Source organism: Setaria viridis, chromosome 3 (assembly GCF_005286985.2).
Source record: "Setaria viridis chromosome 3, Setaria_viridis_v4.0, whole genome shotgun sequence".
Taxonomy (NCBI): domain Eukaryota; kingdom Viridiplantae; phylum Streptophyta; class Magnoliopsida; order Poales; family Poaceae; genus Setaria; species Setaria viridis.
In genome coordinates this window covers 17,362,534-17,433,243 of record NC_048265.2, presented here as the reverse complement: position 1 = coordinate 17,433,243, position 70,710 = coordinate 17,362,534, and the positions used below count along the sequence as shown (strand labels likewise).

The window sequence follows — 70,710 nt, the reverse complement described above, 5'->3', positions numbered from 1 at the left end:
TGCGCTTATTTTTATTTTTTCTTTATCCCTCTTAGGCTTGACGTAAGGCTTTTTCTTTTCTTGTTGTTCAGTCTCATTGGGACTCGTCAAATGGTGCACATTTTTCTGGCTCGGGGTTGCACCTTTTTCAATGTTTCCGGCGGTTTGCTGATCACCATAAACTGTGATGACCCCTTTCAGGGCTGGGATCTTCATACATAGGAACAGTCGCCTTATTGCCACATCGAACTTGTTGATAAACCCTCTATCAAAGATAGCAAAGTATGGGTAGTACATTTTGACAACGTCGAACGTTATGCGTTCCGTTCTGACGTTGTCTAGATTTCCAAATGACACAGGAGCGAAATTTTTCCCAAGGCTTTAACTGGCCTTCCCCCGAAGCCAAGCAATGTCACTTCTGCCGGCTCTAGCAACTGAGGATCAATCTTCATTTCTCTAAATGTGTTTGCAAAGATGATGTCCGCAAAGCTTCCATTGTCAACTAGGACCTTTCCAATTTTCCACCCAGCTATGATGGCCTCGATCACCATCGCATCGTTATGCGAGGCTGTCTTCAGTTTGAAATCTTCTTCCATGAAAGAGATGGGCATGTGCGCCCACTCTAGCTTGGCCAGAGGCCCATTAGGTATGATTGTATTCACTTGCCTGAAGTAATCCCTCTTTTGTCTTTTATTTTCAAACTCAAGGGAAGATCCTCCAGCTATTGGCATTATCATGCCATAGGTGGGCAAGGCGTTTGGACTCTCTTCTTGGTGTTCGAGCTACGAGGATCCCCCTGATATTGGCATTATCATGCCGTATGTGGGTAAAACTTTGGGGTTGTTGTTCTGTGTGTTGTTAGGTTCGGCTTTAGGAATTTGGTTGGGTAGATTTGATGAAGGTAGTGGTATCTCATGTAGAGGCAAAGAAGGCATGAAGCTCGCGGTTTGCGAGGCTTGGTGAGTTTGAGGGTGGAATTATGGTGAATGTTGCCACATCATTGCGGGTTGAAAGTTTGCAAGGTTAGTGCTTGGGAAGTATGGCTGTTGTCCAATGTCGCAGCTGCTTTTTTCTCTTCGGGTATTATTCCAAAGGTTTTTTTGGTTTCTGGGCAAAAATTAGTTGCGTGGTCAAGCTACTTGCCATGGAAGGTACAATAGAACATTCGAGGTTGTTTGTTATGGTTTTGCAGCCTCGGAGGCCCTCGGCCTCAACCTCTTCCTCTTCTAGCGTAACCACCTCTCTACCCACTGCCAAAATTTGGCAGTTGCTGCTACTGAGGCTGCCTATTGTGATTTTGATTTTGTTGCTGCGAGGATTGAGCACCCTCGATCGACAGTACTTGTTGAGCTGGGTATGGGGTGTTGGTGTTGCACGTAATTGTACCTCGAGGCTTGCCTGTTCTGATCTTTTTTGGCCTGCCTTTGGCGGTTTCTTTCCGTCACTCTCCTTCTATGATCTTCATCTGATCTACAATACTTTTCCAGTTCAAAAAATAAAGCGTCCATGGTTTTTGGCTTTTCTCTTGTTAGATGCGAGGCTGTTGGGCCAGGAGTTAGCCCTTTGATGCATGCAGCTATGGCTACGCTTTCATCCACATCAGAAGTTTGCGACTTCAACTGGATGAATTTCTTAACATAGCTTGCCAAAGGCTCTTTATCTTTTTGAATGCAAAGGAATAGGTCGCTCTGGTCAAAAATCGCTCGATGGAAACCTTGGAAAGTTTTTATCAGCTTAGTTTTGAGATCTAACCAGCTATATACTGACTGTGGTGGAAGTAGTAAGTACCAGTTCAGCACTGCTCCTTTGCAGGCTATGATTGGAGATTTGGCTAAGACCACATCATCTCCTCCAGCAGACGCTACCGCAGCCTCGTAACTCATCAGGAATTGGCGAGGGTCATTCTACCTATTGAATTTTGGCAATGTGACCGTCTTGTATGTTGTAAGCCACGGAGCTCTTTGTAAGCCCAGGGATAATGGAGAGTTCTTGTCAATTGTTGCGTAGTTGTTTGTTATCGCTGAGGTGTTATGTCCAACGAGGTTGGGGTTTGCGTGTGGGATAGGTGTATCATTTGTGGCATGTCCTAGAAGTGGCGATTGTGGTGGCGTGGCGTGCAGGTATTGAAGCTCGTCCAGCTCTTCTTGCAACTCTGCTAGCTGTCTTTCTGCTTCGTTTAATTTTAATAACTTGCTAGCTGCTAGCCTCTGCGCTTGTAGCTCTTGAGCGAATTTTTCTTTTTCTTTTTTCAATGTTTCAAGCTATTTTAGCACCGAAGCTAACTCCCTCTCTGTGTCTCCAAGTGGATCATTTTGCGCGTTTGCTTGTGGTTGTGCTTGGCTCGAGGTCTCTGCCTCAATTCTCTTTTTCTCACTCCTTGTTCTTAGGTTGGCTTCTATCCATTTTAGTTTTTCTAGAGTGTTCGTGTTCTCTTGCTCAACAGGGACGACCTGCCTTTCCTGCTCTCTCTCATCCTCAGCAGTCCTCTTCTTCTTCTTCTGTGGTGGCATCATGGGTTATTTTGTGGCTGAGACCACGGTGGGCACCCTATTGTTCTCAAAAGGATTCAAGCACAACAGATGGAACGGGTGAAAAACTTGTAATCTCTTGAAAAACATCCTCCAAGGGGTAGCGCTCCCCTTTTATAGTGACTTGGAGGTCATTTTACATACCATGAATACCCTTTCTCTCCTACTACATTCCTAGAATATGTCGTACATAAAGGTCTTTGGGGTAGCGTGTACAAATTGAACTCTCCTGTAGAGTCACGCATCTCACGCCTTCTTGTAGTCACGTTTCTCACGCCTTCGAGCCCCTAACCTCGAGGGTTCTTCTTTTCATCTGTCTTCAGCTTCGCATTGAGGAGACTTCTTAGCCTCGTGTTTTCAACCTCGACGTGTTACAACTCAGTCATGACCTTGAGTAGGAAATATAACGAAAAACTTGGTGCTCGACGAGCTTTCCAAGTAAGTTAGTTCATATCTTAGACATCAGCAAATAATCTTTAGCCTCGAAGTCAAAATGACAAAGAAAATGCATGGTTAACGTAGTTTACATGCTTGTTTAGAAGCTGCGAGGTTAAGCGAGTTTTGTACATTGATCTTGATCTCGCGAGGTTAGCTAATTTTTGCTGATGAACACTGCTTGAGGTTGATCGGTTTTTGGTCGATCCCCAACAGTGGCTTCAGGTGATGGGGCTTGGAGCTGTCGCTCCCTAGTTGCCGTTGCTGATGGCTAAGGGCTATCCTGCCTTAAAGTGTTGCAATGGCCTTTGCCTGCTGCAGATCCAATTGCTTGTTCCATGTGCTCGGCTCAATGGCTGTGTTTGGCACTAAATTCCTCCTTGGGGACGATAGAATCGTTCGGTCATGGTGGTCGTACGCTCTACTACCCATCATTGTCGAGTGGAGGGGTTGTGCCTGAGTCCAATGGCATTTCTAGCATGTGCATGTGCAATGGAAGTTTTGTGCCATGTGACGTGGGGTTCTCCCCTTTCGCACAGCACGGCCGCGCCACCCTAGCTTTGCTCTCGAGCCGTGTAGCGAATGCGTCGTGCCTAGCACATGAGGAGGCTTTGTATCCACAATGCTCGTAAACAGCCCGTGGTGATGCTCGTGGATTTGGGTGCCTCCCGTTCTTCATTGTCCATACGCTGCTTGGATCTTCTTGGCTGATAATGGTTGTTGGCCTTCGTCAGGGTCAAGCAGTGTCCCCAATTTGACGCCTCTGCTCTGTTGATGCTCTCCTTGTTGATTGTGCACCAAATCTTATGCCTTGTGGTCTTTCCATCTCTTCCGTGACTTCCGTCATTCCCATCAAGGCTTCTTCCCATTGTATGACATTGGATGGCGGTATGTGGAGCCCAGATATGTGTCCAATCAGTTTTTGTTTGCTTACCACCCGCCATCTTTACTCCCCATTCCGTTGTCCTCATCCTTAGATGGTGGGTGACAGTGGAGCGGCATAGCTGAGGGGTGGCGTAGATGTGCAATGACCACAACGTACCTGGCGAGAATGTTGTTCAATGAGTGTTCTCATCGGCTAGTGGTTCATCCTCGCAACCTAAATCATGGCTTGGCATTTGAAGTGTATACGTGTTGTCTTATTCCAATTCTAGGTGTTGGGTTGGGTTGGGCTATTGTAAAATTGATGAACTACATATTTTATGAGCTTGCAAGAAGCTGCATAATAAGACAAGGTGGGATATTCTTCCTTCTTCTACCAAAGAAACAAATAATATTTTTTCAGTACAACTTTTTGTAAGAATGTTGTCAAAAAAACTTCTCATACACAACACGTCTCACAACCGTTATCAGCGGGGCTGCCACCGGACAAGATGGTGGCGGACTGGCCGACGCCACCAACGTTGTCAGCAGGGGCGGAGGATAGTGAAGGCGAAGGTTCCCTTTAAGTAATAGTGATTTTGCAAGTTAATTAAGCACTTCTATTGTTAATTCTTTTTTCTTCAACGTTTCTGTCCCCTCTAAGTTTATGGTAAAGATCTCAATCCGGATTTTAATATCTTACTATACTTACGATTGTACCAAACCAAAATGATAACGATCCCACCTAGTATCCTAGTTTTCGTAGTATCCGATCCTACATGAGGAGTTCTACACGATCCTGCAAAATCTTGGTAGGATACCGATCCTACGATCCACGTCATGCTATGTTTAAGTTCATAAGTTAGAATTATTAGCTCCATAGTGTGATTTTTTCGATGAACATTACTCTGTTTGTATGTCATAAAATTATTGTTGCTATATTTTCTTATAGAATATCAACATATAATTGGAAAATATATTTTTATATAATACAAACATTAAATTAAAAAAAATCCCATAGGATCCTGATCCCACGATCCAATCCTAAGATCCGATCCTGTTCGGAGAAAAAGCGATTCTACCTAGAATCCCAATCCTAGAAACAGTGGTCGCCGCCATTGTCAGCACCATGGAGGGTCCGCGCACGGCCTCCCTTCCTTTCCTCCTTCCTATTTTCCTCCTCTTCGCTCAGGTTGTGTGGCACCAGAGGTGCAGATAGTTGTGTCAGCACTCGATTGGTGCATGGGAGTATAGATCCATGCCTCGGGCAATCGAATCTCCCATTTCCCGTGGTGGCTACCCTCATTTCTGTGCAAGGGGATGGCAGATCCATGCCGCAGACGGCACGATTTATTGTTATCATGGCATACAGCTACAACCACCACATCTATATATGGTCGGCAGCAGCTCCTGCAGGCGGCGATGGTAATTTAGCATTATGGCAGTAGCTGCGGGGCAACATGATCGGTTGTAACCGCGTGCTGGAATGAGTGGTGCCACTTGCGCTGCCATTGCCTCACAACCCCTTGTCATGAAAGGTAGGGTGGAAAGCTTTGGGTGAACGTGTGGACCGGCATTCTGCTAGTTGTCACACACGGTGGCGCTCGTGGTGTCAATTCCCTTGTTGGAGTGAATTGTTGAGGAGCTTTTTTTCCTACTTTGCTTGTTGGACTTTTCGAGAGGAAGATCGGTTCATGGTTCTTGGATGGCGACGACAGTGCATCGGCATCGTCTGCTCCCTAGGGTCATCGCTTTGGAGTCTCAACAACATGCATGTTTTGTGGATGTCGGCCATTGTGGGACATACATCATTTGTCTACCGGGCTTCTTATGTAAGCAACCAAGATAATTAGGGAAGCGTTTTCACCTCCGTAGAGGCCGTGTACCTTTGTTTATATAGGTAGGGAAGCACCCCTGCGTGATTTACAAGATTGCAATATCGGTTGGTTGTTAAGGCCGATTCATCCAGAGAGTTTGTTACAACAACTCTATCATCTATTTATAAGGAGTCCTGAATGAATTCGATCACAATCCAAACCGGTTACAACTGATACATGTTTATCTATCAGCCCCCCTCAATCATAACTTTTCTAAGTTAAGATTGTATCTAAACTGTTCTAGCTTCTTACTTGTGAGAGCCTTGGTAAATCCATTGGCAACTTGGTCATGAGTAGAAATAATCCGGACCTCTAACAACCTCTGAGCAACACGTTCCCTGACGAAGTGAAATTCAACCTCGATATGCTTTGTACGAGCATGAAAGATAGGATTTGCTGTCAAATAAGTAGCCCCAATGTTATCACACCAGAGTCTAGCTGCTGGAGGAGTGGAGACACCTAGTTCCTTAAGCAAAGTTTGAATCCACGTTACTTCTGTTGTCGCATTTGTTATGCCTTGTATTCAGCCTCTGTACTAGATCTAGACACTGTGGCTTATTTTCTTGCACTCCATGGTACTAGATTATTTCCGAGATACACAGCAAACCCCCCAGTTGATCTCCTGTCATCAACATCACCTGCCCAGTCTGCATCAGAGAATGTGCTTACAAGGATAGAGGGAGATTTTCTTATTTTTATTCCAACATCTATTGTAAATTTCAAATATCTTAGTATCCTTTTCACTGCAGACCAATGAATTGTTGTGGGAGAGTGCAAAAACTGACAGACCTTGTTTACTGCAAAGGCCAAATCCGGATGAGTCAAGGTCACATATTGTAACGCACTAACAATACTCCTGTAACGTGTTGCATCTTCATGACCGAGTGGTTCTCCTTCTTCTAGCGTCAGCTTCTCAGAAGTGGACAGCGGTGTATTGACAGGTTTACAATGTGACATTCCAACACGCTTGAGAATATCATATGCATATTTGCTTTGTGACATATGAATACCATTGCATACTTGTTTCACTTCTATTCCAAGGAAGTAATGAAGAGTTCCCAAGTCCTTTAGAGCAAAATCAGACTTGAGGTCCTTCAAAAGTGTTGTTATTGCATTCTGAGAAGAGCTAGCTACAATTATATCATCAACATAAATTAGCAAAAAGATGGTAATATCTCCCTTGCTAAAGAAGAACAATGAAGTGTCAAGCCTTAGAGGGATTAAAATCAAGTTGCTGTAATTTTGCAATTTTTCACTTAACCTGGAATACCATGCTCTAGGGGCTTGTTTCAGACTATATATCGCTTTATCCAACTTCCAAACATAATGAGGCACATTCTCATCCTCGTACCCTGGCAGCTGTCCCATATAGACATCCTCCTCAAGAACACCATGCAAAAATGCATTCTTTACATCTAGCTACCTGAGACACCATCCTCTGGATACTGTTATAGACAAGAAACTCCGATAGTGGTTGCCTTAACAACAGGACTGAAAGTATCTTCATAATCTATTCCATATCTTTGTTTGAAGCCTTTTGCTACCAAGCGAGCTTTATATCTGTCTATACTGCCATCAAACTTTCTTTTGATCTTATATACCCACTTACAATCTATGAGATTTCTGCCCTTTACTGGTGGAACCAAGTGTCAAGTTTTATTAGTTTGCAAAGCATTATATTCCTCATCCATAGCTAGCTTCCAATTACTATTAGTAAGAGCTTCAGATAAATCTTAGGGTTCACCGTTAGCAGCTAGGCAACCGTATCCATACCTCACAGTGCCATCTATGTATTGTTTAACCTTCCTCGTTCCAGCTTGAAGTCGTGTACGCGGGCGACTTTGCTCTGTCATAGGCAGCTGCAAGACTATGTATCCAGGAACTCCATCAACATGCATTGGTTCATCAGAAGGGAGATGAGCCACAAAGGATCCGATCCCTGAAGCCCTGCCAGGAGCAGAATCTCCATCGGTGAATGAGCGGCGAACCACGGGCGAGCGCGTGGCGCCAGTCGGTCCAGCCCCATTGATCTCCCGCGCAGGGACGCCGACAGGCTATGTTGTGGCGGTGTGGGAGAGGCCTGGCTCAGAATCTGGGTCAGGTCCGTCCAGTGCACGCCCAGGGGAACTGGACTCGCACGCAGATCCGCCTGAAGTAGCGCCTGGAGCAGCAGGCATTTCATCCTCGTGTCGTGTGCCGCTCCCGCCGATCTGTATCTCCTAGATAAGATCACCATTTTCTTCCGCAACAGATGCATTAGATGCAGAATTTTGAACACTAGTCAACATGTGATCAGCTAGATTATTATCCCCCCTATGATCCATGTGCAGTGTGGAAGGAAAAAGGTCAGGAAGGAGATTAATTTCTGCTCGTAGGCGTGCTCCAGCATTAGCGTGTAGTTCTTGAAAGGGAAAAACATATTCATCAAATATGACATCTCGTGAGATATAAACACGCCCGGTGGCCACATCCAAACACTTGTAGCCTTTATGAGATGGGTTGTATCCTAGAAAAACATAGCGCTTCGAACGGAAGGTGAGTTTGTGAGAGTTATACAGCCTAAGGTTAGGCCAGCATGCACACCCAAAAACCTTGAGAAAGGTGTATCTGGTTTCTTATGGAAAAGGTATTAGAAAGGGGTAGAAAAATTCAGAATTTTGGAGGGAGTGCGGTTGATAAGATAGGCTGCAGTGGCAAAAGCTTCATCCCAAAATTTAAGGGGTATGGATGCGTGAGCAAGTAAAGACAGCCCTACTTCAACAACATGCCGATGTTTGCGCTCTGCTGCTCTATTCTGTTGATGGGCATGTGGACAGGATACAAGATGAGTAAACCCAATTTTTGTAAAAAAAATGAACTAAGTTTTTGATGCTCGCCTCCCCAGTCTGTCTGAACAGAAATAATTTTACTGTTGAAGAGAGGTTCAGCCATGTTTTGGAAATCATGGAATTTTTTGAAGACCTCATATTTAAACCGAAGCAAGTAGATCCAAGTAAATTTACTATAATCATCGATGAAGCTGACGTAGTATTTATTTCTTCCTACTGAATCAGAGGCAGGACCCCATACATCTGAAAAAATAAGCTCTAGTGGCTTAAATGAAGCACTAGTAGACACTGAATATGGAAGTTGATGACTCTTGGCCTGTTGACATGCATCACAGACAGAGTGTTTATTGGAATCTACTAAACAAGAAAGATTATTGTTGCTAATGACTTTCTGAACAATCTGAAACGATGGATGGCCTAAGTGACTGTGCCACCTTTTTGGAGAGGGTTTGAAGGCGCCAAAAGCTTCTCTCCTTGAGGTGGCCAGCGGGATGGGGTAGCGACTGTTTCTACATCTGCCTTTCAGCATGATCCTCTTCGTTGCCTGATCCTTAACAACAAAGTAATTTGGGTGAAATTCAAGGAAAGCGTGATCATCTGATGCAAGACGGTGAACAGAGATTAAGTTTTTATCAGCAGCAGGCACATGAAGAACACGGTTAAGATGCAAGTGATGACTAGGGGTTTTAATAATAGCCTGACCAATGTGACTAATATTCATACCTACACCACTTGCGGTGTGGGTTTGATCCTTCCCCTTGTACTTGTCTCTCCCAGTGAGCTTCTCCAACTCTCCTATGATGTGATCTGTTGCTCCAGTGTCAATGTACCAATTTGTGTCCACGCCATAGCTATGTGTTGCTGCAGACACTCTCTTCTGGCTTGGCACATAATCCTCATCGAATGTGTACCATCATTCAATAGCAGTGTGCCCATATTTGTCACAGACTTGACACTGAATTTTGTCGGTGCTGGTGCCTCCACGACCTCCAGTGCCGCGTCCTCCTGACGCGCCTGATGATGAGCTGCGACCGCGGCCTCCAGAATGACCACGGCCTCCTCCACGTCTACGGTAGTTGCCACGACCGCGGCCTCGCCTAGCAGAGTTGGCAGATCCTTGTGATCCACCATGTAGTAGATCCATCCTACACTCAAAGCTGAGAAGCTGAGAGAATAGTTCCCCCACAGTGATTGGCTCGACCCGTGCAACAATGGCCGACACAGGGGATTGAACTCGATGTCAAGACCGGCCAGGATGTAGGAGACCAATTCTTCATCTTCAATGGGCTTTCCGGCAGCAGCCATGTCATCTGCAAGTGATCTCATCTTGCCAACATATTCAGCAATTGACATGTTACCTTTTTGAGTCATGGCAAGGGCGATTCTGGTGTTTACCGCCCGTGCCCGTGAGGCAGACACATACATCCGCTCCAATGCAGTGTATACCGCATGAGGGGTCGCTAACGTGGCGACCTGTGCCATGACTTCCCGTGACAAAGATGTCATCAGGAATCCCAACACTTGCCGCTCCAAAGCACACCAGGCAATGTACTCCGGTGTTAGGCACCTTCATCGGCTTCTCTCCAATCTTGTTGTCAATCTCAGCAGGGGGGCAACGTTGTGCCATCCAGATAGCCCTGCAGCTGCGCTCCTTGCAGCACGGGCAGGACTTGGGCTTTCCATAGGGGGAAATTCATCTTGGAGAGCTTCTCGGTGATGGTTTGGCCTAGCAGTGGCGTAGCAGTGGCAACAGATGACGAGCTCGCCATTGCGCAGGGAGATTTTGGTGGACGATGGCTAAATGTATTTGTGGGGCTAAATGTATTAGTGGGACGTGGCTCTGATTACCATGTAAGCAACCAGGATAATTAAGGAAGCGTTCTCACCTCCGTAGAGGCCACGTACCTTTGTTTATATAGGCAGGGAAGCACCCCCTGCGTGGTTTACAAGATTGGAATCTCAGTTGGTTGTTGAGGCCGATTCATCCAGGGAGTTTGTTACAACAACTCTACAACACCTCTATCCTCTATCTACAAGGAGTCCTAGATGAATTCGGTCACAATCCAAACCGGTTACAACTGATACATGTTTATCTAACACCTTGGTCCAAGAGCAGAAGGGTTACTTCAATTTGATGGAGCTACCATGAAAGAAGCTCAATTATTACTCAAGGGAATACCCGTCATCAGGTCATTTGCATCAATTTTCATTTGGGATTGCCCATCATATGCTTCTGGCGGTCGGTTGGCGGAGAAGAGTGGTCTTGGGATATATGTGAGATATATACTTTAAATGCAATGTTTCACCACCTTCTTTTGTAGGAGGACAATGGAGTTTTCAGGACTTCGTGGTACAAGAGAATAGAAGCAACTTGTGAAGCTATTTCTTTGTGGTACGAGGTTGATTGGTTGTTTTGCGCCACATGTTGAGTCCAAGATTTTTGTTCTTAACACTTACTAGTAGACCTCATCATGGACCACCCAACCGACAAACCCAACCTGACCCGCTCGAAAAAAACCCAACCCCAACCCGACTCGACCTGGTTAATATGTTGGATGGGCACGGACCGATATTTATGACCCGATCTAAAACACAGGTAAGGCATGGGCCAAAATTGTTAGCCTGAATTCTAAAAAAATATGATCCAACCTGAAATTTACACATAAAAATATGGGTTTAACCCAACCCAACCCAAACCCAACCTGGCCCAACCATGTGATGGGTCGGGTGCGGGTCAAAAAATCTGACCTGATGGTCAGCACGAGTCGAGCACGGGCCAAATTTTTTTACCCAAAACCTGAAAGAACCCAACCTGAAACTGACAAATGATCAGGTCAACTTACTAGGTCTCCTTTTTCTTTCTCTCTCTATTTCTTTATTCCTTTCTTTCTTTGTTTTCTTTTTGTATTGGTTGTGTGTACCACTTTGTTACAGATAACAAAATTTTATGTTTATGTTTAATAAAGCTTAATTCATCTTAAAACAAATTTTATGCATAATTTCATACTAGAATGCTATCATAACTCCCATTGAAGCTGAGGTGGAGAGGTCATCCAAGGCTGAGCGTCCGGTGCTCATTGTCGTGTTGCTATTGGTACGGTTGTTATTACTTGTAAGTGCCTAGAAGGAGGAAGAGGAGGAAGATGAGAAGCTAAGAACTAAGCTAGGTTCTTGTTTTTTCACAAAACATGGTGCACCAGCCGAAGTGTCATCTCTAGACAGCTAAACTATTAACATGTACATTGGGATCCCTAAAGTTACTAAGTTGGTTCACTCTATATCCAAACCTCTTTTATCCGTGTTGGTCCACATATGTAGTATATGGCCCAATGTCCAACTCATCATTAATATCATCATAGCTTACACATGGCAACAGATGAAAAACATATCTAGTGGGGCCCACTTTTCATCGGTAAAACATATGCTACTAATGATATTTGGGTCCCAAATGGTTCAATCAACAAGTTTAGTATTCAATGACTAGGTGATATCACCGAACAAGTTTGAGGACTGCTAATACATTTTACTCCATTTAATTATTTGTTAGTTGAATTCTTAGATTGCTTCATTTGAGTCGATTCATTCGTAAAGTGATGAGGTCTAAGTTGTTTTATGCTACCATAAATGCAAAAGAGGCCCAACGATTTTTTAGGGCCGAACTTTCACTAGTTTTGCGGACTCAAAAAACTTGAGCTGACTTGATCCCAATTTGAAACATTAAAATTAATTATTTTAGCACTAAGAAATAGTGGGCGGCCCGAGCCCATCCAATTTGGGCTCGAATTTACAGGCTCGTTAGAGTTATTGGGCGGGCTTGGTGCTGATTTAGGCAAAAATAAATCTAAAATGATCTCTAGTTTATGATGCCTTCACATTCACATAAGAATTTGGTCACTTGATTTGTTTTTTGATGGCTGTGGTTTACAGCTAATAGAAAGAGTAAGATGCATGAATGGCCACTATAGTTGTCGGCTTGTTTCAACCGTGCCATTGTACTTAGAAAACTGAAAATAATGGTCATTGATGTCACTCGACTCTCAATACGGTCATTGGCTCATTAATTATACATATTTGAATGTCATGATGTAGGTTTGACTCATGCTCCACGTCCAGGAGGGGACAAATCACATATGCCTTTTCATTTATATTTTTTCCTTTTATCCCCTCCTCCCTTTATTCTCTTGGCATGGCATGTGTTTGGTTTTGGAACCAAGTGGAATGGGTTGGATCCATTCCCCTTTTTTGGGTTGGGTTCAACCCATCTCATGTTTGGTTACAAGGTCTTGGCGCTAGAAATCAGCCGATTGAATCTCTAGCATCGGACACACGACCCGGGAGAATCTGCTTAACTCCTGTTCGGGTGACCGCCCTGGTGCGGTTCGCGCAGTGTGCCAGCCAATCTGACCTGTTGATTGGCAAGGAAAGAAACGTGTCAGATCCCAGAGGTTGCGATCGGCTAAGGTTCCGATCTCGAGAGAGCTTATCAGCGAATCGGCCGATTTGCTGTAATAAAGGAATCGGCTATAATACAGCCGATTACCAGGCAACATTGGTAAAGAAAACTGCTAAGAGTAAACTAAACAACGCTACACAACGTTGGTAAAGAAAACTGCTAAGAGTAAACTAAACAACGCTACAGTAGCAACACTAGGAACAGATCTTAATCAGCTATGCAAAAAGTAGTAAATTAAGCAATAAGATATAAGAAAGCCGAAAGTTCTAATTCCAAGCTGGATAACTGGTGATAAAACTAGAACAACAGGGAAAACCTAGAATTCTAGTGAATATCGATAACTGGTGAATAAATCTAAACAAAATGACAGCGATGCGCCCGAAGTCAAAGCTTAGATATTACTCGATAAGCGGAACTTACAGAATCGGCCGGAGATCAAGTTGATGCAGCCCCGCCAACCCGTACGAACTCGTGAAAAGAAGAAAAGTATTGGCGAAGTCGCCTGCTCGAAAGTAAAGTGCGAGGAAATAGTAGGTTGTTGTATTGATTTGATGATGATTACAGATCTATGAAGGCGGCTATTTATAGCCTGTTACAACCAATCTCTTAACCGACTAGGACTCTATCTCTAATTTCAAATGAAAACGAATATTTACAAGTATGATTCGTATCGGAGTTGACTACTACATTCTGTGGGCCGACCCCTTTTAATCCTCGTGATCTACTCTGAGCCCATATCAGCCCAACTATTCCAGCCTCTCGATCGGCCGATTTCCATCAACCCCCTTCGCCAAAACACTGCAGCGCCAATCGGCCGATCCTCAACTATAGCACCAATCGGCCGATTCCCAATCGTGACCTCCACGTTTCGCCGCATCACCTGATTCCTTCCCTTCTTGACGCCGATTTCATACGTGTCAAAATCTGACGTCAACACAAGGGATAGGTTCGTTCCAGTTTTTTGTTTGGTTGGAGGAGTTGAGAGGGTTAGGATGGATGTCATTTTAACACCGTTAGACACACTTATCATTGGATCCCACCTGTCATTCATGGGTCCCACGTGTCATCCTCCTTTTCCTTCTCATCTTTTTTTTCTTTTACCCAACCTTATCCTCTACCCACATCGTCATAAACCATAGCACCCTCGACGGATGGCCTCCCTGGGCGGAAGGCGAGCTCACCGGTCGGTGGAGCCCCCATGGGTGGAGGGATAGCTCGCCCGGCCACGTGGCGGAGCTCCCTTGGTGAAGTTCGAGCTCGCCAATTGGCGGCGAAGCCCCCCGGCCGAAAGGCGAGCTTGCTAGGCCGCTCGATGGAGGTCAAACTTGCCGGCCGGCAGTGGAGCTACCCTTGGCCAGAGGGCAAGCTCACCAGGCCACGCGGCGGAGCTCCCTCGACGGAGGTCGAACTCGCCAACCGGCGGTGGAGTCCCTGGGCGCAGGGCGTGCTCGCCAAGTCGCGCTGCGGAGCTCCCTCGGCGGAGGTCGAGCTCGCCAGCTGGCGGCGGAGCCCCCCTGTGCGCAGGGCGTGCTCGCCAGGTCACGCGGCGGAGATCCCTTGGCGAAGGTCGAGCTCGCTGGCCAACGGCGGAGCTCCCCTGGGTGGGCCCCGTGTCCTCCCGTGTCCACCTCTATGGCTCCTCTGTTGGCGCACGGACGGAGTCAGACGGAGCTGACGGGGAACAAACTAGGTCGAGTGCGTCCAGTCATTTTGCGCGGATGCATCCAACCCGCATCTAAGGAAAATATTTCTTTATTGGGATGAATCCAACCCAGTTGCTTTTCATCCAAACACCTCCCCAACTGGGTCCGACCAATTCCAACCTAGTTCGACCCTCAAACAAAAACACCCTTGGTTCCATCTATAGTCATCGTTTGTTGGCTCATAGATGCATTACGTTGTTCCTTGATATTTAGTCACATTCCTTATTATGCGGATAAGATCAGAGCTGGCAAGCAGCAATGACAGTCAGCAGGGAAACAATGATGCTCGCCCACACGAGGAATGAGGGATATTCTATCCCTCAATGGTACGTTGACGGGTGTTAGCATGCCAATTGTGAACCGCAAACGTACGAATCAATTGTAACTCTTCCCTCAGAGTATTCCCTAAGGTTTATCAATCCGTGAAACTTATAGCACAAGATCTATTTCAACTAGCATTGTTAGTATTAACTTGATGTTGATAAGTGATTCAGATCCAATCTACAAGCATGTACAGACAAATAACAGATAGAGCAGAGGTAACCAATATAGAGCAACCTAGACTATGCATATGTTGTAATTCTGAGCATGGTTAGCAAAGTAGCACAGACATGATCCTAGTAAAAAGCATCTTTAAATCTACACCTCCGGTCTGGATCCCGAAACCCCCCACCTTACACAAGAAAGATCCTGTCACGATCACCTCTATCAGTACAAGCAAGTTAAGAGCATGATCAAAAGAACATGTTATACTCATCGGTACATCAGGTATGCAAATCCAATCACCACGACCACAAGAACACCATAAGCAATCTATCATCAATACATAGATTGAAAAGCAAGCAAACCTAATAAAATATAAAACCATCTAAGGAGATATTTAGATTGCTAAGAACATAAAAACATCTATTATTTCACCATAAATGATTATACATCACAAGATCACCTCCGGGATCCTACCATGATTTTGATAACTCCTAGCTCCAAAACTCCAGCATGATCTTTCTCGCTAGGTGATCATGCCAACAGATGTTCAGCTACGCTAACCCCGACAACTGCACGGCTCTCGGCTCTTCGGAAAGGTGTCCCTCAAGTTCCTTCTTCTTCTCTACTGCTTCACGTAGAGTACGTCATCTTCGATTATGGGGCTCGGTGGTTTTTTGGTGTATTTATAGTCTAGAGGACATGTGGTAAAAATTGGAAGGCGAGGAGGCGAAGGAAACCCCAAGTCCGATCGGCCAGGGAAGGTCCAGGCCGATCGGCCTGAGCCTTCCTTTTGCCCTCTCGCGTCATGCTTCATCCCCAAGTCTTCTTAGATGCTCAGGAGTCTTATTTTCACTTGCATGTGGGCCAGGTACGTCGGTAGCTTCGGGATGAGATTGATCTTCAATAACTTTCCAAATATCTGCTTGATTTTTTTTATTTCTCTTTGATCCCGAAGTGATCCATACCTTATCTTCACAAACTTAGCCCTTAAATAATCTAGGAGGATTGCTTGCCAAATATGGACGTCAGGGAGTCCCAAAGGACTCTAGGCCGATCGGCCTGGGCTCCTCTAGGCCGATCCCTTCCTGGGCCCGTTGGCCTTCGTCTTCGACTGTTTCATTGCTCGTTCGGTGCTTTATCCAAAAATATACTTTTAAGTCTAATCTCCCGAAAAACAGAATATCCTCCAAAATATGTTGCACATGTGAAAATGACCGGTTTATTAGGTGTAATCAATAGTTTATGTATTAAATTTATGTCATTGTTGAATATAAATATGGATAAAAGTGTGTCAATAACGAGCGTAAACATGATGATAGCTCCTGTTGGCCGGCCAGAAAATGCACAAATATCTTACAGTATGTGCGTAAGAGCTTGAATGCATTTTATTTATTGACAAAAGATAATGTGTTGATTATTTTTACAGCCAAGCTATCCATGATGTTGCACGTGTCTTAATTTTATTGTCTTTCTAAACTTTTTTTAAAAACAATATTGTCATTCTGAACTTTACATATGGATGCTTTTAGTCAAATTCGAGCTCTACTAGTTAAGTATAACTTTTTAACCTGCTAATTCATGAAACCGTTCTAGCCAATTTTGTTAGAGCATTTGTATCATGCCTATTGCCTAGGCCCAACTATAACCTCCAGCAGCTTCAGCTTGCTCCACTGCTGAAGCTCACCTATGTCGAAGCAGGTCGACCTCGCCTTGTTGGTTAAGCTTATCTCGCAAGCATGCACCACCACGATAACACAAACGTATGGGGGTCTCGCCACATCCGCTGTTGGACTCCACCTCTCTCGTCATCTCAAACAAAACACTACGTGTGGGGGTCTCACCATGTCCGCCACAATACTTCATATCACGGATCCGTTTTTTATGTCACTATTAGAACGTTGAGCAATGTCGCCCCGTTTCCCAAGGTCTCCATCAAACAGCGAAGCCGTCACCGCAGGTTGACTTCGCCTCGTTGCTTAACCCGTGCACACGGCCATCACCGTCGTGCTAGCAAGCCAAAGATGTCGCTTGCTCTGTCTTCCGATGATGTACCACACCAAAGTAGCCCAAGCAAAGCTGAGTAACCCACCGCAGTCCGCTGTAAGCCTAGTCGTCCCACGTTGTCATTGCCGCAAGAGCCGTCCTCCGACACAGTCCCACGCCACACTGACAGCTGCCAAGCAGTGCCAGCCGCCGCGGTCTGCTGCAAGCAGCCAACCCGACAAGCATGTGGAGACCCCTAGCCACCACCACAACTACAATCACTGCCACGTGAGGTCGGCAACCCCCGTCAATCTCACCATCCTGCACCGTGCCGCCTTGTCGTACCGCAAGCCCTCCGACTGCAGCCTTCCATGACCATCGGCGCCACTAGTATTGCCACAAGCCGATTTGGGTCTCTAGAAGTGACGTCTTCAAGGAGGGCACGACGCCAATAGCGCCATCATGCTTGTTCAAGATCTGAATATGGTTTTCACCCAGAGAAGCCCGTGTAGTAGGGATGGAGCCCCAGCATGACGCCCCCAAAGGGGAGAGCGACGCCCTAGGGCGCCGTGGCCATTGCCACCAGCAAAATCGTTAGCAAGTCTTTCGCTCGGGCATCCCATCTCCCGCTACATGCACACAGCCCGACGGTACCAGGACCACAGCCATGGAAGCCCATCCGAGGATGGCGCCACTATCGTGCCTCCTCGCATCGTGCTGCTGTTGACGTACCTTCATGCCCTGCATCCACCACTGCACCTCCATGCGTGGCCACCTCCGTGCACTGCAGTCGCCATAGCACCTCAGTGGCGGCGCCTTAGCGCCCTGCAGCCGCCGTCACCGCGCCTCCACGCGCAGTCACCTCCGCGCTCTACAGCCACGCAGCCACCGCCGCACCTCCACGCCCTGTAGCCACCGTTGTACCTCCACGTCGCGCGCACCAAGGGCCCAATCAACGCGTGTGCAGTCACGGGGCCACCTACCATCACCGATAGATCGGCCGTCCCCATCGTCATTAGCTCGATCTAGCCGTCACTCGTCGTCTCCGGGCAGATCCGACCATCACCCGTCTTCTCCGACCAGATCTGGCACCCTGGACGCCACCTCCGGCCGCTGTCGAGCTAGTGACACTCCTCCGCTGCCCATCGACCACTCGTCGCCGCACGGGGGCCGTCGCCACGAGCGAAGATGTCCCTGCCGTAGCTATCCTCGGAGCTTGCTGGACTTCCAGCAGGCTTCTCAAGCGGCGGCAGAGGTTGGGGAAAGCCTTTAGGGGAGCAGCGGTGGTGGGTGTCGGGGTCGTCGCCCGAGTCGCTCGTCGCGGACGACGCTAGGCTCGTATGGGTGTCCTTTTCATGTAATACGTGACCTCGTGTAATCGTGTGAAAACAAGAAAAACAAATTGTGCTCTCGTTAAGAGTCGATACATGACCTCATGTAATCGTGTGAAAACAAGAAAAATAAATTGTGCTCTCAACGAGAGTCGAACTCAAGACCTCCCGCTTACTAAACGGGTGCTCTTCGATGTTACTTCCACTAGATAATAAGAGTATCTTAATCGATGAACGATTAATAATAATAATTTCTGTCGTTTTCGCGAAAATTGATAGTTGTCAATGACAATTGATCGTAAATTTGATCGGCCTGTGCCTACTGTACTAGACCTAACTCCACCCCTCTAAACAATGTCTAAAAAGATGTTAGTCCAATACTGTTTAAAGTCGATAATGAGTCGAGATTGGTACGTAGCCGAAGACAAACGGTAGCATGAAGCTGCTGAAAAAAGTTACGGCCTGATGGTATGCTAAAGATTGTGATTTTGCCGGAAGCTGAGATATAGTGTGATTTCGGCGGAAGGTGCAGCTCGCTAACGAAGGAAGAACAAGCCGAGGCAAGAAGACGACTATCCGCGAGACCAGCAAATGCCCAATCGTTTACCACAACACCACCACCGAACACCACAGGACGGGACGCCGCACTCGGATCTCCGAGCGCCGCGGGACCCGGTCCGTTGGCAGGCAGTTGCTGCCCCCGCGCGCGCGCCCCAATAATGGGCCTTCAGAGCCTCCGTTAAGCCGCCGTTGCCCCCGCGCGCCCACACGGCGGCGAAGCAACCGACGCCACCCTCCCCGACGGGCAGGGCCCAGCTCAGCGACGTCCCCAGGCGCCAGCCGCACGAGGCCGCGGGTCTCCCCGTCGCGGCTCCCAAACAAAGCATCTGCCATTCCCGAGCCAGTCCACCGCTTCTGGAGGTTGGTGCCTCACTGCCTCCCACCCATTACTGCTTTTCCTCGTCTCGGCGGCATCTGCCTCGGTTCAGAGCCTTTTCCTACTCCTCTCTCCACGACCCACCCACCTACTCAGAATAGAACGGCATCACCACACCCACCTACTCAGAATATTTTCACCTGTTTCTATCCGTCCGCGTCGTGGCACTGGGCACTGGCACACCACACCCACCGGCTACCGCCCAGGCGGTCTCGTCTGCCACTGTGTGCTCGTGCTGCGCTGCCAAGTGCCGAGCCAGTCCTGGCGTGTCAAGACACATCTGACGTGAGGGCCCGGAGAAGGGGTGCTAGAGCGATAAGGTCGACAGCTCATGGGCGTGCCTCGGATGCCAAGCCTAGGCCCTCGTGCGTGCCGGTCAAAGTGAAAAAAGAAATCACCACCGTGACAAAGCGTCAAAGCGAGAATCTTCCCCCGGAGCCTTCATTTCCGAAAGATGACTACGTACAGGTGGTGACAGTGGCTGACACCTGCCACCACCACAGTAGCCTTGCGGTATTGGTGTACAGTACCAGTACGGACGTTGTACTAGTAGTAAAGGCCATTTTTTAACTTTTTTTATTTACCACCTGAGTAAAAGAAGGCCTGGTTTGGTTTACTTATTTTTAAGCACCCGTCACATCGATGTTTAGATACTAATTAAAAGTATTAAACGTAGACTATTTATAAAACTCACTAAATATTTGCTAATAATGGATTAATTAGGCTTAATAGATTCGTCTCGTCGTTTAACCTCCACTTATCTAATGGGTTTTGTAAATAGTCTACATTTAATACTCCTAATTAGTATCTAAACATTCGATGTGACACGTGCTAAAAATAAGCCAACGAAAAACCAAACAGCTCCGAAATCATCCAGCTGCTTGCATGCTTCATCTTCCACCTGCTTCTGCTAGGCTCTTTGCTCGTGTCGTGTCGCAGTTGTAGGTTGCGCAAATACGGCAAACCGGCCACCAACCGGGCACGTTCCGGTACACGACAGGTGCCGGCCCCGGGCTGCGAGCGGCCGTGCCAGCTGCCACGGCACACTGGTAGAGGGCACGAGCTTCTATCTACTGGCGCAAAGCGGCGGTGGATCGAGGCTGCCTCTGCGGCTCTGCGCCACTGCATGGCCGCGCCGCGCAGACGACGACGGCACGCCACTGCGGTGCCCCGGCCCCCGGCGCAGGTTGATGCAGCGAGCGAAAGACGAGGAGTCACGAGCGGCCGCTGCAACAAACGCTACACAGATCCACGACAGAAAAGCCCAATCCCCCCTGCAACTTTGCTTACCGATGTCGCCACTTTCTAGCCCATTCAGGCTGAGGGCATCTCGAATCGAATCGCCACTTTCCTCTTCGGCTGTCGATAGACCGTGCCGATCAGAAAAGAAGGCCTGAATGACAATACTTCTACGTACACAGAATCGACCAGACAATGTGTCATGGCAGCATCGACTGTGAGCTCTTCGCATCTTTTACAAGAAATAGCCGGTGGGCATAAGCAACACTGCAACAGTACCGAGTTGGACTTTTCTTTCTGAATGATCGAGTACGACTCTCTCACGGTCACCTTTCATAGCTCACGGAGCCTCTCGGGCACGGCTGCATATCAAGAGAGGCAATACACCATTCGATCAGATAGCTCCTTCCCAACAACTTTGGCGTATCTGCTCAGTTGCCCGTCTAGCGCATTGAGGTGTACCCTCTCGATTGGCCCAAACACTTGCTGAAGGTCCTGAAAGGAAGGCAGAGAATTAACAAAACTCATGGTAGAGATATCAAAACTAGAGCAAAGCCATCTCAGAATGAAAACAGAGCGCAAACAGTTATAACTTCATAGGAATGGATTGTACGATTTTAGTCATTGTGTAACACAGACAATTGGTAAATTTGGTAGGTAAAAGGAGATACTGCTTATTATAGATGTACTTTAGAATTTAGAATAGACTTGCATAAGAATGGATGATTAAATGGTGAAAAAACCTGGCTAATTTCCTGATGAAGACTACAAATGCAAAATCAGTGCCTGCTGCCAATATGCCCCCATTTCTGTGCGCAGTGCGCCTAGGACCATTTTCATCTTTCATATTTGAGGTCAGATTTTGTGTATGTACCTTATATTTAACTTTAGAACCATTGAGGTCCAGGGTGATATTTTCAATGTCCTTTATGCTGGAATCACTCTCAGTTGTATCCGCTTTCTCTGAATCAACTAACTCTTCATCAACCATCATTTCTGATTCATAGTCGTTGAAATCTTCATCATCCTCATCGCTGGGAGATTCGTGATGGTCAACTTTTGCTGAAGAGTCATCTGAAGGGCCACAGATCTGAGGCTGGGGGGTTTCATCTTGCATTGTAGCATAATCAGATAGAATGGAATATTGACTCTTGTCCATTAGAGGCTTGGCTAAATCATAGCGAACCCACCTGCATGTTGTGGATTAGATGTTAGAGCAAGAATGAAAAAATTGCAGACATCAATAAGTCCTTGAACATTTAAGCATGAAATTTAGAGGTTAAAAAAGTGTCAAGTTATGTGTGAAAGCCTGCGACTTGAATAGTTGGGAATGGAAACATAAAAATAGCTAGCCAATAGTTTCGGTAGTTAAGCTTCAGGCAAACTTTTAAACAGGTGAAATGCTAACGTATGCTTTCAACATTTCAGTAACCAATTCTCTGAAGGCAGTGATAACAGCATTCTCCTGCAAATTACTAATACTCTTGATCGATGCACAGTACCCTCTTACTAAAAGGAGACACATCCTAATCCTATCCATTTTTCGACAATATTATGTAAGCATACCAGCACGTAACTTAGTGTGCCTCCTTTAAGTTCAATATGTGAAGTTTGACTACTGTTACATTCAAATTAAACAAGGATATGCATTGCAAAATCTAAGTAGCAGTGAAGAAAAAGAATTACTCGTAACGGACTGGACACAGAAGCTCTGATGGTCGATAAGCAGCTTTGTATCTCATCTTATTGCAAGAATGTATATAGTAACCAAGATAGTAGTACTGAAGGCTGGGACACTGTTCCTGTGCTGTCTTGACCCAATCTATTTCCTTCAGAGCCGTATACTTTCCAAGAGATAGGAAAGCAAGGTCAGGATCCCAGAATAAGTACTTGCTTGACAAACATTTAGGAAGGATATCAACTACACCAACAGCCACAAGTTTTCCATCAAGCCTGTACTGCTGATGAAAAGACCCAAACCCACATGGTGGAACTGTATCATCACCACTCTTTGGGGGGACAAATATGATTGGTGTATCTACTAGAAACCTCTTGTACGAGCCTTCCGTAACTGTCTTCTCCTTATGCACCTTTGTCTGATACTTTCGGTACAAAGCAAACTCCTCAGGATCAAAATGAGATGTGCTCATCCTAATCTCCAGGCTTTTCCTTTTTTGAGGTTGTTTTGCAGAAATTTTGTTCACAGAGCTCTGCTTTGACCTACTAGAGTCGTCTGAAGCTTGAGCAGGTACAACACCGGTATGGTTCTGCATTGCTGGATTGGTGGCAGAATAGAAATTAAGATGCCCATTACAAGCCTTTACTTCAAAACCAGATAATCCTCCAAGACGTTCCGTTGTCATGGCCAGCTTTTCTGCAACAGAATTTGGAGAAAGATCTGCTAGTACTTCAGTTTGATTAGCACCGTTTTCTTTAGGCAATGCACGTCGAACTGCAGCCACTATCTGGAAACTTATATTGCATGTATACACCAAATCTATCACTCCTCCTACTTTATGCTCTTGCGCTGCTTCTCCTACTTTCTTTTTGACCTGAGGTTTAACAGTCTTCACAACAGCTTTTGGGAGTTGAACCGTAGAACCTAGTATCCCTCCTTGGAAGCATGTATCGATTGCCTCATTGATTTTACTTGACAAACAACGGATGAACTCATCTTCTTTCAAGAAATTTGGGCATGTGGCTGCTTGAAACTCATTTGTTGATACCTTGGATACTTTTGAGGTAGGTGAATTCAAAGGTTCACTGAGCGTGCGTTTTGTAGGGCTTGCCTTACATTGTGGAATTCCAACCTGTGGATCAAGTTCACCATCAAGGAACCTGTGCATGGATGCAAAGATGACAGGACACAGGAAAATTTTAGGAGCGAAGTAACTAGAAAATAAATATTATGAGCTTAATGGGGTCTATGCAAAAACCAAGGAATAGACAAAACAAACTAAAGTACCTTTGCATCTTTTTAAGTACACGACCATGCTCTTTGGAACAAATGAAATCATTTGCCTTCAAGCGTATCGTATACGAGGGACAGCATGTTCGTTCCATCTCAGGTTTGTAGAGAAAACAACCTGATCTCCTCCATCCACGGTCAAGGAGAGCTGCGAAAATGGCAATTACAGTCATAAGTCAGATATGCCATCAAAAGTGCTTTTATTATTTATCTGAGACAAAGGGATAGTGAATACTGTGTGGAAGAACTTGAAGTAGTAAATTGTATTACTTCACTAACACAGATCATTCCACCTCGTTCTCACTCTCCTTTATATAAATTCTATACTTTAATTCACATTTCAGCAGCGCATGCGTTCTTGTTCTAAATAATCTTATTTCATGGATGTGATTTTTTCGCTGTTCAAAATTGCTGCATAATCAATCCGATTCAAATACCAAGCTATTGCTTCATGCGTTATGGTTTGGTTACATTTGTCTTTTCCAGTACATGACCAGATAATCTAAAGTGAACCCAGGATTGTGCTGTGCACCATTACAATGTACCGATAAAATGCAGATTCCTTCCACTGGATGAACATTGTGTTGCAAGCTGTGGCACTTTTCGATCCTGTACGGCACAACGTAACAAGCAAATAGCAACAGAATAACAGCACTTCATCTGTGCAGATGCACAGCCGAAGCAATACAAAATTCAACTATAATATCTGGGCAACTTGGATAAAGTGGTACCAGAAGGGGAAAAAACAATTTAAGGAAAATTTAGTCCTTGGCTTGTGGAAAGCTCTAAAGTCCCCAAATTGAAATTAAAAATCTGTATAATCAAGCTACAATGAAATTCATTGAGTTTTCTTTGGTGAACTTATTCAAGGTTCCAAAATCCAAGCTGAGGAACTGACCATCCCAGCAGCTAACAAAACTGAAACGCTCAGTGAAGCACCTATCTTTCTCCAGGTTTAGATATAAGTTAGTTGAAACTGATTGCTGTATTTCTAAGCCATAACAGAAAAATACTATCAGGACTAGTACAAATTTCCTATAATAACTAACTAAATTCTGTAGCATACTCCAACAGACACAAATTGCTCAGACACATTACGATTTCATTCGGGAAACCATGACAATGACAGGTATCTCACTATTACTTTGAGTTCCACAAGTTTTTTGGTCAAGCTCACCGTTTCACGCCATACAATGCAAGGGCACAACTGCATAAAGATATCACCATTTAATTTCTACATACTTCAGCTAACTAATTGATAGATCAATTTTTAGCAATTGCATGAGTATTATTTGGCCATTTGCTAGTTTGCTAAATCAGTTTTTGAGTATGGGAAGCATTTAGGAATTTTTTATGGTCTTAGGCTTTATAGCCTTAACCCATGTGTACAAAAATGAACAAGCAGCTCGTCTCCAATATCCATATCCATGCAGTGTCTCACTTTTTTAGCAGGATAAAAAAGAGTCTGGTTCCAAGTAGCATATTATTAGAAATAAATTCCTGTAACAGCAGCCTATCCGGCTTCCTGTAACTAAAGCCTACACGGCTCCCCCTTGTACAACTATATATGAAAGGTCACCCCTCCCTCCTAGGGTGTGGTGTGTGATTGCCCAACCCTCTACATGGTATCACGAGTCCGGGTCCTCCTCTAGGCCGGTCGTGTGTCCTCTCCTCCGCTGCGCCAGCCACCCTCTCCTCTCCCCTTCTCCACCAGGCGCACCACCACCACCAGCGCTGTCCCTTCTTCCCTCACCAGTTTCTCTCTGTTTATGTCCACCATAACCAGCGCCTTCTCTCCAGCAACTGCTGATTCCATGGCAGACGTGAGCCCCTATGCCACCATCGTCGTCAAATCCCAGGTCCCCATGACGTTGGACCTCCGTTCGTCCAACTACGTCAAGTGGAGCTCCTTCAAGGCCATGTGCGGCAAGTTCGGCCTCCTGCGGCACATCGACGGGACTGCTCCTCCCAATCCCCTCGATGCTGCTTGGCATCAAGCAAACTGCTGCGTACGCAGCTGGCTATATGGCTCTGTCTCCGAATCCGTCCTTGACTTCACCATGGAAGACGAACAGACGGCGCGCCAGCTATGGGTAGCCATCGAAGCTCACTTTCAGGCGAACCAAGCTCCCCGCGCCATCTTCCTAAGTCACGAGTTCCACTCCATGACTCAGGGCGATCTGTCCGTTTAAGACTACGGCAAGAAGATGAAGCAAGCTGCCACTGCCCTTAGCGTCGTCAAGCCCCGCTACAGCACCACTGGGGACTTCATCGCCACCACGCCGAACATCACCTTCGCCGCAGCGCTCGATCAACTCGCCCTGAAGGAGTTGCGTCTGGCAAATGAGGCCAAGGTCGCAGCATCCACTGCCCTTGTCGCCTCCACGCCTTCCCTTGGCTGCGGCTCCAATTGCCGCTCCATCCGCACCGTCAGGCTCCCAGCCACGGCGCAAGAAGGGCAACGGCAAGCGGACCGGCGACGGTGGCGGGGGCGGCCAGCAGTAGCCGCGTGCGCCCTCTCCCACCGGCCTATGGATTTGCTTCAATCCCTGGGCCGCGCAGTAGGGTGGCCAAGCTGGCGGCCTCTCGAGCGGCTAGAGCTGGCGCAGCGGCCAAGGCTGACGCAGTGGCCTGGGCCTCCTTGGCTTAGCGTCGTAGGCCCACGCCACGTTTGGTCCCTAGGTGGGCCGCCTCCCCCCCCCCCCCCCCCACTCATGCGTCGCAACCGACCCGGTCATGGGATCAGGCTAGGCTGATCGCCACCCTGCAGGAGATGTCGATCCAGGGCTCCAACCCCTGGGTCCTGGACACCGGTGCTTCCACCCACATGCACGCCTCGGATGGTATACTCCTCTCTCGCTCCCCTGCCTCTCATTCTTCCATTATAGTAGGTAACGGTACACATTCCGATCATCTCGAGGAAATTCCACCTTGCATACCACCACCTCCACATTCCGACTTAACAACGTCCTTGTTGTCCCCTCGCTAATTCAAAACTTGATTTCTGTTCGTCAATTCACACGAAACAATGAGTGTTCCATTGAGTTTGATGCCTTTGGTTTTTCTGTTAAGGATCTCAGGATGGGACGCGTGATTCTTCGTTGCAATAGTGACGGCAATCTCTACACAATATCTGCCGTCACTCCCTCAACTGCACACGCCCTCATCGCTGCTTCATCCTCTCTGTGGCACCAACGTCTTGGCCATCCCAACCCTGCTGCTTTAGTTCGTCTCAAGAATAATCAGTCTATTTCTTGTAATAAAGTAGCTCGCTCGCTTTGCCATTCTTGCCAGCTAGGCAAACACACACGGCTACCGTTTAGTCCTTCCTCCTCCAAAACAGTTTCTCCCTTTGAAATTGTTCACTATGATGTTTGGACGTCACTTGTCACTAGTATTTCGGGCTACGGTTATTACTTGGTCATAGTTGATGATTACTCGCACTTTTGCTGGACTTTTACCCTTAAGTGCAAATCTGATGTTCATGAGCACATGGTTAATTATGTTGCATACACTCATACTCAGTTCGGCCTTTCCACTAAATGCTTTCAAACTGATAATGGTAAAGAATTTGTTCATAATGCCACAATCACTTTTTTAGCATTTTGTGGCATTGTTTTTCGTCTCTCTTGCCCTTACACATCCCCACAAAATGGCAAGGCTGAGCGTATGCTTCGCACCATTAATGACTCTGTGCGCACGCTCCTCATTCATGCTTCCATGACGCCATCCTATTAGGTTGAAGCCCTTTCCATACCCACATACTTGCTCAACTGCCGTCCTTCATCCTCCATTGGCCATGAGGTTCCCTACACACGCTTGCACCGCACTCCGCCTTCCTATGAGCACCTTCGAGTTTTTGGGTCTTTGCTACCCAAATCTCCAGGCCACTTCTCATAAGCTGGCACCTCGGTCTACCGCTTGTGTGTTTTTGGGATTCCATCCTCCCATAAAGGCTATCGCTATCATGATCTCGCCACTCGCCGCATCATCATATCACACCATGTCGTTTTTGATGAGTTCACCTTCCCTTTCGCTCGCGAGTCTCCTATTCACGACAGCTCCTTCGATTTCCTCTTAGATGATGACTCAGATTATTGCTACTATCCTACTAACCCTGCAGCTCCATCAACTTCCGTGTCGGCTGCTCCGTCGCCTCCCATTGTCGACGAGGCTGTACCACCCTTCACGGCACCCCGGGGGAGCGATTTTGAACCCCCGCCAGGGCCGTCGGCTTCTTCCAATTCGGGTGGGCGTGGTCTCGTGCCCCCATCAGGATCCCCCGGTGCTTCACCAGTGGGTGGTGCTTCGACCACTGCCCGTGTTCAGCTGCCGGAAGCACCACCCCCGGGTTGCTTCCGTGGCCATGTCTACAGCCGGCGTCTCAAGGCACCAGCTCCTGCGGCTGATCTGCAACCGCCTCCTGCGCCTGAGCTGCAGCCGCCTCAGCCTCCCCCTTACCCTATGACGCGGCTGCACACTGGTACTATCAAGCCCGTCAACTACAGCTTGTCAGCTCAGCTTTCGGTTGCTTCTCCAGTCCCGTCCAACTATCGCAGTGCTCTTGCCGATCCCAGTTGGCAAGCTGCTATGGCTGATGAGTTCAAGGCTCTTGTTGATAATGACACTTGGCACCTCGTCCCTCGACCCTGGTGCGAATGTTGTGATTGGGAAGTGGATTTACAAGCATAAATTCCACTCCGATGGCTCTCTTGCTCGTCACAAGGCCCGTTGGGTTGTTCGAGGTTTTTCACAGTAGCATGGTGTTGACTACGACGAGACCTTCAGCCCGGTGGTCAAACTAGGAACCATTCGGACCGTTCTGAGTATTGCAGCCTCTTGTGAGTGGCCGATTCATCAGCTAGATGTGAAGAATGCCTTTCTTCATGGTCATCTTGATGAGACAGTGTACTGCTAGCAGCCTCAAGGTTTCGTGGATCCAGTTCATCCTGATCATGTCTGTCTCCTGCAGAAGTCTCTACGATCTGGAGCAGGCTCCACGTGCTTGGTACCAGCGGTTTGCCACCTATATACGACAATTGGGCTTTGTTTCTTCGGCTTCCGACACCTCCTTATTCGTCTACAAGGATGGCGCCAGCATTGCCTACCTCTTGTTGTACGTCGATGACATTGTTCTCACCACTTTGTCGTCAACCTTCCTTCAAGATATTATTGGTCGGCTTCACACAGAGTTTGCTATGACAGACCTTGGGGTTCTTCATCACTTCCTAGGGATTTCGATCACACGCTCCTCTGATGGACTGTTTCTGTCCCAACAATAGTATCCCTTGGATCTTCTCCGGCGCGCTAGTATAAGTGAGTGCCACTCTACATCGACACCAGTGGATAGTAAGTCCAAGCTTTCCGCCACAGATGGCGCTCTGCAATATCTCACTATGACTCGACCTGATCTCGCCTATGTTGTTCAGCAAGTCTGCTTCTTTATGCATGCTCCTCGCGAACCTCATCTTGCACTTGTCAAGCGCATCCTACGCTATGTCAAGGGCACGCTGTCCTCTGGTCTTCACATTGACACTGGACCCGTGGACACTCTCATAGCATATTCTGATGCAGACTGGGCTGGTTGTCCTGATTCGCGGCGTTCTACTTCAGGCTATTGTGTCTATCTTGGTGACACTCTAGTCTCCTGGTCTTCGAAGCGGCAAACTACGGTCTCTCGCTCTAGTGCTAAGGCTGAGTAGAGGGTTGTTGCACATACTGTGGCAGAGTGTTGTTGGATGCGGCAGCTTCTACACAAGCTTCATGTTCCCCTCTCCAAGGCTACGCTCGTCTATTGTGACAATGTTAGTGTTGTCTATATGACAGCCAATCCTGTTCATCATCGACGAACGAAGCACATTGAGATTGACATCCACTTTGTCCGCAAGAAGGTCGCATTGGGAGAAGTTCGTGTTCTTCATGTTCCTTCCTCGCATCAGTATGCTGATATCATGACTAAGGGTCTTCCTGTACAATTGTTTACTAAATTTAGGTCCAGTCTTGGTGTCCGCCAAGCTCCCCCTGTGACTGCGGGCGGGTATTAGAAATAAATTCCTGTAACAGCAGCCTATCCGACTTCCTGTAGCTGAAGCCTACTCGGCTCCCCCTTGTACAACTATATATGAAAGGTCACCCCTCCCTCCTAGGGTGTGGTGTGTGATTGCCCAACTCTCTACACATATGAAAAGGAAATTTCTGTACCTTGATAATCATCAGCTTTCAGACTATTAGCCCACATACCTGCAAGATTAATAGGATAGAAAGCAGCACAGTAAATGATTTGACAAAGCCTTCTACAGGCAAGCAGATGATAGATATAACAAGAAGGAAAAAGGTGACATAAGGAGAAGAATGATGAAACATTGAATGTAAAGGTCAGAGCAATTCCTGCCTGCTACATCTTACTTTGTAAAATTGATTAATTACATAAAGTTACATGTACTGTGTAACACCACAAATAACATATGTGACATGTTCCATATTGATCCTTCTTGTGAAGAGTTAACAATGGCCTATTTTCTATTTCATTTCAGTGGGGCAAAACCAAATGGTTGCTGGCTTGTTGCGAGTATACAGGCTGAGTGCAACAACGAAACGTCGAAGCACTCAGAGAATTACAATCAATGGTACATATGAGTTAACAAAAAAGTAACCAGCGTCAACAGATTCATAGGTTATGCCCCTCAATTGACAAGCACAAGCCATTTCCTGACGAGCATAAGCTGAAACAACGGCTATCCAACTACGAAGCCATCGTGCTTCTGCAGTGCCCCTTACAGGAACATTTACACAGAAATTCACAAATTATCGTGGTGATCTGGGGTCATACATCCTACCCGTGACTCGTCAACTCGAGATACTAGAATCACCGGGCGATTCGAAGATATACTAGGGCAGACGGGCGATTCCACTAGCAACCAGGCGTCATGGTCTGACCCAGATCGAAACAGAGCGAATCACTCGGGGACGGGGGATCATACCGTGGGAGATGCTCGTGGGCCCGGAGGATCGGCAGTAGCCGCAGGTCGTGCGGCGCCGGCCGTAGTCAATCACCACCGACTCGCCCCCGTCCCGCGCACCGCCGCTGCTGCTAGCGCCGTCGGCCATCGCGCGGCGGCGGGTGACTCGTCGTCGCGCCGGAGCAAGGAGGACGGCTTTGGGTTTAGGGGGCTCGGCGATGTGGTCGGGCACTTGAGCGAATCACCCCGCTGGGTCCCTGGATCTGGATGGGGCTAGATGTACAATAGGATACTCTCTTGTAGTCCTCCTTTACAGATCACAAGTCTTTAAATTGTTTTAGTTTGACACCAATGGTTTAACTTAGACCCCGTTTGGATACTCCTGTTAAAGTTTAGCACCTGTCACATCGAATATTTAGATGTTAATTAGAAGTATTAAATATAAGCTAATTACAAAACTAATTGTACAGATGGAGTCTAATTCGCGAGACTTGGTCCATGATTTGACAATGTGGTGCTACAGTAACCATTGTTAATGATGGATTAATTAGGCTTAATAGATTAATCTCGCAAATTAGCACAGGATTCTGCAGTTAGTTTTATAATTAGCTCATGTTTAATCCTCCTAATTAGCATCCGAACATCCGATATGACACTGCTAATGTTTAGCAACTAGTATCAAACACCCTCTTACTGAGTTGAGATCATTATTTTGTAACCGTAAGAAAAAACTTATAGTTTTAACTGGGTATAGTATATGTTTGTGGTAAAGGTTCTATATACGTAGACAATCTTATTGTGGTATTATGTTGTATTGAGCCAGTTCTTTGGAAACATTTTTCTTGAAATACAATTAGACATGAACTTTCATATACCTCACAAGTACATCCACACCTATTGAATTAATATTGTACAGTAGATGAAACATTTGTTGATAGATCTTGAGATTGACAAAATCATCAAAGAATCCTTGTTGATGCGCGTGTATACTACACGGAAGAACAATTGTCGTAGATGAGTGCACAGTCCACATGTGCGGGATTGAAGATTTGAACTTATGTTCACAGGTTATACACGAAGAAACCTAACTTATTTAATAAACTTTGTTTTAAAGGCAAGAGAACCATTGATCATATTGAAAAAAAAAGAAACTAAGATTATATTGAAAAGAAGAAACTAAGACGGGGTATAGTATAGCAACAAAAACCCAATAAGGTGAGCAGCGGCAACCACGCTAACAACTGTACCGATTGCAACTCAACTGAAGCAAAGTTTCACGACTCCACACTACTGCGGGCTGACTAAAAAACAAACTAAGCCATCTTGCCCAAGACCATACACCAAAGATAAAAACACCATTCGTCAACCTCGTTGGTTGACGAAATGGCTATTGCCAACAAAGCAGCCGCCGCCATGGTATAAAATCATCGCCATCCTCAAGTCGTGCACCCGTATTCGTTGAAAACTTTAGTTGTGACTCCCCATTGTCATATTACAACAGCGAAATAGATTGCACTATGCTGAGATTCAAGTATATGATTCAACATGGATGCTTGCAGACATGCCTGTTAATAGCAAAAAGTTTTTAATAATTTTTTCAATCTCATGATATGTCTATTCAGTTTTCGGAGATGCTCATAGGGTAAGCTATGTGCGTATGTTTATATGGGTAGCTGCATGTGGTTATATATGCATCATATCTGTATTATTTTTTTCTAAAAAGGAGAGAGAAAAGAAAAAGGTCTCACTTTAGGCCAGCAACATGCCTCTTCATCTAGATAATTCCATATTGTGCCGCTGACACTAACTTTTGCTCTACCCCATCAAGATTCCTCTATCCTTACGCTTCTGTTGTCATTCTACTCTAAACCTAAAATTGATAGTGTCACCATCTCTTATGCGCCGACCATCTTCCGCCACTTCCCTTATAATTGAATGTCTAGCTTCACCACTGCCGTCCCATTTTGAAAGAAGTCTTCTCGGTAGTATGATCTCACATCTATGTAATCTCCAGCAATCTTTCAATAAGATGGTGTGGGAATAGCTTCTCATCTCTTAATAATCTCACACCTAACGATATGCGGGTGCGGGTAGTTCTCCCTTGTGTCCGTGAGAGGGTGGGTGCTTCCACAGAAAATATTAGGATAGGAGACTGTTGAAGCACTCTTAATGCAATAATAGAAATTTGTAGGATTGAGAGAGCTATTATAAGACTGTTGAAGTCTTGAAGATGTGCTAACTATTGCATCTAGAAGTTAAGAGAAATCGGTAGTCTTACACGATTTGTACACTTTAATTTTAGTGTTGAGCAGAAGAAACCCCAAAGTTTCTCCCTCTCCTTTTCCTCATGTTTTCGTTCTCTATTTGGAGAAGACAAGCGCGTTAAAGTTTTCAGTGACCGACACGGCAGTACCGTCCGCGGAAAGCAAGAACCGTGCTTAAAATAAAAGAGAGTTAAAAAATGGAAGAAGCTTAGAAGGTCGGTCCAATCCAAGCTAATCTGGCCCAATCCACCAAGCTTCTCCCTAATCACCCAATCCCTTCGAGGCCCAAGCCAGTCCCGGGCTGTCTATCTCGGCGATTGGTAAAGGAAAGCGGAATTTTTTATTTTTATATTTTGCAAAAATATATGTCCTAATAAAAAAATGGCAAATCCATATCTACCGTTTAAAACGGCTATAGCCAATTGAAATGCCGGAACGTGAAATATAGCAACCTTACCATCAATTGAACCGGCGGACTTTACTCCCTGGGCAGCACATTTTTAAAAAAATCATAACTAATTCATATAAATTTACATGGAGATAAATTTTATATAAAAATTGTATATCTCTACGAGATCTACAACTTTATAGTTCAAACTTTTTTTATTTAGAGCCATCTTGGTACTTAACTAATCGACACAAGTTTCAGATCTAAAATTCAAATTTTAGATCTGAAACTTGGCAGCACACATTCAAAAAATCATAACTAATTTTCTATAAATTTGTATGGAGATAAATTTTATATGAAAATTGTAGATATCTACGGGATATATAACTTTGTAGTTAAAACTCTTTTCATTTGGAGCTATCTTGGTGCTCAAATAATCTACGCAAGTTTTAGATCTAAAATTCAATTTTAGATCTGAAAATTTTATCAATTATTGGAGCACCAAGTTGGCTCCAAATGAAAAATATTTGAACTATCGTAGATCTCATCGAGGTCTAAAATTTTTATAGAAAGTTTATCTCCATCCGAATTCATATGAATTAGTTATAATTTTTTGAAAGTATGCTGCCTCAAGAAAGTAAATTCCGCCGGTTCAACTGGCGGTAAGGTTGCTACAGTGCACCTTCCGCCGTTTTATTTGTCTATATTCATTTCAAAGGCAGTATAGGTATAAATTTATAATTTTTTTATTAGGATATATATTTTTGCAAAATACTAAAATAAAAAATAAAAAAATTCAAGGAAAGCAGCTACCCCTGAGCGCGCAAATACGCCAATACGTACTCGTTGAGTAGTGATCATGATCGTGGGTTCGATATTTCGCACAGAAAAAAAAAAGTCACGGATTCGGTATGTAAGAAACAATATTACCTTATTTTACTATAATAAGATTAACAAATGTTAACATATATTGCACTTGTCAAAAGTCAAAAGTACGTTTATAGCTGTGCCAAATTGCCAATATCCGAAAGGCCGAAACACCCTGAGATGGTATCGTGGTACTGCATTCAAAGAATCAAAGGAGAAATGACATCTTATCATAGAATGAGTCTTGTCCACTTTTCTCAAAGACATCTCTCACCACAGGTATATACAACGCGCAGACAACATCTGCGCTTCTGCGGACCAGCGTACATCTTCAAGACTTCAGGCGATATGAAATAGGATAAGTTTCGACCACCAACGACAGCAAAACACTAAAACTGACGGGCCGATTATTGGTAACTGGTTTCTGCTAAGCAACAGCATTTCTGGAAAAGGAATATACACATACAATACTGACAGCTGCCAGAGTGCTAGACTTCACGGTTATGGTCCTGAAATAAAGGCAGTCGCCAGCCTCTGGGGGTGAAAACAGACGATCTTTGAAAGCAACACCGTTTCATCCAAACTGCAGCACGCGCATAGGTAGATAGCACTGGATTATGCTTCCTTCATGTAGTATCCATTCTGATGCCCAGCTTCATCAGCAGCTGCTGCACGACCTTCCAACCCCAAAGCAAATCATGTTCATAAGCACTGGCCAACCCATTCTCGACTGGAACACCATGCTCAGGCAAGATATTATCTTCTTCAGTTTTTTCAGCAGAACTCTCATCAGCACACAAAGCACTCACGTCCTCCATGTCTACTGTTTCATGAAGTTCGTCTATAATTTCCAGTTCTTTCTGCAGCATTGACTGACCAAGAAAAATAAGGAATCGTTATATGCGCAGGGTAATTGTAGGAACGTATCAACTGAGAAATAGCCTTAAATTGGATGAGAGATGACAATAGTAATATGCATCTCAAAATAAATTCTGAAGGACATTTTTTCTAGGAAACCCCTGAATTGTGCACTTCACACCCCTTCCTCCAAATTAAATGAATAATCCAATATCTAACAGTAGATAAATTCAGTTCCTATTACGCTTTAAAAGTGTTTCTGATAATAGGAACTCGAAAACTCTACTAGTAGAGTTGTTAATTCTTCCTTCTATAATCCGGTCACTTGCAAACTAAACCACCACTCTCTGGAAATTAATCGACCTATTATCTCTCAACAAGAATAATCAAAAGAGGCCACTGGCCGCATTTCAGATAGAATGCATAGGGCATACACTGAATGACTTTAGACAGCAGTGCAGAAAGAAACATATATAAAAGCCTCTGGTAGTTCAATTAGTAAACAAACTGTGCGAGGAAGGTGCTGATGAACTTTATTAAACAAGTACCTCATGTGGTTGGCCTTCGTTTATCTTCAGCGTATCCACTTGAACAGATACATTAACGGCTGACTTCTCTTCCTCCTCGTCAACAGCGGGTTCATCTTCTTTGACCTCCTGGTTATCATCCATTTGCAACTCATCTTCTATAACAGTATCCTGTCTGCTTTCACTGTCATCTGAAACAACCGCTTCCTCCATCACAACAGATGCGACTACCTCCTCTTCTGCTATTCTCTGATTCTTCACATCACACCAATCTTCATAGACGACCAAAGTGTTTGCGGCTTCACCTGTCTGAAAGATCCTATTAGGTCCATTCTGCCAGTGCAACTTTCCCGAGGAATCTCGCAGCAAGAACTTGAACTCAATCAGCTTGTTGGCCGGTAAATCCTGGTCAAAACAGGACAAATAGAAAAGGTGACGTTATCACTTACGAAGAAAGGAAAACACCAAATAGTGGGCATAAACCGAGGCTCACTTTCTCTAAGATCCAGCCGTGGCTTTCCGCGCACTCCAGAGGAATCGCGTTCGCCGGATCCCAAAGGCCGAGCGCCGGGTCGTCGCCGACGAGGTAGACGCTCTGGTCGACCGCGCACTGCTTCTCCAGCACAAATCTGACACGCACCGTCTTACCAGAGACTGGGGAAAAAGGAACGGAAAAAAAAACACTAATAAACGAAGGATCCATGGCGATCAAACAGATTAAGCCATTTCAGGCCATCACGAAGTTACCAGCTGGTGGAGACGAGGTTTCAACCGCAGCAGCGCCATTCCCATGGACCTCCTCCTCATCAGCCTGCACCAAGAAGTTCCCTAGAATATCAGCGCGTCACAGTGCGCCGAAAAGATCGCGCGTGCGCACGATTGCGGCGGTCTGGCGGGACTCACTCACCTGCGGCGGCGCCACCACGACCGGACCCTCCTGCGCGCGCGACGGGAGCGGCTCCTGGAGCGAGGCCACGGCGACGAGCGCCCTCCGCCGGGGGCCGGGCGCTGGCGCGGCGAGGCCGCCCCCCACGACGCGCCGCGGCCCCCGCCCCCGCGCGCGCCCCGGGCAGACGAGCGCGGCCCGCGCGAGCGACGCGCCAGGGCCGCGGACGGCCGCCGTCGCGGATTCCATGGCTGGCGATCCCGTCGTTTTTCCGCTCCTCCCACTGCCTAAAACCCCGCGGCCGCGCGCACTGGATGTGAGTATGTGACAGGCACGTTGGCAGAGGGCAGGACTCTTGCCTCTTGGCCGCGCCCGTGCTGCGATGCCGTGCCCGCCGGTGGCTCGGTCCCGTGGGGGTTTTGGGTGGCGTTCAGAGGTGGGGCACGGCGCGGCACGGGGTGCCCGTGGGGGCGTTTGGTTTTGCGGTGAGGAGAGGGAGATGGCGACGAGCCGACGAGGGAGAAGAGGACAAGCGCGCGTGCGGCACAGTCCAACGGGGAGACGTTCGCGGGGTGGGGGAGGAGGGCTCCCGGCCAATTCCTCGTCCTCGTCAGTCGTCTGTCGTTGGATCTCTCGCGCGCGTGGGCAGGAGGGCGTTTCGGTTTCCGTGACGACTCGGGAGAGAGCTCTGCTCCGCTCCTACCGTTACGTCGCCCCCCGCACCACGGATCCCGCATTCCCGCGACGCCAGCACAGGCGCACAGCTCGACTAGTCGACTGGAGCTGGACTCGCTCAGCTGTGTTCTCGTGGGTTTTGGCGTTTTCCGCACGGTAGGTAGGCCTGCCGTGCTTGGACTTGGAGCTTCGGCCCAAAGGCCCACTGCCGTGTTGCACGCACGTTACACGCCGCGAGCGCACGTACTGAATGAGCTGTAGCCCATAGGAGCAGTGACATCGCCAATGTCAGAACGAACAACTGGATATTCTCAGCATCACAGTTCACAGCATGCACTCATGCAGCAGCAGTAGCTTGTGGTTGTAGACGTCATGCACTAACAGGGCTACAGGGTAGAATACGAGCAGGCTAAGCAACCGAGGAGAAAATTGGCGAAGTTGAAGAAGGTACGATCCTAGCAACGTCACGTAAGCTGTAAGCAGATATAAAGACTGCACTGTTCGACCTCAACTAAGGCCTGAATGGCTTGATGCTCCCGCAAACTTTTGATCCAAAACATGCGATCGGGAAACGGTGGTTGTGGAGAACAAAGCCGATCGGGGGACATGGGATGAAAGTACGAACAAAAAACATGCCATAGCCGATCATCAAGCACCGTACACGCGTTGTTTTACGAAGATTCAGCTGTTCATGTTGAGGGATTTACTGGACAAGCAGGAGATCGTTCTTCAAGAAATAAAGCTATAGGTCAGATTGATTTTTCATTTGAACTCTAGTGGCATAAGTATTTCATTGTTTAACTCAAAGTCGATTTCAATTAAATTAGGGGCCCACCAACTGTGTTCAAAGGTACCAGGCTTCTTATGAAACATCCAGCACCCGAGTACTTCCTTTTACTTCGCAAAAAATCAGACAGTTATTAAACTGTATCAATAGCGGTCTTTCCCTTTTCACTGAACGAACCAAGAGGTATTTGGATTACAAAGCGAACAACATGCCAATCTGGCATTCTGCCAAGTGCCAACATATGTAAAGGGATTTGACTTGAACCTAGGATTAATGGAAGATAAAAATTCTTCCTACAGAACATAAAATGCAAAATTAGCTTTGTCACTGTAAACGCCATTAGAGAGCTAGATATCTGAGCACATACTTAAAATTCTAGAAGTACATGAACTCAACTAGATCAACATGAAGTGAACATAAAAAATAACCTGATAGTACTACCTAACACCACCTATTGTAGTAATAGGCTAATAGCAGTCTGAACTCTGAAGACTTTAAGGCTCAACTACTGAACTATACTCGAGATTTCAGGTGCCATCTCGAGAAAGAAAATATTGAAAAGATCAGCACGAGCTACAGTAACTGCATGCATGGAACAACAAAGCAATCCTGGTATCCCAGTTTACATTTTAAGATCAAAGAGATAACTCACAGGTTCACACCCATTGCTATAGAAATTCAGATCACAGCATCAAGCATTTATATATGGTTGTTTGACTTGCTCACTAACAAACGTATCATTGCACATACATCAATATTCTACTCCCATTGGAGTTATTCTCGATTTCATAAATGTTAACAGGTTACTTGGAGAAGAACATTACAAGGAAGCTATGCCATTAGGAGAAGAGCTTAGTTATGTCATACTCCCTCCGTCCCAAATTACTATTCGTTTTGTCTTTTCTAGATACAAAACTTTTGATATGTATCTAGAAAAGTCAAAACGAATAGTAATTTGGGATGGAGGGAATAATACACAACAAGCAGATGAAAATTCAGTCACAATCATGAGGGACTCAAAATCAAATGCATTTAAACCAAACTTTAAGAAATACCCTGTTTTTTGGGTGGGGGTGAGGGCTGGAGGATGCAAATCATGGTTTGATGGTTAAAAATTGTTGTCTTCTGAAATTTTGAGCAAACAATATCGACAGTGAAACTGCAGAAAATGAGCAAACTAGCCTAATATCAACTAGTTAGAAAATTATGCTGTTGAAAGGCTGACGATTATAAAAGAAACAAGCTAATAGCCATTCCTAACAAAAGCGAAATTCCAAGACAGCAGTAACCAATATACATATAATCAGAAGACTTACAGGAAACAAAAGAGATCAAAAAGTCACCATCATTTTAGGTGCATTTACTACAACCTAGATCCATATAATGAGATAGCAGGCATCACTACAATATTAGCACCAGGTGGCATTTAAGCATGGTTGATTAAGACTGGAGAATCCATCCTCCTTATGTAGTAACTAATGAAGCATAATTTTCATGAGTACACAACTAAAAAACACAGCACATGTTGGCTCTTCAGCATTCCATACTCCAATACACAGACACAAAACTTCCACTTCAGATCACATAAAGCAACTCCAGCAGACCCTCTAAACAGCCCCCTATTCCAAGTTTAGAGGGCCAAGCAAAAAAAGGCACTCCAGCAGGCCCTCTACTTGACTCCCCATTTTGGAGAGGCCTCCAAATTACCCGTCCACCCTCCATTCCTGGGGAGTCCCTAGGGAGCCCTCTATCCATGGGGGCTATTGCTGGAGTTGGAGACATTTTTGTGGCCCTTAAACAAATAGAGAGAACCCCATTTGATCTTTAGAGGCTTTGGTATGAAGGCTATTGCTGGAGTTGCTCTAGACATCTAAATATATAGGGTTCTTTTACTTCATTGTTGACAAACATAATCCTGCATACATGAATGTTTCTATTTCTAGGACAAAAACTTCGAGCTGGACAGCTAGGTGGTACTTCATTACAGGAAGACTCTAGTTATAATATGTACACAAAAATGTAGAGGGATTTATGGAACAATCTTCTGTGACTGATATAGATGTATTTCAATCGAACAATCCAAACTCAACAAAAGCAACAGAGGAATGGATGATTAAAACCTGTTGTAATTTCTGAAATTGAAGCCAATAATTCCAAACGCCACTACTGCAAAAAAACTATACAAGCAACAACTGCTTGGTAAATTACGTTGTATCAAGATCAATTCGTAGTAAGGTATTGAAAGAACAAGCTATACACGAAAATACCAATTATTACCAGACACGAGTCATTGATAGTTAATTTACATATAATCAAGAGTGAGGAAACAAAGGAACGTCGCCACAAGCTCCCAATCACCTGGAAGTACATATATTACAATTAAGAGCCATATGGAGAGAGAGTCACAGGGGTCACCGTGGATGTTACGCTGCCGGCTCGCTCTCTTCGCTGTCCTTGGGCTGCGTCGTGGCCTTGGGGCGGCTGTCGTAGTCGACGACCTCGGCGTCGGCGATGGAGCTGGAGTGCTGGACGATGGAGCGGCCGATGGAGTTGATCCACTCCTCCTTCTCCTTCTCCGAGTCGGCGATGAAGTACATGGTTTCGGCGGGGGTGGAGAGCTCGAAGGCGAACTGGCGGTTGAGCACGTCCTCGGCGCCCTTGACTGTGAGGCAGGAGGCGACGGGGATGACGCCGCGGGGCACGGAGGCCCGCGTCACGGCGGGGTCCTTGAACCAGAAGAGCCGCCCCTGCTTGAGCACGAACCACCGCCGCCGCCACGTCTTGATGTACTCCCCCTGCTTGTTCAGCCACCCCACGCGCTCGGCCCCGTGCCAGAACTCGACGCCGCCGGACGCCGCGTCGGGCGCCGTGGGGGAGGAGGAGGAGGAGGATCCGCTGACGCTGTCCATCACGGCCCGCCACAGGCTGGCCGCCATCGTCGCCGCCGGGGATTTGGGGATCGGATGCGCCGGTGGGGGGTTTGCGAGTTGCGACGGGGGCGGCGACTCAAGGTGGGTGGGGACGTGGGGCCGTGGGGGAACGGAGCAGTTGTTCTTGTTCCGCTCTGGATACCGCCGTGGAAGGGAGCGCGTGATGTGATCGGATCGGGAAGCGGCAGGCAAGGGCATCTGATCACTTCACATCAGCGAAAATTACTTCACTCCACTAACTCAAAAAAATCGCATCCAAACGTGTTCGGATCTAGCAATTCCGGCTCCATAAAAAACGTGGAGCAGGGAGTAGATCCACATTTTTGTGGAGTACTTTAAGGGGTGCTCCAAAAACCTTATTTACAGACCTCGTCGTGAAGTTCGTAGTTATTTACTCACCATGTCATCGGTTACACAGTACCCCTTCGATTCCAGTCAAAAGAAAAAAACTACCAAGACCCATCCGCTACTCATTTTTTCCTGTCGTCCTACCTTGCGCCGAGACTGCCGCCGATCTGTCGCCGACGCTCTTCCGGCGAGATGGACGGGGACGGAGGTGCCGGTCTAGGCGGCGCGACGAGGGAGGCCCCCGTCGGTTTGGGCGGCGCGCCCGTTCTGACCCCTGCCGGTCTGGGCGGCATGCTAGTGTGTGCGGCTCGTGGGCTAGGCGCTGCATCAGGTCAAAACACATGCTAACAAGTCAACCGATCCAACCACCAAGAGTAAAATAGAACATTCCCACCAAAAACTCATATTCCTGGAGCTGGAGCACAACAATCTGCCAAACACGTTCAACAGCTCCATATTTTTCTAAAGTTGGTAGAGTGGAGCTGCAAAAGTGTGGAGCTAGTGGAGTGAAGCTGATTTCTGAAAGGTGGAGTGTTGCCAAACAACTCCAAATTAGCGTTACCCTTTCCGCGGTTTTAACAGATGAGGACAAAGTTAAAATCTGACGGCCGACAATCCCAGCGCTTTGCGCACGTCTTCGACCGTCCGTAAACATCCGAACCGAACCCGTTTTGCCGTTCAGCGGTTCAGTCAGGTAACCAAAGTGGTTAGGATTAGGATATGCCCAACAAAATGGGCCATACTTTTGGCACAATGTTCAGGCAATGTGAAATATGTTTTGGGCTGTGGCCCATCATCCGTTACAGTGACGCTGAACTAGGATCAAGATCTTTCTGTCGGTGCTGAACCGAAATTGAGGGGCGACCACACTGTACATGGCATTCTTGTACCAGGTGCCATGTAGCGGGAGACCGAACAGCCTACAGACCAAACCATGTGCAACAACCCAAACACAGAAAAAAGCCACACCAACCGATGCATCAAATCAAATCCACGCGACAGAACGCAAAGTCCAGCACGGTATCCCTATTCCCTAGTCAATGAACTCAAGCTGCTCCACTATTTGTTTGTAGTCACTCTAGGACGGTTTGTGTACAGCAAGGCGCCCGGGAACCAGCAGATCCAAAGGCTCCTCTCGCACCGAGGAGGTCTCTCTGTTTTTTGGGACCCGTCGGCACGACAAAGCCCTTGGCAGTTGGCACTCGCCTCGCCCCGCTCCTTAGTGGTGCGGCGGCGCCGGCAGCGGCGACCCGGCGTGCGGCTTCGGCGGGCACTGGTAGCACCTGGCGAAGAGCCCGAACGTGTCGATCTGCTTGACGAAGTTGGTGACGCTAGCCCAGCCGCCGAGCCCGAAGCCGACCACCAGCACCCACGCCACCACGAACGCGTTCACCACGAACATCCCCGACCAGCTCGGCAGGAACGACGGCGGCTTCTCCGCGGCGTTCTGCAGAAAAAGAACCCGGAAAGAGTTAGCGGCCCGGCGGCCGGCGAAAACAACGTGGCGAGCAATGTGCCAGCAGATCGGTACGGCGCAGCGCGGCGAGGCGTGGCGCTGTAGGATGTGTGAGGTTTCGTGTTGTGCGACTGTGCCACCGCACTGCGCTGATGCGGTGGCTCGCTCCTTTCGGCGTCGCGGGATAAGGTGCCCAGCCGCCGCGAGGCCTAGGAAAGCAGGGACAGCAACGCCCCACCGTCCATCCGGCCATCCCAGTGCGTTCCGGTGGCGGTCCCGGCCGGTCGATCGGGAGGACGCACCCGATCGACCAGCGTCAGCCCGCGTGGCATTGTGGCCGCGCCGTCGCCGTCCGGTGCGCGAGACATGTGCCTGTCGAGCTCAGGCGGGCGCACCGGGCCGGCAACGGGCGTCAGCGCCCCTGTGCGGCTGTGCGTGTGGCACTAGCGTAATGCGTGCACAGATCTCTCTTTTCTTCTAGTGACAGCATGGCGCGCACGCCGCAGCATCATCTAGCGGCATGTCTTTGACAGTAGCGGCATCAGGGGACCAGCGTGTGTATGAACGAACTGAGCCGGGAGCATGCTTACCAATCTGGCGGACGCCGAGCGATACGTGAGCATGTGGGCGAGGGCGGGGATGACGTAGACGGTGAAGCTGACGAGGAGCGCGCCGACGGCGGAGTTGATGGGCCCGAAGAAGGGGAAGATGATGGCGAGGAACCAGATGGGGACGACGATGGGGAGGCGGACCAGCGCGCGGAGGCACACGCTGCGGGTCTCGTGCATGCCCACCACCTTCTCCCACACGAAGTAGAGCGGGGTGCACGCGAACCCGAACGTGATGAACTGGTGGATCAGCATCAGGATCACCGCCGCGTCGCGCCACCCCGTCCTCGGCAGCAGCGAGAAGGCGTTCGAGTGCGTCAGCAGCTGGTCGCCGAACGCCCAGTACATGGCCGCCGCGCACGGCAGCGTCAGCGTGAACACGTACAGCGTCGCAAGCAGGTAGATGTACTTGAACTTCCGAGGCTTCCACATCGCGTGCATGATCTCGCTGCGCCCAAAATCAAACCACACATTTCAAAAGAAATTCTTACATGAATCAGTAAGAATTCAGTATCAGAAAGCAACATGCTCAGTGGAAATAAAAAACAGCTTTCTGAAAGCAGCATGTACTTGATTCATCATACAAAGATATCAGAAAAATGATCTGGTAACATATAAAGTGATGAGAATCAGTACTTGGAATTAACGTCGTACTAGACGCCCTTTTCCACACATGCGTGCAAATAATTTATGAACTACGTTGATTGAACGATAAGCCATCAAGTTGGGAAAAAGGTAGTGCTTCTCCTAGTCAGTATATTTTGAAAGATTGGGACATGAAGAATCTCAACAACTGTAACAGCATCATTGAGCCAGATACGAGCGCTCCTCCAGTCAGATTAGCAGTGGGGGCCCGACAAATACGGCCAAATGAAGCAAATATCGAGTAAACTAAACACCTAACGTTGACAAGTGATGCTATCATACTATTACACTAATGGAAACTGTCGTATCACTCTGAAAGCAACAGAGATTATGGTCTGGAATTGTTTTTCAGCCAGGTCTTCAGGGGCACTGTAAGATTGGCAGACAGGTAGGCATTCACCTTCTAAGGTTGGGATCAAATTGTCACGCCTTTGAGACTTCCTCTCCACTAACCAAAGGTTATCACCCATAAAGGATAGATCAGAATCGTGAAATGATGAGGGGTACTGTATTGTTACAATCCGATGTAGATCTTATCACCCCCGCACGGGGGCAGTAGGACGGAATTGGTTCACTTGATGTGAACTTGGCACTATCTGAATTGAAACCAGTCCACATCGCCCAACCTCTGGAAAGAACTTTGTTTTTCATCACTAGAGAGAAAAAGCAGCTGGATTTTTAAGATAAAGGTCTCCCTAACAACCGGGCGAGCGAGCGTGTGATCAAAAGCACGTAAACGCCGACTACCCGTCAAAATTTGCTGTAATCATTTCAGCAAAGATCATCATGGCAGGTGTTATACTAAGCGCACGTAATGAGGCTACGGCGAATAAAGGATTGTTCACTGGGAATATTGAAGTGCATAGTGGATGCCTAGCATAGACCCTTTAGTTGCAGGGGGACTGTAGGGGTCGATCACTAGAGCTTAGTGGCTATGCTGCATTTCTGTCTGGCCAATGGTTAGAGGATAACAAAGCTGCTTTCACCATTATGGATCATTTTCTACTACTTGGGATCGGTTTTGACTTATCTACAAACATGTTGTTTTCTACTACTACTGATTATCCCAGCACTAGGCAAAAGCTGCCTGTAAGTGGCGAAATGTCAGGTAACAACAAGCACTGGTCCATAGATGAGAATTCTCCAAAAGTTCTGGGATGGATTTTGGGCCCACTTGTCATTGACCATTCACAAAAATCATTGGCACCATGGTTATATGGTTGCTGCAAACAGAATTACAGAGTTCCTTTGAGTACTCACACAGTGACCGCATGGCCGCCGAAAGTGTAGAGGATGTTGGTGGCGCCGGTGAAGTAGAGCACGAGCTTGTTCGGGCCCGAGTGTGTGACGCCGTCGATCTGCGCGGCGCGCCGACATGCGCAGGACGGTCACTGTTGTTAGCTCATCGCGACCGTGCTGGCAAACCGGATCCAGGGAATGATTGGCGCAATGAATGAATGGGCGGCGGCGACCGGCGGGGGGGGGGGGGGGGGGGGGGGGGGGGGGGGCGGTGGGCTCACCTTGCCGTGGACGGCGGCGGCGATGGTGAGGTACCAGGCGGTGTAGGTGGTCATGCCGAGGCCGAGGAAGGACCAGACGCGGTAGTTGTGGAAGGAGGGGATGAAGACGCTGGTGGCGCAGCAGGCGCCGAAGATGTACGTCCACGTCCGCTTGTCCAGCCGGTCGTTGATGTAGTAGATGTTGCTGCGTGCCATTGAGTTCAAGTTCAGTTCATCCATCAGAGACAGAACATGTGCTAGAAGTGCCAGTTAACAGGAGGAGTCTGACTGACCTTGCGCAGGCGATCAGCTGGATGACCGAGCCGAAGAGCAGGAACGTGCAGTTGAACGCGAGCCCGGCGGCCTTCCAGTACGGGCCCAGGAGCCCGTCCAGGACCTCGAACCACTGGTCAACGGCCAGGAAAAAGAAATCAGTTTTATACATTCAGTTTGATGCGTGTACTGGTGCAAGTAAACAGGTGCATGCCGATGGCGTTGTCGTTTTGCTTAGCGTTCAGTTCAGGAGAGAAATGGCTGGCGAGGTCGGCACTCGGCAGGCACACAGCTAGCAAAGCGCCTTTCCGCTGGGCAAGCAACACTACTCATGAGTCATGACTCACTCCCCGAAATTCCAAAGCACATCGATCGCACGGCGTGACCGACCACGGCCAGCGGATCCAATTCCCATGCCCCCCCAGCCGAAGAAAAGCAGCATGAGTGCTGCGCAGAAACCGTGCGCCGGGGAAGCCGGCGAGGAAACGAAACTGGAAACGGTTGCGGAGGTGCGAGTGCGAGAATGGAGGAGGGGGCGGCGACCGACCGACCGACCTGGATGACGTGGTTCTTGAAGCTGACGCCTTCCTTCTCCTTGCGGGCGCGGTACTCGACGTAGAGGACGCTGATGAGGTAGGCCGTCCAGCTGCCCATGAGGCCATAGAAGACCTGCAGCAGCACGCCGGAGACCATGCCCAGCTGAGAGAACGAGTAGGGCAGCGTCAGCAGCACCTGTGCCACCTGCCATCACAAAACGCACCGGTGAGGTGATCATCCTCTGTAAGCGCCGCGGCCGCGATCGATCCATGCAAACGCGACGAACATCTTTGGCAATACGTACCTGGTTGGAGGCGCAGCTGAACCAGGCGTCCCAGACGGAGCCACCGTGCCACAGGAGGCTCTTGAGGCCGAACCCGCCGTCGCGCTGCTGCTGCTGCTCGGCGTCGTCGCCGATGCCCATCGCGCGCACCTCCCCGTCCTTGCTGTTCCCGGCGTCCGCCACGATGGCGTCCTCCGCCAGCTCGCCCGGCACCATCCTCCCTGCTCCCCGCCGCCGCCGCAGGCGAACCGGCGCGCTCGCTGTCAACACGAAACCACGAAGCGAGCACGCTTTGCTGCAGGAGGCCGAAGGAGCAGAGGCCGGGTGGTGGAAACTGGAATGACGCGGGGCTAGTAAAAATAGGGGGAGGTCGTCGGCGGGTGCGGCTGCGCGACGCGCCGCAGGATTTACTGTCCTGTCGAGGCGTGGGTTGGAAAAGACGCGAACTTCGCTCAGGCGGCGCGGGCAGGCAGGCGCCGCGAGGAAGGAGCAGCGCCGCCGGAGCTGCAGAGCTCGCGCAGAATTTACTCCGGCCCGGCTGGCAGCGCCGATGTCTCTCTGTGCTTTACTAGCAGGAAAACTAGCAGAGCGGCCGAGCCGACGCGGCGGTACGGCGTGCGTTTCGGGTGATCTGCCGCAGAGAATTTGGGCGTGAGAGCTGGGGGGGTTTGCGAGGGGGAGCCGCATGCCACTTTTATAACGCCGGAGACCCGTCTCTTTCGGTCCTGTCCCACGCGGCCTAACCTTTGGCTTCCTTGCTGGCCGCTCCCTTCCATCGTTTTTACCTGCAAGGCTGCAATCTAGTAATCTCCGTGGAGTCTATGGGCTGCCAGCCAGTCTGCCCGCCACATCTTTGCTCACTGGCTACTGGTGCCACATAATTTTTCACCAACGTTCGCCAGACGATGTCTCTTGGACGGGACGGCTCCATTTATGATTTGTTCGCTGGTTCTGTGTTGGGTGAGCATGCCTTTGATACGAGGTGCTAAACTTTAGCAGGGTCATATCGGATATTCGGATGCTAATTAGAATGACTAAATATAAGCTAATTACAAAACTAATTGCACAGATGGAGTCTAATTCGCGAGACGAATCTATTAAGTCTAATTAATCCATCATTAGCAAATGGTTACTGTAGCACCACATTGTCAAATCATGAACTAATTAGGCTTAATAGATTCGTCTCGTGAATTAGACTCTATCTGTGCAATTAGTTTTGTAATTAGACTATGTTTCATACTCCTAATTAGTATCCAAACATCCAATGTGACAGGTGCTAAAGTTTAGCACGGTATTCCACTTTGAGCTGTATCCATCCTTTCCTAGCCAAAATAGTGTAAACTTTTTTTTCTTTGGAGAAAAAATTGTGTTAGCTGTTTGAAGCTACTTGATGGAGTTCTGGACAGAAAATGCAATGCAGCAGCATTTTGGTGTTGTTCCATGCACAGCCAGGAACAAGCTCATCACGACAGCAGTAGAGCAATAACTCGCTTCTTTGGAAATGAGCAGCCGAGCCAGCCGTTGATGGAATCAGTGTGCTCATTCATGGTTTCTCCGAAAGAGGACTGGACTGGAAGAGCCTGCTGCCGTGTGTGAGGTGTTGCTTACGCGCGAAGGTGTCGAGAGTACGCTGAAAACGTGATGCGAGGGCGTCATTCGTCCGTTGGATGTGTCTGTCGTCATCACCCATCACTAGACCATGTGTGCTCCAGGGGTCCTTGATTCTTCCGTCAGCAGTCAGCAATCGGTAATTCAGGGGTGTTTGGGAACACCGTGCTAAATTTTAGCACATGTCACATCGAATATTTGATACTAATTAGGAGTATTAAATATAGTCTAATTACAAAACTAATTGCACAGATGGAGTCTAATTCGCGAGACGAATCTATTAAGCCTAATTAGTCCATGATTTGACAATGTGGTGCTACAGTAACTATTTGCTAACGATAAATTAATTAGCCTTAATAGATTCATCTCACGAATTAGACTCCATCTGTGCAATTAGTTTTGTAATTAGCTCATGTTTAGTTCTTCTAATTAGTATCCGAATATCCGATGTGACCCTGCTAAAGTTTAGCACCTCGTATCCAAACACCCCCAGTATGTTATCTTTTTTTTCGAATCGCCTCCAAAAGAGTAAGCCGGTGAGTGTACTCTTCACAAAATTATTCCACCGTACATGCATACCACACTGCTGGGAAAAAAAATGCGTTCGCCAACATACTAGACTGTGCTAGATGACATGTGGGACCATGCTCCACAATTAACATTTCCTGAATGTGATCAACATGTACCTTCCGGCTGAGGTATTTTTTGCAACTTTCAGGAACATGTTCTGCATTGAGGTACCTTCAGTCAGGAGTGTAATTCACGTTCCTGAATTTGCACGTGCTTCTAGCTGAGGTATACGTATTTGCAGCTTTCACAGTACATATTGTGCAAATGGTTCCAAATTAGCATGTTCTCTCACCCAGATCCCCTAAACGTCAAGTCCAGCATGTGCACCGACCGTACCTAAGGCGAGTTCCTTAAACTAGTGTAGTTGCGCCACTCGTGTCGTTAAACTTGTCAAATTAGAGTCACCCATCAGTAGTGTCTGTCCATGTCGTGGTGTGACCCTTGTCCGATGCACAGCACGACATGACCGAAATCACCTTAACTCCCGTGACAACCTTGTGCACCCCGTGTCTCAAATCCAGGGACATGCACCTTCCATTACACATTTCCAATCGCCTTTTTACGGTGTAGCGCACCATGGATATGTACAAATCTGCGCGGCTACACATGATCCACGGAGCTCATCGATCGTGCAGTGGGAGAGCTCTCTCAGGCAGGGCTCCCACACGAGGACTTGAGCGGTTGAGCGTGATGCTTCCCATGGGCCACGTACGAGAAGGCCTCGGGCGAAGACTTAACGACGAGCGAGCCTGCTGCTCCGGTGGAGAGCACTGAGAGCACGCTGGAGCTCCGCTTTGGATTCGAATTTCAGAAAGGCTATGCCGATAGATTAGACGGAAAGGTACCGGCGAACATCATCATAATAATGCGCGATTAGACATGTGGCTAAGATCTGCCCTTCTCCAGTGTCCTCTGCACCCATGTGTACAGTTGGTGACCACGCACGGCGTGTGTGCACTCCCTGAGAAAATATGATGCAGTCCTATTTCAGGCATATCATGACATGAAAGCACTGCAAAAATTTGTTCCATCTCGCATTATTCTACTACTACTACCTGGGAATGAAAACCGTTCCGGTTCGTCCTTTTTTATGCCCTGGCACACGTTGAAGAAAAGGCTTTTAATTTCTGTGATGGTGAACATAATATTCCTGTGGTTTTATACTTCAGATTGGGAATAGTCAGATGTAACCGAGGACATTATACTAAGCCTAGGCTACGCCTAACACACCACCCAAAGTATTTTTTTCTGATAGATTCTTGCCTTTGGCGATATGGCCCAGATCCTGCGTAAATTCCACTCAGGCTTATCAGAGCCTTTCGATGGAATCGGTTCCGGATAGGAGCGGTAGATGTCTAGCAACACTTTCGCCAGCCTCCTGACGGAAAGCGACGTGCAAATATCACCATCGTCTAATGGCTATGTGTTGTCTACGCATGTAGCTTCCACGATCGCAGGCATAGGCATATATCCCCCTTGAACGCATATAATGCCCACAAAAAATAAAATAAAAGACAAGTTGTAATGTCCAAGATGAGCTAAGATGTAAATAGGCTTATGAGAAGTTGAAGATCCACCACCCACACGAGGGCATCAACAATAGTTGGGAGATAACCATTGCCTCCAATATTGTCCACATCACCATAGCTTTTATAATGGCGACATTTGCATGGTGTATGAGATGCTGCCTGTAATTCTTTTCAATTTGAACATAAAAAATCTACAGGACAAGAAACACAACGGGAAAAATTTCCATCAGGGTGAAGTGATTTGATTTTAATAGTTTGGGGCATTGAATGATATAGGAGATGTGTTGACAAAACTCTAGTCAACATACTGAATGTGCTAGACATATGGATCATGACCGATCAACCTCGCAAACTCGTTCGATCCTGTGCAAACCGGTGAATATCCTTCATTATATCTCTTCGCTTTGCAATATCACAAAAAAAAATTATAGGTGACATAACAGTAATTGAATGAGAATAAACTCTTATTAAGAGTGGCCTAATATATACAAGCCTAAAAAAAATCCTAGGCGATGTGACAGCAATCAAATGAGAATAAAACTCCCATCAAAATGGCCTATATATATATACGAGCCTTATGACAATCTTGACAGATAACAGCAATTTATGACCTGAGATAGCAACAAATTAAAATTAGAGATATGCTAAATTTTAGTAGATACTAGTACTAAATCTTGATATCTTCCTAGATATTTAGATAGGAAAATTTTACTACTCCCTCATTTCCAAATTGTAGGTTGTTTTAGCTTTTCTAGGTTCATAGAGGTTAGGTGCATGCAAACATCTATGAACCTAGAAAAGTCAAAACAGACATTAGGTGTAATTTGAAATGGAGGGAGTAGTAGATAGTACGAAGGCACTGTTTGTATAAGTTGATTATAGGTCATGGGTACTATGGTAAAAAACCATTTGGGATCACATTAAGATCACAAATAATATGAAATAAGTTAGCTTTGAGCAGTTTATTTCAGATTACTTGTGGTCGATCCAAGAACTGCGCAACTTGTTCAGAGCTGTACTGTACATCATGCCCTGCGCACGAGACTAGCACAGTCACGAAAACGTCACCGATACGTCAGCTAAGCAGATACGCCAACGCTAACGGGTAGTTGGTTCGAAACACCGTTCGGCGATCGATAGGATTGGACGTGCCTGCCTGCTGGTTGGCACACAGACCTGAGGAAGACGATCGAGCACAGATAGTCCTCTCCACACCACACTTGCGCCTGCCCGTCGCATGTCGCGAAACGATCGATCAAGCAAGGGGTTTTGGCGCTTGGCAGCGCCGGAAGAACACTACTCCAAGGATCCTAGATGCAATGATTATCTGGGCGCCGTCCGCCGAACCTGAAGAAAGCTACGTTGTTTTGTGGAGGCGAGTCTAATCGCCGGTTAGTGGTAGTACATTTAAAGTAAAAACCACTTGCTTTTGACAGCTGATTGCTTCGGTGCTGCTACCGTTGCTAGTTTGCTTTGTTGTTCTTGGCCGGATTGGGTCGATTGGTTTTGCAATGGCATTGCAGCGGCATGTATGTCGCCGTTCGTTCCCGGTACTAGCTACTAGCTAGGCTTTGTAGTTGTAGCTGGGTGAAATGAAAAGTATCCGTGGCTTTGGTTCAGTTCGCGGTTCGCCCGGCCTTCCTGTACAAGCACTGTGGTCTTGTCTTGGCTGACTACTCGTGCGTAATGGATCAGCACCATCTACTTCCATGTTCGTTCATTGGCCTAATGACATCGAATGGAGTGGCTAGGCTGAATGCCTCTTGCAAAGAGGGTCTGGAACTCGCTGGATTTCGGGAGTTCCTCCGGACCTCGCCCCACCTGAACGAGCGAGGCCCAAGCATTGCGCGTCGTTTCACGGCGAGGGTCGCCCTTGCCATGACGACCGGCTACTGCACCTGTGCCTAGTGGCGCAGGCACTACGAACACGACCGCTGCCCACCGGCCACCGCGTCCTGCGGCTGATGAAAAACGACGCGAAGCTGCGAGTGCGAGGCCGGCCCGGCCGGCGCCCGGTGGCGCCAACGCAGACGGACGGGCGAGCGCGTGCCTGGGCTCTGTTCCGTGCCGCTGCTGCAGGTGCCTTCGCCTGTTCCCCTCTTGTCTGCACCTGGCCCTGGGTTGATCGATGCAGGGCTTGCAGGACGCAGCAGTGCTGCACTTCCTGACAGTATTATGGCGTCGTCGCAGCGCATGCCAACCATCTTCCCGACACTCAATGATGGTGCCGCCGCGCCGCTTCAGAAATGGTCGAATGGGGAGTAGCAATCTGGTGGCGAACTAGTTGGTGATCGATTCTGTTCCGCTTCCGCCAGATTCAGACAAACTGGATACTGCAGCATTGCACTCAAGGGAGGGGGGACTCCAAGGTGCAGTTCCAAACGTTGTCTGACGCTGACTGAACTGAACCCATTCAGATGTCCACCAACAATGTGCACTGCTTATCAAAAAAAAAAAAAAAGTGCACTGCAGCGTTGGTTCCTGATTGGTAAAAACTCAAGAGCCGCATGCTTCTTTTTCGTCGATCATTTCAAACCAAAACCAAACATGCTTGCCCCTTCCAAAGAGAACCGCAAGAAATCCCCCAAGCGCAACGAATCACAGTTCACAGATTTAATAAAAGAAAACTGATCAGGCATATCACAGCACCAGCAAACAGATCAGATATAGTCTTAAGCATACCAAAGGTTCTTATTTAGATCAAACTCGAGCAGGCAAAAGTACGACCCAACAGTACCACGACATAGTTCAACGACATAAATTCAGAGTCTTCGCCGTCCATAGAAGGCGCTTATTTAAGCACTCGTTGTGAACTCCAGCAGACAAAAGCACGAACGACAGTAACACGACGACATAGTTCAACGAAGGAAATTCAGAGTCTTCGCCGTCCACAGAAGGCGGTTATTCAAACTGGTTCTGAGCTGCTGTGACGCAGCTCCCTTTATTTGTAGCCAGTCTCATCAGAGGCTGGCTTGGTTCCTCACCTCAGATTAAATGGCGCCGCCGCCACGCTGGTTCTGGCCAGCTGGTGCGTTGGCACTGAAAGGCATGCCGGCCAGTCCCGGGGCCGCGGGATCAAAGCCAGCGTCGCCATGCGCCTCGTCGCCGCCAGCGCCGCTGTTGATGTAGCGATGGCTCGGCCCGGCCTCCTGGTAGTAGCTGCCTGCAGGGCAGGTGGCGTGGCCGTACACTTGCTGCCCTCCGAACGGGTAGTACGGGAACAGCAGGGGGTTGTAGTATCCGGCAGCCGTGGCGGCGGCGGCCTGGTTGACAGGAGCGGAGCTGTGCCCCGGCGTCGGCTGCAGGTGCACGTAGCGCACGTAGCCGTCAGCGTCGTACGTAGCGTACACGTGGTCTTGCGTTGGCTCTGGCGCCTCCATCATCGGCGGAGGCAGCGACGCAGCGTGCCGCCGCACAGCATGTGCAGCCACCACTGGTCGTCGGGTGAGTTGGAGCCCGACGATGGCTCCGCGACGGCTGGGTTGTCGTCCGCCTGCCAGCTGGCCGACGCAGCATCATCATCCAGCATCGACGGGTCGGCGGCGGCGCTGGCCGGGGCGCCCGCCACCTTCAGCTTGCCGTTGTCGCGCAGCTCACGGATGTAGAGCTCGAGGACCATGGAGAGGGTCGCCTTCCTGACGGCGGCCGTCTCAATCGTCTTGCTCCGGCACTTCGCTTCCAGCCAGCGCCTGGTCGCGTTCCAGTGGTTCTTGATGCTGTTATCTGAGCGTACCCCTTAAATCAAAACCTCAAAGGTGAAACGGAGGTTCTCTGTATTTTTTTTGTCACGAAAATACTTCCAACTCCAGCAATAGTCCTATCCCAAAATAGGGAAACAAGTAGAGGACCTGGCCTCCCCAAAATAGGGAGACAAGTAGAGGATCTGTTGGAGTAACCTCTAAACTTGGTGAACTTAGTAAGGAGGTTATTTAGAGGATCCGCTGAAGTTGCTCTCTGGTCGACCAGGGATGCGCTTCGCCATCTTAGCCCATTTGTTGCCGTGCTTCCGGTGCAAGGCTACAATCACCTTCTCCTCCTTTTCCGTCCAGGCAGTCGTCTGCAGAACGAGATGCGTTCAAACACAAATTGTTGGAGTATGTGAGTAAAAATGTTTAAAATATGTTTGAATGTTGTTTTAGCTTTTTTATGTACATAGATATAATGTATGTCTAAATGTATAATAATATCTATAAACTTAGAAAAACTAAAACGACCTACAATTTGAAACGGATGGAGTACTTATTGTGATCTAGTTTGCAAGTTGAATGGTATATACTCCCTCCGTTCGAAATTGTAGGTCATTTGGGCATTTCTAAATTCATAGATTTTGCTATGTATCTAGACATAAGAGTGTATCTAAGTGCATATCAAAATCTATAAATTAAAAATGTCAAAACGATCTAAAATTTGGAACATGAATTTAAAAATGCCAAAACGACGATGGAGGAAGTACTAATACAAAATTATGGAAGGAGCGCTACTATGTACAGCAATAAATGTATACCAAATTCCTTGTTAGTACGTCGTTAGGATATATGCATGTACTTATTCAAGTTCCTTCCACATAAATTCTTTGATGAAATTGAAAGCCGATCAAAAACTTACTGGACGGAAATATATAGTCTCATGCTAACAAAAAAAGGACAGCCATATCTATAAACTTCCATATATCAACCCAATAAAAAGGAAAACATCAACCTGTCCATATATTGTTTCACTATTAATTTATGGTTCAGACTGCATACGAGATTACGAGGCATGATCATCAATAGCTAGTTTGAACTATGTAGGAAAAAAATCTAGAAAATCATTCTATCAAATACAAATGTAGCAAATTGATTGTGCATGAATATCTATTTAGAAACATAATATAAAATATCCAAAAAAAAACACAAAATCAAGTACAATTTCTACAAAACTTATTTGTACATATACAAGTATTTAGATCCAAAAAAGAACATAAAAACAAAGAAGTATCCTTAAGAAATTGATTTGTATGTATACAGGTACAAAATATCAAGAAAGTGCAATTATATCACTGATCCATACATAATGTAGCTTAGAAATTTGATTTCCAGTTGAAGATCTTCCTGTTTCACGGATTCTAGGATTTAAATCTCCACATATCAATGAAAAATCCTAAATACCCCCCACTAGCTACTTGTTGTTCCCTTTTTCACATGAAAATTCTAGGCTAAAAAGTATGCACAGTGGCTAATAGCACGTTCAAGAACAAAATGATCTCCCAGATCCTATCCTATGTACTTACGAAAATATTCTCCAGTGATCACATAAGGGATAATAGAAGCATGATATTGCAGTATACACAGATTATAACAAATAATCTGAAGGAAAACATATATATGCATCTAGAAATCAATCTTAAAAGGACCATTCAAAAAATTGAAAGACCTTAATATCAGGGCTCAAATGGTTGAGCCATCTCTCTCTGCATTGCTTTCCAATCCTGTCAGGGAGATTCTTTGCAATCATTGACCACTTCTTTTCACCTAGCTTCTTCACATGCTTTTCTAGCGATCTGAAAAAAAAAAGGAACTTCACTTATCACCCTTGCAAGCCAACACATAATGGGTGCATAAAGATTTTGCGGGTACAAGCCAAGGTGCAGGTATAATACCCATATATAAATTTTCTGCTTTTTATAAATTGAACAGGGATATACTGTATAGTCACGGGGCAAATTTTGCTGGGATCAACTATGCTACAATACTCAGGTTTCATTTTGAGACTGCTACAATTCAAACCTTGAGTATTACTGGAGGGGAATTGGATATGCAATTAATAGGGGCCATATATTCGCCTTCAAATTATACTACTCAATGATGGAATTTTGGTAATTAAGAATTGTAGAAAAATCATGGTTAGATGGCCCATATGTATACACTTGAAAGATCAACAAGTCTTATCATGGGATGGACAAGTGTGAAAGAGAAATCATCTACTCCATGGAACAAGCAGAAAAACCTTGTATGGTCACAATGTACACAAGGCGAGAAAATTCTGGACAAGGATTTACACCATGAGAAACATTGAAGCTATATTGTTGTACCTGTCCTCGTCAAGTGTCCGCTGCCCTCTTTGGTTGTAGGTCCTAGCGTCCTCTTCGGCATTTACCTGGCTCACTAGTGTATTCTCAGAGGGAACGGTATTTCCCAGAAGTGCATGATTACCGCATATAGCGCCGCCATAACCAAGACCGCCGTCCGCCGCTGGTACCCGAAAAATCGGCAACATTTTGTTGCGGAATCTTGCCATCTTGCGGGACATGGTTTTCCCCAACAAGATGGACATCGCCGGCTGCAATCAGAGGATAAGAAAAGGTACCGTACATGTTGTCGACCTGGTGCTCGTCGGAGATGTACGAATCCATGGATGCGAGAGCACCGGTGATGAGCTCCTGATGCAAGGAGCGGCTTGTAGCCCCAATCCTCCTCGCCACCGGCTCATGGAACATGGATCTCTCCATCCCGATCTGGATCGCCATTGCGAGCTCGAAATGATTGTGTAATCAGTAACGGAAGAAAGCAATAAATTAAATCCAAGGGATATCTGAAGGAGGTAGGGCCGACGCTATATAGATCGACTTCATCATCTTGACCGTTGACACCGTAAGAATCCAAATGATCCTTTGCCTAAAAAGGTTCATTTTCCTAAATTTTTTTATTTAAGACTTGACTTGTAGAAATACCCGTGCGTTGCTACGGGTCTTTACACGCTCTCAGGTTATTATTCTCTTATTTCATCTATGCTCGCTTAGCTTCTATATTGATGTTGTCGCCTCCACACCACCACCCGTGCTTTAGCCAAAGTCTACGCGGATAGCGGTCTGTATGATGGTAAAGAGCAGTATGAGAGGGTGGGGTTTCGCTACTGGATGGCGTCCAGCCATTCACCAACTACTGGAATTTCATGATTTTCTTAGAATTTCTCTTTTCGTAAGAAGATTTAGAGCACCCAAGAGAGACATATTAAAATAAAAGACCTCATGATGTTTGAAGTTTAGATAACTTGATATTGAATACAAAGGTAACTAAATAAAGCTATAATGTGAAAATGTTAAATCACCGAGCATTGCACAACGAAGGTCGTCATAATTGGTAAGTAACTCTCCTAGGCAATATACAGAGATACGGAATGACATTCACGTGTACCAGCCTTACTACATAATGCAGCCCAAACCAGCCCACTACACCCAATCGGCCAACTCCCTGAATTCCGTAGCCTTGGTATCCCTCACCTCTTTCTCTTGATCTCCCTCGCGGCTCGCGCCGTCACGAGCTCCTCGTGTTTGTTCCCGTCACCGCTCCCCTCTGTCCCCCACTACGACCGCGTGAGGAGGCCGTAGCCATGGTGAGGAGCTCATCAGTGCTACGGTATCTCCCCACCGTTCCGCCCTCTTGGTCTCTTGTTTCTATTCGCATCGGGATGCTTAGGTCCGACACGCCGCTAGGGTTTGGCCGGCAGCGCACCTGGCCGGTGGTGGCCGCTGCCCACTTCGGAATCCTCCTCCTAGGCGCCAGCGACCCTTTGCCCCCACGCCATCGCCCTGTCCACCTCTTTCCGTCCTCCTCGTCCTTGGCGTTGGACGCAGGACTAGGTCCGGCTAGCGGTGAGGCTCCTGCCTGGCGGTACCCCTTGCCGGCGGCTCCGAGTCATCCCCGTCACGTATTCCGACGGCATCCACACCCCCACGACAGCGCCCTTGTCGTCCTCCCTCCACACTTCTCTCAGGAGATCTGTAAGTGACCCAAATTAATTCCTCCCATTCTGTTAGTGACCAAAACTGATTGGATTTGAGTAGTAATCATTGGATTCGTTTAGGAATCATTTGATTTGTTTACCACTTGTTCCATTTGTTTAGGAATTATTGGATTCATTGGATTTGTTCGATTTGAGATTTCTATAGAGGAAAAGCTGCTTTTGTTGAAGTCACTTGGGGTTACCCCTTTGGTTGACTTTTAGCTTTTTTGTAAGCCAAAGCACCTAAAAAGCCAAACCAAAGGGACCCTAAAGCACATAAATGGCATTACTTTTCTCGAAAGTAAAAGAAAGTCATTGAGTCTACTCCTCTACCACAAGCTATGGCAAGACAAAAGGGAAATGGAAGCATTACAACTACATGAGACAAGCTAGCATTAGAACTACCTGAGACAAGCGTGTTAGGCGGGTGGGATAAAAAAAACCCAGAGGCATCACTCATGAGGACTGCAGGTTGATTTCATTAAAGGCCGACCCGTGCGTTGCACGGGAGGAAAAAATATATCGCACGTCTTAATACACATGGCGCAAAAATTGGTTTATAATTTAATGTTGTTTTTAAGATTTGAATTATGTCTTTACCAAATTGAATTGATGAATTACTGAATATAATTTATTTCTCTCTTCATGTTTACTAAATTTTTAAGTTTTTAAACAGTAGTAAGATCTGAAGTGCTGTATACTATTCATAAAGGTGTATCTTCTCTAGCAGTTGTGACTTCAGAATATTGCTTTTAATAATCACTTATTTTGTGAGGACTTCTATATACACAACGTTTTTTGTGTATGTCTTAGTTGTATTGATCTTCGTCTTCTCTTCATCATGTAGACCTGTCAGTATCTTTATGTTTTTTTGTCGTTGTTGCCCTGGAAAGCGCGACATACAGTTAGCCATGTGAGAAAACTGGTTCAGGTAGGTACACACCAACTGTTGGTATTGTCTGCCCTTGTGATTTGTTTATTGTCATGACGAAGCTTAGTCTGACAGGAAATTATTTCCTCTTAAGACGAAATGGGAACATCTCATTGTCAGAGGGGCATAATAGGATTCTAGGCAAGAAAACTCTTATCCCAGGATGCTATCCCAATACAATTTCTGCATTAATTGAATTTTTTTGAAATCCGCGTACTACCAATCTTGTGCCATTGCAAAGTCCATTAGTTGGGTTGATATTCCTGAGTAGTATGATGGGACAATTAATTTTTAGCTTCAACATATGTGGCGTTAGTCCATTTGGTGTAAGTTTGTTCAGGAATTCTGGTGGATAGTAGTTATGAGGATCGTCTTCTACTGAATCAAAGATGTGATATACCATCTCATCTCCTTGGAAATGTTCAATCATTTTTAGATTTGTGTTGTCCATGCAATCATTCCTTGTTGATAAGATTGCTCTTGAAGTGATGTATTTTGGATCTTTTAGGAGAGTATTGTCCGTTTGATAGATATTGTGGATCAATGTATCGAGGCCATTGTCATTTGGTGTATGTTGCACGCATATATTTGTAGATAGACATATTTCTCCATTTTCATTTGTCTCTTCGGTGCCATTTCCTATACGCAGTAGGTATTCTGCGAACCATGGGTCTTTATGTGCCCTCATGTTGTGCACGAGCTTTAATCGGTGCATGCAATTCCAAAGGTCGGACCTTCTTAGTGATGTATCCACTATCTGGGCTCTTGTTCCCTTTCGCACAACAGGCAGAATTTGTCTAAAATCTCCACCAAATACCACTATTTTTCCACCAAATGGAAGATTTGGGCAGTCCATTATGTCCCTCGTACTTTTGCCTAGAGCTTCAACTGCTTGCCTCTTAGTCATAGATGCTTCATCCCAAATAATTAATGAAGTTGTTTGAAGTAGCTTGGTTGTCCCACTTTATTTTGTGAATGAACAAATAGATCCATCATGTATTCTTAGTGGTATCTTGAATCTAGAGTGGGCGGTTCTGCCCCCTGGCATTATTGAAGCTGCTACACCAAATGTTGCTGTAGCTAAAGCAATCTTACCTTGTCCACGGACTGTAGCCAGTAGCGCTCTATATAGAAAAGTTTTTCCTGTGCCTCCCGGTCCATCGACAAAGAATAGGCCTCCTGAATCACTGTTAACTGTGGCTAGAATTTTTTCATATGCAGCCCTTTGTTCCTTGTTCAGGTATGTATGCAAAGATGCGTCCTCTGGGTCTACCTCAATCATGGATTCCTCGATGATTTCTCTAGGTACATCGTTTGTCGTGTTTGCTGCTCGTCAATCTCTGGAAGAGGAAATGACCGTATGTCTTTGCCCATTGATTGCAACATATCCCTAATATTTTTCAGCACCATTTGTTGGACCATATGTTTGCATTTGCAGTTTCTACTATAGTCTTCTGACATTGCTTCAAGGTGGTTGTTCCATAGTGTACGAATATTGCTGGGCTCACAAAACACCAGAATTGTTGCAAAGAGGCGTCGTAGTGATGATGGCATACGAAACAACTCAGCTTCTATCATGCAGTCATCTATTGTATTGTCTGCTTCAATTAGTGCCCTTTTTGTGCAGATTCTTGAAAGGTTGGCACTATTTTGCCATCAATTGTTCATAAGTCTTCGTAGCACGTGGCTCCTGTCACGTGGTTTAGTAGAACTTGAAGGTAATTGAGGGATATGGGTATCCTATGGGTCCCCACTGACCCGGATACTGGCCGGACCTGACAAGTGGGCCCGCCCGACCAGGGTGTATGGGCCAAGGATATGAAGATACTTGGAGTACAAGTCAAGGAGGCCGGACGATTCAAATCAGCCTGAATATTGCGGGATACGTATTGTAATCCGACTCGGATCACCTTCCATGTAACAACCAAGCAGATTAGATTCAAACCGACTTGTAACCCTAGGTCGTCAGACTATATAAAGCGGCCAAGGGCACCCCCCGAGGGTAGGCAATCCCAACACATCAACTCTTGAGCAATACAAACCCTAACATGACGTAGGGTATTACTCCCCAACATGACGTAGGGTATTACTCTCCAAAGGTCCGAACCTATTTAAAACCCTCATGTCCTTTGTGTTCTCGCGATCACCTTCGAGTTCTTGGTTTTGCAATCGACTCCACCTACAAATCAACCACTTGGGTAACCTCCTGGTGGACTGCTGGGCTTATAAATCTGACAGTTTTATCGGTCTCCTTCACCCGGATGTGCAACTACTATTCTGCCAACCTGGTATGTAGCTTTCCGTTTCCTCTGTTGCCAAAACTTTCCCTGTTTGTTCCAAGTATAGTGTTCAGGAAAATCCCTATATAGTATGCCTCGTGCTTTTTCATGTAACCTGTTAGCTTCAAAGTATGCAGTTAACATTGACCTTTCCGTGCCATCACAGTTGATAACGTTCTCAGTTTTTTCTTTTCCATGGTATGAAACCATGCGCATGTTTGGGAGATGAAGCTGCAGTTGTATGACTGGTGGGTTTATCTTGCTTAATTCGAAGCCATATATTCTCCATAGTGCTTCTGGAGGTGTAACCCACCGTGCGTTTCTGTACTATCTAATTTCATCAATTTCACCTTCATCATTTGCCCCAAATATAGAGGCCCGGTCATGTCCCTTGTAGATGTATTTGAACATGTACTTAATGGCTTTAATGCTTGAGCATACCTCAACATTTATGTGGCAGTTAAAAAAGCGCAATAGGTATGGGTTGTACGGAACAACCCATCTGTTATCTAGTTTATAGTTCCGGACTGTTTCGGTGCGACCATCATTCCGTCTTCTATACAATGGGTAGGACCCTTGCCTTGAATTGTAGTTTCATTAAATGGTCTTGGACAATTGTTTTTGCAAGATGCTCAATTCTTTGTGCAAGGGCAATTTCTGTTAAATATGCTACAAGGACCATGCATCATATGTTTGATGACCATTTTATATAGATCTGGATACTTGTGCTTGTCTGGTAGCTCGGTGGAGATTATTTTGTCATATTGCTCTGGACATGTGTACTTGTATTTTCCAGTCATTATCAGCAAGAAGTGAGCATGAGGTAGACCTCTCTTTTGGAACTCCACAACATAGGTATATGCCTTTACCTTTCCAAGAATGTGCTTTTTCAACAGTTGATTCTTCATTTCTTCTAGTTTTGCTTGAAAACCCTAACCATGAGATCTGGGCGATCTTGAGGTGTTTGTGCAAACTCTAGTTCTCGGGTGATCTCTTCCCAGTTTGGGTTGCAGGTCATTGTTAGGAATATGTCTGGCTTTCCATATTTCCGAACTAAAGCCATAACATCTAGATATCATTGCAATTTATCTCTTGGCCCTCCAATAAATGATGATGCTAGCACTGTTTGTTTTCCTACTTTATCTCCCTTTTGTTCTCATTCTTGAGTGCTATCCAGGAGTCCTTGGTATAGATCTGCCCTTATTTCTTTCTAATGATGCCATATGTAGTCCAATCTGGAGCTCTCAATCTCGATGTATGTATCAACGGCAAACTGTTGAAAAAGTCTACCACCGTGCAATCTTGGGTTGAATATGCTTGGTCTTGCATGGAATTTATAGCAGTAATATTCTCTCATGGTTACCCCCAGCTTACTTCTTGAATCTGTGTAAGAATTGGAACGCTAAAGTTAGAGGAATATTTATGTAGTTGTTTCATATATGTAAACTAAATTTAGAAGACAAAAGGATATGAAATTCTAACCTAGGTCATTGTCACTATTGTTGCCATCAACATTATCATTTCTCAATTCTTCCATTATTGTATTGGCCCTTGGGATATTTGAATGCCAACCGAGTTCAACTCTTAGAAAGATAGAGGATAAGACAATGGATCATAGCAGCCATAGTATGATCTGATGCCTTGTATTTCGTTGTTGTTTCCATGTAGTATTACATTCTTGTCAAAGGTATTTCTTCTTTGATTTCCCTCAATCCGCACTGCAGCTACCTCAGAAGTTATTGGTGCATTGTATGTTCTTTTGTCTAATCTTTGGTCAAGGTTCAAGATCAGCCTGTAGTCATCAAGTTTTTCGTTCTGTCCCAAACTTCTAAACTGTTTAGAGTATGGGTTTTCGCGTAGAATGTGTGTTAAAATTGTGACTACATGTTTGTCTTGTTTGTACTTTTCTTCGTGGCAACATCGATACCGATGTTCTAGGCTTGGATCATCATCGTAGAAGTACAACTCTAGATGCTTTGGATCTGAGCGACTATTTCCAAATGATTGTATATTGTGATACATCTGGCCATGAGCTCGAAAGGTGTAAATACCAGCTTTTCTCATGTCAGTGGTCTCACTGTCTAGGTGGCTATAAAGAGATGTAAATGAGAAATGTCCATTGAAAAATCTTATATTGTTCCAAAAATGTCTTGCATCAGAATCGCTGCATGTCCAAAGTCTCATGAGTTCAAGTGGTGTCTCTCGATTGGCTAATCTAATCTGTCCTTTTCTGCAGCATAACCCCTCGGATTCGTACTCAAATTTCTTTGCATTGCAGCATATACATTTTTCTTTATTTTTCAGCATGGTTGTGTCGTTTGGTATGTTGCTGTAGACAGTGTTATATGGATCTGAGATCTTTGTAGCAGTTCCTTCATCTTCTCTGATTTCCATATCCACATCTCTGTCCCATTCTGTTGAATTTTTTTATGTAAAAAAATTTAGGAAAGTATTAACATAATGATGGAAGGATTTTTTTTAAAGTATTGAAGCATACCTTGACATAAGAACATGTAATGATCCTCGTTCGTGTCTTCTTCAAATATCACTCCATAATTGTGAGTACATATTTGTGTTTCTTTTGTATCATGTGAGAATTTACTTTGGAGTTGATAACCTTACCATTATCTTCATCATTTGTTAGTTGTGTTGGGGCATCAATGTCTTCTATGGTTGGACATACTAAAGAGGGTATTTATGTTGGATGGAGATTGTTAGTAAAATATATGGATGTATGTAGTCTATACAAATGTTAAAGTATTGTATACCGTGTATTAAGCATATCTTGACCAACAATACTTTTGTATTGGAATTTGCATATATTGTATTGAAATGCGAAAGTGTTGTATAGAATTCAGAGTATTACCTAGATTCATGATTTCTGGCTGTTTTTGCATTTCTATGTCATTGTCCTCTTCGCTCATGGATTCATCTTCTGATGATGATGAATAAACTATCCCCTTTTGTTTTTTCATGAATTTTTTGTTTTGACAGGCTAGCAATGTTTGCCTTTCTCCTGGCGTCACATGTTTCCTGTGTTTAACATTAAGGCTAGATGTACTGACTTCAACTGACATATCTGTTTCAATATATGCAGGATTCTCTATTGCAATTGAACCTTTCGTTGTTTTGCTGCTCCTCATTTCACGGTTAGTTATGGCTTGTTCTATTCTAGATTTCTTTTGTTCTGACTGCATATTTGCATATTTCTATCTCTCTTTTGTGCATTTTTTTGGTACTGTGTTGCATCTCTACCTTTTCTTCTATAATAGGTTTCACATGTTTTTTCAGTTTATCTTGGTTTTCTTCATCTGTCATTTTGGTATGACGCTCTGTATCTCTTTTCCTTCTCTTTTCATTTGCATCAATGACTTGTGATTGTGACTCCACTGCATGAGAATTTTGTATTCCTTATAAAACTGCTACAACTATATGTGGTTAATTTGGTAATACTAAATGTTACCTTCGTTTTTCATAGGTACAGAGTTGTTTGTTGCCATCTAGTTTGGCAAATTGAAGGGCGTTATCTGCACAATAGATTGAAATAATATAAACTTATAATAGACAGTATGACTACTGAAAAGGTAGGAGCATTTGTTTTTAGGAATTCATCTAAAATATAGTGTTCTCAGTACCAACTTGAATTTTTCTTAACATTTTTTTTCATTTCATTAGATTGAGATATGAATATTTTGCTCCGGATACATGTTTGAGATTGTGAGATGTGCCAGCAGACTTAGCAGATCGAGCATCCACATCGCCAGGACCCAAGCCTTTGGTATGAATTGCTCTGAGAAGTAATTTGCTACTTAGTAGGCTATGAAAAATACTTCTGAAGTTTTTATTGGGCAAATTACTTCTTTATGTCTGAAAATTACTCCTTTGAACATGATAATGGGGCCAGTATAAAGATACTGCTTTAACATTGCTCCTCTCTATTCCTCCCAAATTATATCTGTTTGATACTCCACTGTTGACGTTATCTGAAATTCAGATATCTGTTAAGGCATTCAGTATTACTGATGCTATCATTGTTGTTTCTTAAATATTACAAATACTAATTCCTTTTTCTTCTGAATCAGAATATGTTAGGAATCACAAGATAGTTCTGGATCAGATCGAGGATGCAACTTGGACGTGGTGGAACTTGAGGGGTAGCATTCTAGAGAATATAGCTATGGTCATTTGTACTGTCAACAGTGACTGCTAAATCAATCCTGATAGAATTGTCGCTCATGACGGAATGATATGCTTCAATTATTTCATAATTAAAATTAGGTTGGATGTTAGGAGATCCGTCCAGCCAAGTGGTCATTTAATTCATTAAGTCACTCGAACCTCTGCATAATCCCACTTGATTTATTTTGGTTTTCTTAAAAATCAGGAGGCTCTGCTAATTCAATCCTGTCGAATTGGTGTCCATGTTCCAGGTTTGTTCACCAACATAATTCAGTATTCTACCATGACTGGCGGCTCCAGGCACTGGCAATGGTCGTCGTCGTAGAATATGCTAGGAATCACAAGATAGTTATGGATCACATCGTGGATGCAAGATAGGTATGCAGTCACAGAGGATGCTGATACGTTCTACATGGAGAGACAGAGGAGAGGCTATCTACTTGCTACAGAGTCATCTGCAGTGAGACTTCGTGAGCGCGGGAGAGAAGAAGCTTCTATTAGTTTATAAGTAGGGCTTGTTATCTGTTGTTGCACAGAAATATTCTGCATTGATAGATTATGTGAGTGCAGGAGAGAAGAATCTTTGAATCTTGCTTTGATTGTTTTCTTAGTATAGATCTAAAGCAACCATGGCACTTCTATACAAAAATAACAGTTGTATCTAGGGGCCTGTTACCTTGGGTTGTATTGAGGGGCTTTTTACCTGGAAACTGAACGTGTTGTATGGCTTGCATATTGGATACTTATGCACGTATATATATTGGTGTATCGCAGTCCGTTTTATTATACGGTAAGGATTGCCTCGTGTCCTAATACAATTTGTATGTAGATTGTCCTGTTACCTAGGGTTGTATATTGGTATATCGCAGTCCGTTTTGGTATATGGTAAGGATTGACTCGTGTCCTAATACAACTTGCAGGCAGATTCTTTTATGTTGTTTTCGTGCGTTCATCACCAGACTGGCCCCAAGCTGGCAGGGTGGAGCTTAGAGATTTGAAGGTAACAGAAAGATAAATATTTATATGTATGCCTCATATGGCGAAGCATTTTGTGAGTTCTAGGCTCCAGCAAATTAACATGAATTATTTTCATTCGACAGATTAGGTATAGACAAGATGCTCCTCTTGTACTACATGGAATCATTTGCACATTCAAAGGAGGGGATAAGATTGGCATAGTTGGTCGAACAGGAAGTGGCAAGACAACTTTAATTGGTGCATTGTTTCGTCTAGGTGAGCCAGCTGGAGGGAAAATAATAATAGACTGTAGACATCACAAAAATAGGGTTACATGATCTGCGTTCTCTTTTGGGCATCATTCCACAAGACCCAACACATTTTCATGGTACCATAAGATATAACCTAGATCCACTTGGCAGTTCCGGTTAAAAGTTGTTGTTAAACGTGCATGTGTGCAGTGTCACACACATGCAGCAAGCATCTAGGAGCAAATAAAGAATAATAACTTTCACGCGGTGATATCGATGCACGCATAGACCCATCCCCGGCGGGAAATATATTAGTGGATTTTTCATGTACGCACGCAGGCATGCACGCAGGTATATACGTACAGAGACGTTCCTGTCATGCTATTTTGTTCTGACCATGCCATTGGCATGCAGTGACACACATACTCGCACACTTGGATCAAGACACGGTACAAAAGGTTTGTTGCAACTTAAAAAAATTGTACTAATCACATAAGCATAATAGGGACAGGGACTATGATTTGATACAATTTATCTTCACCATTTGAATGTTTTAAGCTTCTTTTGATACACTCATATTGACATCGCCCTCTTTCTTTTCACTTTTGAGTATTGCAGATGCAACTTATGTAGTCCACGACACCGGAGGGCATATTGTATTTACATTCATTGTCTTTGTATGTTAGTAGTTGTTCCAAAATTCGCTTTCTGAGCTCTTACCCATCCCGTAGATTTATAATTTTTTGTAAGGTAAACAATCAGCAGTAAATTTGTATATTTAAATAAACAACATTAATTTAAAAATTCCATGATACCGACCTTTAAAACTGGCAATTGTAGTTCTTCACCTTTCCATGCGGACATAAAGAGGGAAACAAAGTAACCGGATAGTTCCCTAATGTAAGATGGATTTTTTTTAATAATCAAAGTTATAAATAATATTCTAAAAATGATTCAAGATAGCAAAAAAGTTAGTAGATTTAATCTTCATTTTAAATGTAAGTTTACCTGTCATAAATTGGAACATCAGGTATGATTATTTGACGTCACAGGAAAATATCCTCACTCCATATAGACCCAGAGCAGGTTTTTGACATGGCTTTTGGTAATTATTCAGCTATCCATAAAAGTTTCTTCACATATCTTGCATTTGGGTTGTATTGGTAAATGGGTTTAAGAGGAGTTGGATCCAAAATGCATAATGTTCTGGTGTCTTTATTGAGTACAATCAGAATGAAGCCACGTTGAATTCTACTGGCATAAGAATCTGCATTTGGCAAGTTGTTATAATAGTGAAAACAACGGTGGTGATAGGTGTAGAGATATGTTCCTTACTGTTTTGCATCTTGAAACACTATATGTAATACCAGACCAGCTACGAATGATCTCTGCTAGCCGTTCCACATCCAAGTTTTACGGTAGTTCGGGTGTCATCCAAAATCTGTAGTAACCTAGGAAATTAAATAATAATTGTTTAGAAAGGTGATCACAAGGGATGTCTACATGTATATAGACACATGATAACATATAAGAACATACCTAAAATTGCATGTCCAGACAATGCTTTGATATTGTTCCTTTGGTCTTCTTCACTATTTTAATGTTGTCGAACATAATCTTTCGTATGATCAAATTTAAACAATCATGGTCCATAGGCACATCCTCATTTATGATTTCTTGCAGCTTTTTGACAGTCAAGGTAATGGAATATGGCTTGGAGTTTTGGATCCATATGTTCCTAAAAACTATTAGGAAAATCAAATAGTGTTTGCTCTAAATTGTATTTGAAAACTGAAAAAAATGTCGAGCAGTAGTAATTTGAAGTGGCTTACTGCAATGTTTCTGCACAATTGATTGATTTGATGTAGTCGCAAAGGCCGCCAAGTAACTCTTGCACACTCATCGTAGAAAGAGTGGACATTAGAGACCGGTATTTATTTTGATCTGATAATGACTCTAATTCTTTGGATTTCATTTCATGAACAGATAATGATTCTAAATCTTTGGATTTCATTCCATCATCTTGACTTTCCAATATCACAACATCATTTGAATTTTTCTCAGTGCCATGATTTTGTACAGACTTGGTAGTCATTTCTGCTGTTTTTGTTTTCCAACATAACAGTATACCAGCTAACTTCAGTCTAAATTGACTAATATCTTCCTATAAAGTAGCAATGAATGTGGGTAAGTATAAAAATTAATATGACATCAACTATATAAAATATACCTGTGTAATAGCATGAGATAGTATCTCTCCAGTCCAGTATTCCACAAACTTGACCATAAATAGACCGCAAGATGAGTTGTATGGTTACAGAAGAATAATTATTGAAAAGAAGGCAAAGAACCTTACACAAGAATAACTATATTCCACAAAAAGAGGTTAATGTGTTGAAGCATATCCGTCTTTTTGGATTGGTTCTTCCAATTGTTCTGTGATCATCCATTTAGTAACTTGCAGGTTTTTCCAATTATGATTAATCAACTCTTCCTATTTTTCAAGAATGCTCAAATGACATCACTGTACTTTTAGCTGTAAATAAATTGAATATATTAATCAATAGCTAAAGCTATTCACATAAGTGGTGGATCATATAGAATATGTTATTACATAAATAAAGGGCGATAAATGCTATAGTAACTTACCATATTAGTGAGGTCATCTCGATGGAACTTCCAACATAATGTTCAGTACCTATATCTCACAATTTTTTACATTAAGAATAGCTAAATACCAACATGTTTCTTCTATATTTAGTGGAAGTAGAATCTATAAGTAATACATTGAATTAGTTGCATACACATGCACAATTTTTTTAAAAAAAGCCAAACCTAGAATTTGTAAAATATAAAAAATACAAAAATAGATGTTACCATTTCATGTTTTAGATATTTTTTCACAACCTCCGTAATAAAGTTGCCACCTTCATTTATTCCAAGTAGTCCATCTATTTTTAACAGTCCTGAAACAAAGAATTCTCATAATATATTTTAATATCATTCATATTTCATAGATGAGATGTATCCTTTATACAACATATATATATATACACTGATTACCTGTAAAGATTAAAAGATACATCAGCAGTCATTAATGATATTTAGAAAGTATTTTATGAAAGCGTACATACATCATCATCCACGTATTTGCTTTGATCTAGCAGGCACAACAATTCTTTTTGTTTGACAGATATATCGTCTACTTTCACCAGTAGATCAGATTTCAAAGATGTTTCTATTGCTATCTGAGCACAATAATCCAGATCGCTCATTGTATAATCTGCCAAAAGTAAAGTAATTTGAACAATCATAACTGAGGGAACTAACAATGTATATTATGAAAAAAAAATACCAAATACCTTTTGGGAGATAATTATATACTTCGTCAACCTTAGTTTTGCTATGTTCTTCTGATTGCTTAATGACATCTGATTACTTAATTACATCTGGTGACGGATGTGGTTCCAATGGGTCACAACAATCAATCTGGTTATCTGATTCAAAAACAATCGATTCAGAATACTTTGATTTTTTAATGGCCTATCATCAAGATCCACACTACTGGGTGATTCAATGTTCAAATCCATTATCTGTAAAAAAGTAAAGCATGAGTCCTAACAGAGGCAATGCGTTCTGTCAGTTCGTGTAACAACAGCAATAAGCGGACTCTCAACGAGATTACGAGCGCAAGAAGACTTACTTCTCAATTCTTATTCGATGAGATTAGGATTTCTCTTCGATGAGATCGCGAGCACCCAAATCAGGATTGGTGCCCGATGAGTTCAGGAGGGCCCAATATTCCTCCTCTTCTATTTATATTAGATCAGAAAATATCAAATCAAAGAAGTTCTTGTTGAGTACGAATCAAGTTCAAATTCTTGTTGGTTAAGATAGAGAATACGTATCGGAATACTCCGCCGACTTGGAGTCGATCTCCCATGGCAGCATGCACCACGCATGCAGAGGGGGTCGATGGCCGGCACCACAAGCGGATGCCGTGGCGGGCGGTGGCGTGGGTGGCCAGAGGATGGCAAGAGGGCTAGCGGCGACCTTTCTTCTCCCCCACACACAACCTCCCATGGCAGCCCACACCACACATGCGGAGGTGGCGGCTGGTGGATGGCGAAGGGGCCGGCGGTGGCGGACGGCAAGGTCTGGGAAAGGGACTGGCAGACGGCGGTTTGTCAGCAAACCTTACTCGTAGTCGCCCTCGAGAAGAGTCCACTACAGGCTCATCGAGCGCC

The 70,710-nt window shown here is 45.5% G+C and overlaps 4 protein-coding genes and 2 non-coding genes across 9 annotated transcripts; all 6 read right to left on the bottom strand.

The window, feature by feature from the left end:
• Positions 1-9,657: 9,657 nt before the first annotated feature.
• Positions 9,658-9,795, bottom strand: LOC117851123 (small nucleolar RNA Z247). Its single transcript, XR_004639484.1, has one exon. It is a non-coding gene; the product is annotated as a small nucleolar RNA Z247 (small nucleolar RNA).
• Positions 9,796-20,826: 11,031 nt separating this feature from the next.
• On the bottom strand, positions 20,827-30,825 carry LOC117848442 (arginyl-tRNA--protein transferase 2). 3 transcript variants are annotated; one of them, XM_034729850.2, is made up of 6 exons: positions 30,589-30,825; positions 29,810-29,848; positions 23,606-23,756; positions 22,327-23,478; positions 21,515-21,830; positions 20,827-21,135 (listed from the first exon to the last, which is right to left on the bottom strand). In XM_034729850.2, the coding sequence occupies exons 1-6, from the start codon at positions 30,713-30,715 to the stop codon at positions 21,010-21,012; spliced, it is 1,911 nt and encodes a 636-aa protein (XP_034585741.1). In that variant the 5' UTR covers positions 30,716-30,825; the 3' UTR covers positions 20,827-21,009. The 3 variants fall into 3 exon arrangements, with proteins under 3 accessions (XP_034585741.1, XP_034585742.1, XP_034585743.1); XM_034729851.2 differs by lacking the exon at positions 29,810-29,848; XM_034729852.2 differs by lacking the exons at positions 29,810-29,848; positions 30,589-30,825 and adding an exon at positions 24,154-26,039.
• Positions 30,826-34,291: 3,466 nt separating this feature from the next.
• LOC117847225 (uncharacterized) lies at positions 34,292-36,955 on the bottom strand. Its single transcript, XM_034728394.2, has 5 exons — positions 36,379-36,955; positions 36,219-36,282; positions 35,965-36,125; positions 35,493-35,876; positions 34,292-34,958 (listed from the first exon to the last, which is right to left on the bottom strand). Exons 1-5 carry the CDS (start codon positions 36,604-36,606, stop codon positions 34,713-34,715), a joined length of 1,083 nt encoding a protein of 360 aa, XP_034584285.1. The 5' UTR covers positions 36,607-36,955; the 3' UTR covers positions 34,292-34,712.
• A 3,118-nt stretch (positions 36,956-40,073) lies between these two features.
• On the bottom strand, positions 40,074-40,913 carry LOC117849680 (pleckstrin homology domain-containing protein 1). Its single transcript, XM_034731320.2, has one exon. The coding sequence runs from the start codon at positions 40,753-40,755 to the stop codon at positions 40,243-40,245; it is 513 nt and encodes a 170-aa protein (XP_034587211.1). The 5' UTR covers positions 40,756-40,913; the 3' UTR covers positions 40,074-40,242.
• A 940-nt stretch (positions 40,914-41,853) lies between these two features.
• LOC117849679 (auxin transporter-like protein 2) lies at positions 41,854-47,082 on the bottom strand. 2 transcript variants are annotated; one of them, XM_034731319.2, is made up of 7 exons: positions 46,420-47,082; positions 46,134-46,319; positions 45,599-45,711; positions 45,327-45,510; positions 45,067-45,222; positions 43,144-43,609; positions 41,854-42,544 (listed from the first exon to the last, which is right to left on the bottom strand). In XM_034731319.2, the coding sequence occupies exons 1-7, from the start codon at positions 46,612-46,614 to the stop codon at positions 42,429-42,431; spliced, it is 1,416 nt and encodes a 471-aa protein (XP_034587210.1). In that variant the 5' UTR covers positions 46,615-47,082; the 3' UTR covers positions 41,854-42,428. The 2 variants fall into 2 exon arrangements, with proteins under 2 accessions (XP_034587210.1, XP_034587209.1); XM_034731318.2 differs by having other exon boundaries at positions 45,067-45,164.
• A 5,690-nt stretch (positions 47,083-52,772) lies between these two features.
• LOC117848072 (uncharacterized) lies at positions 52,773-56,683 on the bottom strand. Its single transcript, XR_011897666.1, has 3 exons — positions 56,176-56,683; positions 55,518-55,644; positions 52,773-54,162 (listed from the first exon to the last, which is right to left on the bottom strand). It is a non-coding gene; the product is annotated as an uncharacterized protein (transcript).
• Between the last annotated feature and the right edge of the window lie 14,027 nt (positions 56,684-70,710).

What these genes read in the sequence shown, in the direction of transcription:
- LOC117848442 (XM_034729850.2), bottom strand. Translation starts at nt 30,715, where the DNA reads ATGGCCGACGGCGCTAGCAGCAGCGGCGGTGCGCGGGACGGGGGCGAG. An exon ending in CTGTGTCCAGTCCGTTACGA is followed by an intron (nt 21,831 to 22,326) that starts GTAATTCTTTTT and finishes CACAACATGCAG; the next exon opens with GTGGGTTCGCTATGATTTAG. An exon ending in GTTCTAAAGTTAAATATAAG is followed by an intron (nt 21,136 to 21,514) that starts GTACATACACAA and finishes CCTTCCTTTCAG; the next exon opens with GACCTTCAGCAAGTGTTTGG.
- LOC117847225 (XM_034728394.2), bottom strand. Translation starts at nt 36,606, where the DNA reads ATGGAATCCGCGACGGCGGCCGTCCGCGGCCCTGGCGCGTCGCTCGCG. An exon ending in AACCTCGTCTCCACCAGCTG is followed by an intron (nt 36,126 to 36,218) that starts GTAACTTCGTGA and finishes CTTTTTCCCCAG; the next exon opens with TCTCTGGTAAGACGGTGCGT. An exon ending in ACGAAGGCCAACCACATGAG is followed by an intron (nt 34,959 to 35,492) that starts GTACTTGTTTAA and finishes TTTCTTGGTCAG; the next exon opens with TCAATGCTGCAGAAAGAACT.
- LOC117849680 (XM_034731320.2), bottom strand. Translation starts at nt 40,755, where the DNA reads ATGGCGGCCAGCCTGTGGCGGGCCGTGATGGACAGCGTCAGCGGATCC.
- LOC117849679 (XM_034731318.2), bottom strand. Translation starts at nt 46,614, where the DNA reads ATGGTGCCGGGCGAGCTGGCGGAGGACGCCATCGTGGCGGACGCCGGG. An exon ending in CAGCTGATCGCCTGCGCAAG is followed by an intron (nt 45,511 to 45,598) that starts GTCAGTCAGACT and finishes AATGGCACGCAG; the next exon opens with CAACATCTACTACATCAACG. An exon ending in CCGCCGCCGTCCACGGCAAG is followed by an intron (nt 45,165 to 45,326) that starts GTGAGCCCACCG and finishes CGCGCCGCGCAG; the next exon opens with ATCGACGGCGTCACACACTC.